Source organism: Trichoplax adhaerens, genomic scaffold (assembly GCF_000150275.1).
Source record: "Trichoplax adhaerens TRIADscaffold_3 genomic scaffold, whole genome shotgun sequence".
Taxonomy (NCBI): domain Eukaryota; kingdom Metazoa; phylum Placozoa; class Uniplacotomia; order Trichoplacea; family Trichoplacidae; genus Trichoplax; species Trichoplax adhaerens.
Genome location: NW_002060945.1, coordinates 3,210,333 through 3,282,421, shown reverse-complemented (window position 1 = coordinate 3,282,421; position 72,089 = coordinate 3,210,333). Strand labels below are relative to the sequence as shown.

Below are 72,089 nucleotides of genomic sequence, written 5' to 3'. Positions count from 1 at the left end.
TCTTTTTCATTGTTATAATTGAAATAGCCGAGGTTAATGTAGATTTGAAGTTTTACTTGGTAAATTGACCAAGCTTATGATAGATAGCTATTGGAATAGCTGTCCTAATCAGAAGATATATCTAATTAACTCGTTTACGGAAATTGATCAAGGATGATATAAATGTACAACAAACAAGGAGAAAAGAATTAGTTAATATTGAAATAGATTTCGATATGATTAAATTAGTTAAGTGTAGACTCAGTTGCGCTCGTCTAGTTATAATTAAAAGAACTCTGGAGATCTTGGATGACAATTTATTAGCCTAAATATCGTTTACCATCGTAACCATTCTCAATAATTTCTTTCTATTTTACTCGTTCATTTATTTACATTCGATTTCTTGGTAAAACACGTTTTATTTTACTGATTGAAAATGGCGGATCAAAAATTGTCCATCGGCGATAAAAATAATGTAATTAGACTAATTAAAGGTACAGAAGATAGATTGTCTTACAGAAACTGATGGTTTTCACATTACTTGTAATTTTAAAGGCCTAATGATATAGTCTGTGTTTCTATTAACTATATTCATTGATCTAATTAGCCAGCATCAATACAAGATATCTATTTCAGCTGCATTTAGGGATACTTGTATTAACAATAGCTGAAGATCATAACTACTACTCTGAGTGGGAGTCAAATTTGTTATACTTTACTTCATGCTGAGAGAACCGTATATCTTTGTGTAAAATGAAATTAATTAACTGCAATGCCATTTAAGAATTTAATGTATTATACGTCATTCCTTGCTGAAAGTACCGCATACCTTTTATGCTAAATGAAATGAACTCAAATAATATTTATAAATGTAATTGACATTATTCTGCGCTGAAAGTACCTCATATCTTTGCATAGAATGAAATCAATGAGCTGAAATACCACTATAATCCTAACATATTATACAATATTCCATAATAAGAGCACTGCATATCTAAATGTGGAATGAAATTAATTAACTGGAAAGCCATTTACCAATCTAATTGGCTATACATTATTCCATTTTAATAATACTGTGAATCTTCGCGTAGAAAGGAACGAAGTGAATATTATTTAACGATTTGATGTATTATACATTATTCCATGCTGAGAATACTGCATATTTTTACGTAGACTGAAATCAACTGAAATACTCTTGTGAATCTAATATGCTATAAACTATTTGCAGCCGAGAGCCCTACCTATCTTTGTATAGAATGAAGTTAATAGATGGAAACACTAATTACTAAACTATATAGTACGTCATTCCAAGTATTCCTTTCCATGATAATTTGATATTGTATACGTACGTGGGTATTTTGGCCGCGAATATTAATTTGTAACTTAAGAAAAATCCACCAATTCCTTACCTACAAGCAAAACCAATCACTTTCTATGGTGGTACAGTACCCAATTAACTTTAGTAAAACATTTTCCATTTGTAACGTGATTAATGTGGCTAATTGGATCAATCGTTTTTGTATTTATCATAGATTGCAACAATTATATCATTTAATCAACAATTATTTCACTTTGATTATTGGAAAGTTTTCACTCGAATCGTTTCCTGATTTTATTATCCAACTCCACCTCCAAGCTATCGGAGTTAAAGTTGATTTTATTCAGTTCTCTTTGGCTAAACGATAAATTTGACTATACGAACTTGAACCGGAATAGCACCTTTGGCTCCTTATCAAGTCAAGCTTGATCTTCATTTTCATCAAAGCTAGTTACTAAAGGCCTCTATCGATTAGTTTGATCATGAGTAATTACTCAGGTCTTAGCGATTGGGATGATGCCGGTTGGCTGCTAGCAAGCGGTTTCATCATTTTTACTATGCAGTCTGGCTTTGGTATGTTGGAATCAGGACTAGTATCTAAAAAGAATGAAGTTAACATTATGGTTAAAAATACAGTAGATGTTATATTTGGTGGAATATCATTTTGGATGTTTGGTTATGCAATTGCCTTCGGTATTGACACCGTTCCGGGTAGAAATAATCCTTTCACTGGGTAAGTCTAAATCGAAGTTTTTTCTACCTTTATTACTTGTTGATGTCGGATACGAAATTATTAGTAACAGCTTTAATAACGAATTGTACCAACTTCTCAGTCCTTTTGCGCTTCGGATCTAGCCTGAATTATGTTTAGGTTTACGGTAGTTATTCAGGGTATGGCTTTACATAATTTAGGCATCCGTTATTATCAAATTAGATGATTATAGTGCTCAAAATTTACCCTACAGTTCTAAAAGAAGTATAAATATTTCTTTAATTTAATTCTATTCGGGTAATGAATGGCAGGGATATCACTCATCTTGAATATCTAGTATAACTCTAAGTAGCATACATCTTCATAACAAATTGATGATAGTGTCTTTCTTTTTTAAACTAATTCTTGTTCTAAATACCGGTACTAAAAGAGAAACTTTTATTTTTCTTGGATTTATTTCGTTTCTTAAATCAATCCTAAGCTATTCAATGCAAAGAATGCAAAATAGCATATCTCCTTTCCTCTCAATTATCAGCTTAAAGAATTCATTTTAATGGTTAAATTCTATTTTCGAGCCATCACCCTTGGTTCAATCTATTACATCATATGTAAATATCATCTCATTTTCATTTATTAGCAGAGGACTATTTTACAACATTTAAAGTATGGACTTATCCCTTTTAAAAGGTTACACAATTACCCTTTAAATATTAAGAGGACTTGGTTTTAAGAAACAGAAATATTCTTGTTTCCTTGGGCTGAAGTTATATTTCAAAACAATGATTGATAATTGTGATTCACATCCTACGTGTAAATAAAAGAATAATACAGTTAATAGAGAGAAATATCTTACTCTAGATTTGAACAGATATCTAGCCTAAGAGATATTCTTGACAACTGATATTTCCTTTCACTAAGTTTGTGACATTTTTTTAAACTATTCGAATTATTTATTAACCACTAGCCCAAAATCAATAAGACATTACTATTAAACGAGGTTCTCTTTCGTCGTATTCGTAAATTTTTTGTTCTACCCTATAAGGACTACTTGCTAAAGACCAGTTATAGCCAATATCAACATCAGTATGAAATTGATTCTAAATAGAAAAGTATCGTAGCTATTAACACTTGCTTTATATTTAATTTAGCGCACTCATACAGTCTAAAAAGGCTGATTATAAAAGAGGGAAGTAAACATATGAAATAAGCTTCTCTAATAGTAAAATCGAAAGTTTCATTTATTGATATATTATTATGAATTCGTATTTGATAATTAAGTAAAATGCATTCTAAAGATTGATTTAATTTTAAAAATTTATTTCCTATTACATGCTACTGTGGTGCGGCTATTTTAGCAAAGGAATTTATTTATAGTTAGCCATTAAACAGAAGAGCCATCACTAAAGATTTAATTTATTAGTGTCGGTGTTTATCGATAATGGAATAAATACAATCTGGAAGTTGATTCAATTTTAAAATTTTATTTCTAGTCATCTAGTGCAATAGAGCGACTAATTTGGCCGGGAACTTGTTTACAACTAGAATTTTATACAGACAGAGTTTTTGCCTATATATATAATATTATTTATCGATTTCCATTGAAAATTTTCGAATCTTCGCCTGGAGTTGTTTACAAGATAAAGTATTTATTTATATAGAATATTATTTAATGGTCTAAATAGATGAAGATTTTAAATTAGTAATTACTTGATCCTGCGCTACAGTAAGAAGTATTAATAAATCTAGTAATAAAGGTACTATAAGAACAAACATATTCGTAAAATGTGATAACAAACCGAAAATTAGGGAGGCGTAGGGATAAGAATGAAGTATACTGTATAGTCTATATATGATCATAAGTTGCTAAACACCAAACCTGAATGATTATGGTATAAGTGGTTGCTTTAGAGCAATAAACAAGATGAAAACAGGAGTAAATGTTGACTTCTTTCAGTAGGAAGTCAATAAATAAAATATAAGGTTTTTACTTTCGTGTGGCTTTTGAGACAGAAAGTGGCAACGGCCCACAAACAAGAAGCTTTTGAAACAAAGATTGTTGGCTAGAATATTTCAATTACAAAATAAAAAGAAAATTTAACAATAATATAAATCGATAGACGATAGAAACTGAAATACAATTCGTATAATGTTTAGAAGAATATCATGATAAGGAATTAGTTCACTTTTATCGATATCCATCACAAAATATGGGTACAAATATTGTCCTTAAGGTTATGAAGTTCAATATTTATGTTGTAAAGAAATCCTTTACAGAAGATTGCGATTTGAAATATCGTGAAAAAGAAATTGATTTCTACTGATACCTAGTACAGAGTGCGGATACTAATACAGTTTTGGAGATTATGGACTTCAGCGTTTAACTTACAACGAAAGTTTTTATAGGCGAAGAATGTAGTTTAAAATTACACAAATAGGAATTTATTTTTGTCGATAGCTATTGCAAACCCTTTTGCAGAATGTGGATACTAATATGGTCTTTCAGTTTATGAACTCTAACATTTAGGTTATAAAGATACTTGCTATAGACAGAAATTATAGTTCAATCTAGCCAAGATACAGTATATTAGGCTTGTATGTGATCGTTAGAAATATGGGTATGACAATCTAACTTAATAAATTATTCAGAGGGCATAAAGAATAAAAAATTACATTAAGATATTATCGACATAGAAGATTGGCTAGCCTTGAGCCAAATATCTCAATCGTTATTAAAGTAAGATAAAAAAAAATACATAACAAACATTCTTTAAGCCCCTTAAAAGGAAAGGTGATGCTCACACCACTTAGTAGTATTATTGTTTTTCTATTTTAAAAATCTAAAGAATACTTGAAATTAAAGCACTCGTCAATATTGACTACAATCAATCGGTTTGCTTCTGAGATAATTTATCATTCACATGAAAGTATCAGAGCTAGAATAGCAAAACGTGCAAGTAAATTAAATACAAACTATTCACTAATGAGATGTAAAGCCCTATCATGGAAATTAAATGATAATATAAGAAGCTTTGACAAGATTATAGCTTTCGATTACGAATAAATTAACTACCATTCCTTTGGGTAACCTATCCTTGCTATACACAAAGACATTCATAAAATGCACGAGTAGCCAATACTGGAAAATCTATTTAACTGGGAAGATATCTAATTAGTTACCGATGATTTTTAACTTTTATAATATTTATAGAAGCACAAGTTACTCCAAGTTAAAAGAGATATGTGATTATCTTCATAACATTTCTAGGAACGCAAATAACTTACATTAGATAGGATACTATACTAGAGACATATCTAATTATTACATAATGTCCAATTTTCGTAATTTTAAAACTTTTATCAATCCAAGGTCCCTATTTAACGTTACTTTTGAAGATATCGGCTCTACTCATTGCCGTATTTCATAAATGATTCAGAGAAATTTCCCAGAATACCAGTAGTATTAGTGTCAATGTATTGAATTGTAAGAATACAAATATCCGTCAACTAGAAAGTAAAAGTGTTGGCTCGAATAACAGCAATGTTTATGATTATGAAAGTAACAATTATGAATGGATATAAAAATATACATTACGTAGATACTGCATATTATATGAATAGTGAAATATAAATATCGGTTGATTAGGAAATTAGCGTAAAACTCAAATAGCCCTAAAACTTTACTTCGACGTTAAATGCCTTCTACTGTGCAAGTTAATCAATTAAGCATAACTAATCGATTAGCAGCAATTAGAATTACCAAGGACGAAATATTTCTTCGATGAATTAAAAGATACAAACAAGAAACATCTTTGTCATCTTGATTATGGCCCAAAATTGAGTGGTCTATTTTACATAATAAATATTGATTCTAATCTTCATATACCAGAGACAGTACAACGAATTTCCTCTACTTCAAGAAACAAACTGAAACAATGTTTATATCACTTAGATTATGACACAGTAGAAGCAATTTTCACTAATTTATATCTAGAAAATAAATTTAAACTATCTTACTTGTCCTGAAAATAGTAAAGAGGAAATATGATATCGCATAAATTATATGTTGTCAGTATTTGTTATACCTGTTGAAGTCAATATTAATAAATAATTATATTTCTAAAATGGGATAAAGCAATCATATAGTAGTTTTATAACTCAAATGATTATTTATTGTTCACTATAGGCTATACAATTCTGAATCGCAGAATTTAGTGAATATACGGTATTACTACTTACTCAGACATTAATCGTAAATTACCTACTTGCTCTTATTAAAATACCTTGTATAATAATCTGATTGCATTCTCTTTATTTCATCCATCCCTTAAGCGCTTTAATTTTTTATAGCCTTTATATCCTATTTCGGCATGTGAATTCTAACATATGTCCAATCAAGTTTATATCTTTCAGCATTTCTTATGTATTGACTAATTTTGCAGACATCAGCCATTACACATTCTAGCACTGTATCTGCATCTAATCGAGTCTATATCTATTTGGAATCTCTCTCGCATCAACTAAACTATTACTTTGCATGTGTATTAACTACTACACTTAGGTAGTAATTTAGTATTAGATTTGGTGAAGTAAATGGGGGAGGGGGAGCAATTTATAGAAGAAAGGACAACGAATAAAAGATATCTTTCTATGATCTATATTATATCGACTGAATCCCTTTTAAAGAAATACTTTAACGGTCAATAACGTAAATATGGTATATGGTTACTTATGATTAGAAAGCTAAGCGTAAATAATTGAAAATTATTCTATATAAGCGTAAAATTATAAATATTCATCTGATAGAAGGCATTAAATATCTAGATTAAGAACGAAAAGATTGAGATACTATTGCAGGATTTATAGGGACGGTTTTTATTTTTTATTTTTAGTTTTGCAATTGCCATGATTTGCCATAAAGTAACTCATGACTGTTTCTAATAAACCTACACCTATTATATATAATTAGGATTGGCAATTTCTTCGTCGATGGGCACGTCAATTCATCCGGTTGGCTGTATACCAATTTTTTCTTCCAGCTGTCATTTTCGACAACTTCAACAACAATCGTATCTGGTGCTATGGCTGAAAGGACAAAACTGGATTCTTATTGTGTCTTCTCGTTTTTCAATACTTTGGTTTATGCATTCCCAGCTCACTGGATATGGGATTCTAAAGGCTGGTTAAGACAAATGGGGGTTGTTGATGCAGCAGGCGGTTGTGCTGTCCATATCGTCGGTGGTTTTACTGGTTTGATTGCCACTTTAATTTTACGTCCTCGAATTGGACGTTTTTCTTCTAATTATCAACCTGAAATGAGCTCTCCAACGAACGCTATCGTTGGTATGTTTATGTTATGGTGGGGTTGGTTAGGCTTTAATTGTGGCAGTAGCTTCGGTGTTACTGGACATTTATGGAAATTCTCTGCTAGGTAAGCCCTTGATTCAAATATCATTTTTTATCAGCTTGTTTCTAAATACTCATGAACGATTGGCACAGGGCTGCAGTAACAACGATGATGTCGTCGATTGGAGGTGGACTCTACGCTATTATATTTAGGTAACGTGTGCTATTCCATCGAGGGCAATTTTTTATTTACCACAATATACATTGAATAATCCGATATCATCTAGTAACAAATTCCTGACTTCTTTGAACTATCTACTTTTATAGTTATATTGCTTTCAAGAAAAAGATTAAAATCAATCATATGATAAATGGTATTTTGGGTGCACTAGTGGCTATTACGCGTAAGTAAACACGTTCTGATCAGTATGGCCAAGTTGACTGAAATCAATTTAGTAAATGGATTTTCAGTGTCAATTCCTTCCAATACAGTATTTAATGCTGTAGTTGATTGCAAATGACGGCATTAGACTCAATTGATAGCATGATCATCTACCGTTTATTGAGTCAATTTTAGCATATACTGTATGTATTTGTATGTAATCTTATCAAGATGTCAACGATGCTCAATGTTGATGGCTTTCTATTGATGTAAATCCATCTTTTGCTACGTTATTTAGCGTGTTGCATGGTTGTCGATGCATGGGCTTCTATCGTTATTGGTATCATTGCTGCTGCATGTTCTTGCCATGGTGCCACTTTGCTAGCTCGCATACGTATCGATGATCCTGTTGATTGTGTTGCTACACATGGTTTCTGTGGTATGTGGGGGATGCTTGCTGCTGGTTTATTTGCGCAAAAAGAACTTACCGACCAATTTAGCATCTATGATGGATTATTCTATGGTGGTGGAATGCATTTATTCGGAATACAAATGTTAGCAGTAGTATGTGTAACAATATGGACATTGGTTACTTCATTTATTGTCTTACTCTTAATTAAAGTTAGCATGGGTATACGATTAACAGAAGAAGAAGAACACTTAGGTGCTGATGCGGTTGAGCATGCATTTGATACCGATGACGTTATTATTAAAAGTCGATTAGCCAATATATCGTTATCGGAATATACGCGTTCAAGAATTAATAGTCATGATTATCATGATAATATTAGCATAGTCAATCAGGATAATTCTTTCCATATCTCATCAAGACCTGCTAGCGGTGTCGTTACTGTCATTAAATCACCACGGCGTAATGTTGTTACACCTGCAGCTGCTATACCACATATTGGATATAGTGATGGTGGTGGTAATGAAAAGATAGGAAAAGATGAGAAAAGGCTTAGTACAACAAATCTTAAAATGTTAGCTGGTACTATAAGATCAACACCGCCAAGAGAAGAAGATGATTTATCGTTGCGATCTGTCATATCTCAATGCGATAGAATAGAGAGATTGAATAGGTTAAGATCAGGTTTAATCCATAAAGGTCGTTAAAAAGATGATGATGGAGAACGACCAAGACACTATTTTATAATTACAATCTATTTATCCAAAGGAAATATATCTCCATTTATTAGAAAAAAAAATGACGATAGTTGCAATGATGATGATAGTACTATTTTATATATTATCACGCTTTTCTAAAGAGTATCCATCGTTAAAAATAGGAAGATGGTATAAAGATGATACTTAAAGGAAAAGTGTCAATTCTACCTAGTGAAATTAGTATTCTTGACCAAGTTAGCGGTTGCAGCATTAACTAAGATAACAGCGTATATTGATACGTTGGGAAAAAAATGTGATCTTGATATTCACCTTGCTCCTTTAATAATTATGCAATAGCTGTAGCGAATCTTGTACTTTGTGGTATGCACCGCCGGTTGACTATAAACAGGATCCTCAAAATAATTCTATTACAAGTACTGGTATATAAATCTCAATCTTTCCTTTCCTATGACTTTATATATCTCCGTACTCCATTTTTTTTATTATTATTTTGATCATTATTTTGGCACTGACCAAATTAATATCACCTTTTAGATTTTAATAGAAAGTCAAAACAAATCCAACTATCTAACAAATTTCTGTGATGATATAGTGTTGTCTTATTAAGAATATGCTATGCCAATCGAAGATGATAGTGCTGTTCGCTTCTGTGCATAGTATCTTGCTTTTATCTAGCACAATTTTTAGAATGGACTTTACCACTATATCATTTTAAAAGCTAGTATATTGCATAACCCAATTTTAATATAGCTTAATGAACAAAATATCGCTGATACGATATGGCAACATTTCAATTTTAAGCTAATTTTCCTCTTTCATTTGGACATTAATTCTTGTACTTTATGGTAAAGGCATATTCTTATTCTATACTTTGCAAAAAACTAGCAAATTTTTGCTATAACATTATAGACCATTATTGTAGCTACAATATCTTTCCAAGTGATACGACAATAATATGATATATAACTCATTTTACGGATAAATCTGTTTAATACGATGACTGAATTAAACCGTGTAAAATGGAAAAAATTGTAAATTATTACTGCATGCTATGTATATACGCATATATATCATAATTTAGCTAGAAAGTAACAATGGTTTTACGAATCTTTTCATCATCAAGGATATCTTCTAAGGAAGTTATGTATTTAAAATCATAATACCTTAGCTTGTCTTTCGTATAATAAAAAGATCATACTAGTAGAATAAATGAAATACAATCTGGATGACTTCTGAGTACCATCATTAAGAAGCCAGTCTATCCCGGCAATATCCGAATAATGTCGTTTCTTTGTTGACTGCAATGGATTTTTACAATCGTAGGTTAATTAACCCGTAAAAATAAAGATTGCTTCTGGGTAAGAAATCTGGATAATTTCTGATTACTTTCGAGATGCAGCGGTTCCAAATTTCATCGATTTCGCTAGGCTATATCATACATTACTACAGTGGTATTTTGCTTTACCTTACACTACAATATATCTCATAAATGCTTTAGTTGATATTTATTGCATTATCCACGATGGTAGTATGCATCTAGAGAGCAGCACTAAAATAACTCAGGTTTGTAGGTTAAAATGCAAGGTTGCACAAGTGCTTTTTCGTGAGAGATTGAGAGCTGAAGATAATCCTTGGTATAAAAATTAGTTGATATAATAATGTGAAGCTAACAAGAAGCTCTTGTCATATTATTTATTATTAAGATACTTTATACTTTATCAAGCCATATCAATGTTCAACTTACTATCTCTATCTTGTTAATAAAAGTTGATTTATTTCTAAACTTGAGGTCCATAGTGTCTTTGATGGAAATTTTTGAACTAACGAGTAGGTTAATTGCTTTAAAGTTAGGATTACTTATTTTCTGTACTCAAGCATATACTATATGACAGTCGTCTACTGTATCTATCTCATATCTAAATAAAATGTTAGTGTATTAGATATAAGCTTGTATAATTAGCATTACTGCTTAGCAAAGTGTCTTTGCCAATCTTTACTCAAGTCAGTTTAATGTTACCAAATACAAGAATACCATAGTAATTGACATTGCGATATATTGAAAAGGAAACCTTTATTGATTTAGGAATTTGAATAAAGAATTTGGGGGATAAAATAGCTACTCATTGATTTGTGTTTCGTTATGACCGTAATAGTATTTAGTTATTTCTTAACATTATACAATCATTATTTCTTTTTAGATTTGCCCGATTTGACAGGTGTTTGAGGTACTGGCTTGGTATAGGTAGCGTTGGATATCCGATTTAAGAAGTACAAGGCGATCATGGAAAAGATGAAACTGTAATGAAACATGTTGAAAGCATTATTTGAAATTGCTTGCCAAATAGTCGTGTCGTTTTATATTGGTCAGGAACCTACTAGTCATAGTATAGCAAATGGATGTCAATTTATTTAATTTTCCTTTTTTAAGTACAACTTACCATGTGGTAACACACACACGATGGACAAGTCCACTTGCGATCATTGCCATTATAAGCGATGCAATGACTAAAAATGGCATAAGTCAAAGTTAGTTTTCATGGACGATACTCGAATTAGTCTATGCATTCATACTGTACAAGTATAGCGTGGTAAATTGCTTACGATATATGTACAAGAATGATCGATATACCGATAAAGTAGAAGACAATCCATTTGTTAACAATAATTTGCTACAATTTTATTCACTACGTACAGTAGACGCGTAAACCTATTAATGTATCTCTATATATAGTACAAACTATTTTGAGATTGAATCTGACTTTATCTTAAATGTATTGATTTTGTTTCTGCTGTTTTCTTTTATAAATTGTAGCAATCATTAACTCATTGAAGTTGTTTTGTAGGTAATACTAATTCAATCCATGTTGCTACTGTCAAAATTTATCATGATTGACCAACCTTCAGGAAATATACTAGCAGCGAAATTCTTGCCAAAGGCGAACATTTCAAAGTTGCTAATAGCCTGTATCATTCAGTTAAGGAATAACGTGGGCATCCATACTTAGTTTACATATCTTATTGCTTTTTTGGATGACAATAACATTGGGATGCTACACATTTTTTCAAAATTGGACCATCTAGCTTACTTAATAAGATTAGATCAATATTCAAGAGTTGTATCCTATACTCGGCTAATCTACAGGACAAGAACTACTACTGGCTGCAGTATGACTATTTCAATATTCCTATTACTGTAATGGATGCTATTGCATTGCGTTCAAATAAATTTCAATTTCATCATCGAGTTCTTTATTCAAGATAAAACGGACACTGTAGTACTGCAATCTTTGATAGTCTACAACTGTAGGGCAAAGACTACAGTATCTGCCTAGGACTGGTTGTCGAATGGAAAAGATTGGATGATGAAAGTGAGCGATAGCTTTACTATCCATCACTTTCATGATTTGAATCAGGAGTATGTGTGACTAGATCAATTTTGATGATCAATGATCGGATACAGTCAATATGAATATAAAGAGCTCAGATCCAATGAAACCACCCAAGATTGTCATTTCTCTACTTGATGCTAACTGCGTCCTAAAAGTTTGCATGCCAGTAAAAATAACAACCGATAGAATGGCTGCCACAGCACAAGAAGACGACGGCGAAACGGCACCTTTAATCAACCATGTCATAACGATATCAAAAAGACATTGATTAATACTATACTTGGATCAATAAGAAGAAAATCAGCTCAATCAATCTCAAATAGAATTAGTTCAACATCCAGTTTATGCCTGTTGCAATAAAAAGAATATTTTTATCCTTACCCATTTTTAGTGATCCTTCCACGTCGACGATGAAACCACAGTGATGAGCGGAGTCTCTCGACTCTTAGTCTAGTGTATCTAAGAAGAGTGGCGTATTGAAGCGTTTGACTGGCATCGTTGAGTTTGAATGCCAATCTCTCGCAGGATCATTTGCAGGCACATGCGTAGCGTACACTGCAAAGGCTTCCTTCCAGCAGTCCGTGACTGTGGGTGACAATGCCTACCATCGTTCCTACAGTATCCAGCACACGATCAAAATAATTGTCCATGGTATAGTAGAGTACATACTGTAGAGGCATGACAGTACTTTTGAACGAAGTGGAAGTGATACTGAGCGCTTTCTGCCTTGTAGTTAAGTAGGGTAGCCACTTCTATGGGAATCGTATAGTAGAATGACTGACAAAATCATAAGGCCTCCATCTTATTTTGCAGTCAAGGTTTTGATCGTATCCAGTAGGTGATCAAAATAGTTTTAAGTCATGCTGAGCGCTTTCTGCCTTGTAGTAGGGTAGCCACTTTTAATAAGGAGAATCGTATAGTAGAACGACCGATAACATCATAAGGCCTCCATCTTGTTTTGCAGTCAAGGTTTTGATCGTATCCATTAGACGATCAAAATAGTTGTCCATGGTATAGTGGAGTACATACTGTAAAGGCATGACAGTACTTTTGAACGAAGTGGAAGTGATGCTGAGGGCTTTCTGCCTTGTAGTAAGTAGGGTAGCCACTTCTATGGGAATCGTATAGTACTGTAGAATGACTGACAAAATCATAAGGCCTCCATCTTATTTTGCAGTCAAGGCTTTGATCGAATCCAGTCGACGATCAAAATAGTTGTCCATGGTATAGTCGAGTACATAGTGTAAAGGCATGACAGTACTTTTGAACGAAGTGGAAGTGATGCTGAGCGCTTTCTGCCTTGTAGTAAGTAGGGTAGCCACTTTTATTAAGGGGAATCGTATAGTAGAATGACCGATAACATCATAAGGCCTCCATCATATTTTACAGTCAAGGTTTTGATCGTATCCAGTAGACGACCAAAATAGTTGTAAGTTATGGCGAGCACTTTCTGCCTTGTAGTAGGGTAGCCACTTTTAATATGGAGAATCGTATAGTAGAATGACCGAAAACATCATATTTCTGCATCTTATTTTGCAGTCAAGGTTTTGATCGTATCCAGTAGACGATCAAAATAGTTGTCCATGGTATAGTGGAGTACATACTGTAAAGGCATGACAGTGCTTTTGAACGAAGTGGAAGTGATGCCGAGCGCTTTCTGCCTTGTAGTAGGGTAGCCACTTCTATGGGAATCGTCTAGTAGAATGACTGACAAAATCATGAGGCCTCCATCTTATTTTGATGATCAAGGTTTTGATCGTATCCAGTAGACGATCAAAATAGTTGTAAGTTATAGCGAGCGCTTTCTGCCTTGTAGTAGGCTAGCCACTTTTATTAAGGGGAATCGTATAGTAGAATGACCGACAAAATCATGAAGGCCTCCATCTTATTTTGCAGTGAAAGCCGTTTCCTGTCTTTCTTTTTTAGTAGTCCAGTATACAGTAGGCGATCAAAATAATTGTCCATGCGATTGTACTGTACATACTGTACAGGCATGACAGGACTATTTAACCAAGTGTAAGCTATGCTGTGCACTTCTGGCTTGTAGGTATTGTATAGTAGAATGACAAAATCATAAGGCCTCCATCTTATTTTGCAATCAAGGCCGTTTCTTGTCTTTCTTTAGCGGTAGTCCCTACAACAGTGGTGGACTGCTAGGGATACTGTATATTGAGCCATTTATGATGGAGTCAACACCAATAATACTGTATTTACTGGCCATTGGAAGCGTACATCATTCATTTGCAATTTGCTATAATAGAATTCACCAAACTCGTCTCATGTGTCACTGTATTCAGGCAACTGGCACAGCTTCTATATACATTTCCTGTCAAATGAATTGGCCTAACTCATCGCTATTTGTTCTTCCCCTTTAGGGGTGACGAATTAGGCGAATTCTACAGTATCAGGTAACCTCAAATTTGGACAAATTTGAGTACGATGTTGGAGTCGATAGTCATCAACGGCTGCGTACCCCCCCCCCTAGTTGCTCTCTTTTTTCCAGCAACCCTTGCTAATCAACTCAACATTTTTGCTCTCCTGGCGTTAACTAATCTATTTTTCCCCTTATAGTAAAAAAAAACTTGAGTTCTTGTTACCTTTGTGGGCTAAAAATGAGTTAACAAGTCTCTGCAAAGAGTTGAATATCCACCATGATGGAAATATCTTGTGTAACCAACATCCTCGCCATATCCTCGGATAGGATGCATCAGCAGTCAGTCTATCGCCAGGCCCGCCCATAGTACTATACCCAACCGTACAGTGTACCATACAGTTCTTACAGCTGGCACTATACAGTACTATACTGTACAGTACAGTATAACATATAAAAGGCAAACTCTCTCCATTAACTCTGTAGTCTTTACTCTCGAGCCGAAAAAGAATCGCTCAACTTGTAGCTTTGCAGAGATTTGCAAACACCGGCCGCTGGCAATGGATGAATATTTTATCATTAAAAGTTTACATGAAGCTGCCAAATGGGGCAACTTGGATAAAATTAAAACGTTATTGAGTAATAATCTATCCTTGAAACAAAGAATAGATAATCCTGATGATAATGGCTGGACAGCGTTGATGTTTGCTGCCAAAAATAACCATGGTGATGTCATTGAATTCCTCTTGGAAAATGGGTAAATACCATGCTCTACTATTGTAGAATATTGCCGCTTTTACCATGCTTTAGCATACATGTTTAATGATATAGAGGGCCAACGAGTCTATTAAATTGCCTAATCTTGCATCACCTTCGAGATGGATTAGGTTGATTGCTAAATAAGGGGGGGGGGGGAGAAAATGAAATATGGTGTGCAATCAATAACTTTGAGTCGCTATCATAACAAAATTGAATATGCAATTGCTACAATAGGCAATGGATAGCTATAGACTGATCAATCCTTCACATTTAATGTTAACAATGTTACTAGACTACTAAATACAAAATGATGGAAGAATAAATAGGTGCATGGAGTAGATTGAGTAGCTTATGACGATAGAATCAGATCAACAGATTGAATTGTTTTGGATAGTTTCCTTAGAATACAATTGATGGATATCGAGTAAATTGAATTGTTAGCTACGATGCAAAGAAGAGGTCGACTAGATGAGATCCGTTGATATCACAACCGCAATTCTTTGTACTGTTCAATTTTAAATAACGTGGATGACTAAATACAAATAGGAAAAATAATAAATAAATAGACGTAGGCAGGAAGCAAGTTACTTGCTTTTAGAGTGCAATAGTGGTAAAGTTGATTATGGCAGTAAATACAAAAGTTAAATAAATAATCATGCAGTACCATAATACGTTTGTTGATGCGCTACGATAGCAATCACTGCGGACAAGATATCCCTGGTACGATGATGTACTTATTAAATTAGCTTAGTTGATGATCATTGATCATGTCTGCTACACATATGTCAATGAAGATTTTGTCACTGCTCAATACATCAGACAAACTTACTGTTCAAAGTTCACAACTTCCAATCATATCCGTTGTACTTCTTCTTTTAGAGCTGAACCATTACTTATCAATCAAGCTGGCGAAACTGCAGAGGACATTGCTGGCCAATATAAGAATTTAGAAATTTGCATTGCTATTCGAACCTGCAATAAATCCAAAGCCAAAAATGATAGCATTAATTTCTTCAGCCATGAACCTTTACAACGTTGCGCGGAACGTCGCAACGATAAAGAATGGCTGGAATGTACTATGAAAACATCGGATGCTAAATTTATTCTTTATAACAATCTTCAACCACTTGTAAAGGAAAACAACGATAAAACTATCAGCATTTATAGATTGCTCTATTCTGATGTGGAAGACTTTATTGCTTGTGGAGCGCTCGTTATTTTACTAGGATCAGAAAAATTAATCGAAGAAAATGAAAGTGCCAACGGTCGGTAATAGCTTATCAATTATTGATCTAATTCAATCTTGCAACTTTGCGATCCCTAATTAGACCACTGTACTATGTAGAGAGAGATAATTTCAAATTAATTGCTTACCTTGCACTAAAAATACTATCTATGGCTTTTCACCCAAACCGGATTGACATTGACTATTTTTATCATCGTGCAGCAGGAAATAATATTTGGTTTGGCGTTAATATATCACATATTGGATGCGGAGATTTGACAACTAGATTTTCCGGATGTAAGTGGTTATCGAAAGCTCTGCCAAAGCAATTAATGCTAGTTGCCACGGATGCTACAATTATTGGTCAAGGGCGTTCCATCTTTTGTTGGCATCGATATAACAGGTAAATTACAATTTATAAAGCCTATCACTAAAATGATTCATGATTGCACAGCACATATCGTACAAAATTTTACCAACATGGAGTATATTTGTAATAATAACGCCCTTTATGCTACTTTCAACAGATTTTGTTCAATCTGTGGCTCCAGTACCCGCTTTAAAGAAGCAGGATACAAATTAATATGTAGTAATGAGCATTGTGAGAGCCATAATGGTGTCCACAATGTTTCATACCCTCGAGTTGATCCTGTGGTGATTATGTTGGTCATTTCCTCGGACCACAACTATTGCTTACTCGGAAGAAAGATTGGATTTCCTGATAGTAAGTGTGATTAAATGAGAAAGTATACCTTTACCATTTTTATGGTCATTGAGATTAATTTTGGCAATTGATACACTTTTATAAAGGAATGTGGTCGTGCCTAGCTGGCTTTATGGAACCTGGAGAAACAATTGATGATGCTGTAAAAAGGGAAGTCTATGAAGAAAGTGGTGTCATTATCGATAGTGTTCGATATCTATCGAGGTGAAATTGACTATGTGTAACCCATCATTTGTCGTATGTGAGTCTAAATTAATAGTTAATGATTCTTATTTTATACTTTAATTTGATAGCCAACCATGGCCATTCCCGTCTTCATTGATGATTGGTTGCATAGCTGTAGCTGCTACTAGACCTGATAATACAAATCTAAAGATTGATCGTAAGGAGTTGGAGGATGCTCGATGGTTTACAAAAGAACAAGCTAATATGGCCTTGTTCCCAAGGCATTACAAATTCGTTAGCGATAGGATTATTCTCCCACCTTCACAAGCTATTGCCCACAAAATTATCAAGAATTGGCTTAGAATCAAGCCGAATTTGTAAATATTTTTTCGCCACGTAACGAGCTGTCTTTCACCCAAAAGAATTCCCTACACCAAATCAGCCACCAAAATTGCAAATAGATAGTATCAGAGAATATAATCTTATTGTGTTTACCAATTTATCTATACTATCCATCCAGCAGTAATAAGTTCATTACATACTGTATTACACGTATCCTATTATTGTCAAAGTTTTATTGGTTGCTATCTTGCTGATAGTTATCATCATAATTGAACAAAAGTTGAAATTGAAAAATATGAATGTTTTTAACTTCACATTTCGCTAAATTGCTTAAACCTTACTGAGAAAAAGCTAGCTTGTACCTAGACTGATTTGCCATAATAATTTAGAAATGTCATGCAACTACAATACCATTCGATTGATGCTGGCTTTTAAAGCACAATAATCATGATGCACAAATTAACTATTACAGTATTCTATCTATCGTCTATATCAAGAGTACTGTGTACGCGACTGCAATATTTACACGTCGAAAGGTTTTTATATTCCGAAATTATTCAAAAATTTTTATTGTTTAATTATCCCTATCACAGAAATACCTGTATAAGATGCAAGCACTATTATCACTACAAGATTTTTTAAAAGTGAAACCGAAGAATAAAATGTATAATGATAAACCATATATACCTATCGTCATAGTTATACTCAATATTCAGAGTTACACATGTCATTTTGAGGTAATAATGTTTTAACATAGACTCTATACCGCATAGATCATAAAGCAAGCAATGTAATGCCAAGAACTTGTATTGTCTATCGACAGGCCTTTAAATATTATCTAAAGTTGATATCATAAAGTTGATGAATATTTTATATTCTTTAGCAAAATGAATTTGCCTATTGGGTCCAAAGGTTAAGTCAGTACTTTCTTTGACTAGGCAAGACTCATTTACAAATTCCATCTCTAAAATGATTGTTGAAGTAGATCAGAATACCAAGGTAAAGTAGTAGAATAAACCTGCAGAATTGAAGTACAATTGTGCTTTGATTAAATCGTTACCTTGATGGCATAAATTTTTCTTTTCTTCATTGTTCACTGGAATATTAGCCAATAGAAATCGTCTATCAAAGAATTTGCTTAGTATAGTAAAATTTCTTCACCTTCCGATACTTAATATAGTATGTATTTGTAGCTCAATTTCCATACCTAAATAACCACATGGATTCGTGACCTACATAGAATTCTATTAATTCTCTATTAACTTGCAGCTCGCTTACCCATAGTTTCTTGACGTTTACCTGGCTATGATTATAAGAAGATTTCATTTGCTATACTATTTCAAATAGGATTCCAACAATAGGCATAACTTATCACATAACAACAAGGCCAATATATACTAAATAACTAATAAAATAGAACTTACTTGAGCTGAACCAATAAGGTCAACAATTGCTGCCGGTAATAATATACATTGCTATCAGATACATGCATCTGCAGCCATAAGGCAGTATCTTGAAGCTCGCTTAATAAAATCTAGCTCAAAGAGAAATGTTGTAATTATTAGTTTTCAAACTTTGATCAGCTTTTATATTTTGAAGCTAGTCCTTCCTTGGGCAAGTTTTTACCTCTTGATAATTTGCCAAATATGTACATAATATCCAGCATCGATGACTCCAACTAATATAATTACTGTAATATTGATCAGCAGTTTTCGCTGCTACTGTTAATTCTAGTTTGCATAATGTTTTGATATCGCAATCACCGATTTTAGCAGCATGTTGAATAAGCCATCGCCTAAACATGACGTATATTGATAGTAGGATTACCATACAATGAATTATTAGCAATTGGCCAATTTTACCAAAATTGAATCAATGTACGCAATATACTGTAGTTAACATATCAAGTCCAGTTAACCTATGGCTAAATAATTCAGCACTTCTGGGATAACAGGTTAAAATAAGATTCATTATTCGAAATTCATCAGCAATGGATATTTTTTCAGAGGTAATTAATTCTTTTCTATATGAAAGAAGAAAGCATATATATAATGTACAAGCAGCTGCGAATATCTATAACAGAGTAGTTAAACATGGTCTAATCATCGTCTGTTATGCATGTCAAAATTAGTTTAGACACCTTGCATTCCATGCTGTATAGCATTCCGGGTTGAACAGCAGTAAAACCATTGAAAGACTAGCAATTACTTGATACACAAAGATCACAAACATGCAACGTAAATAAAAAAAGAGAGGTAAAAGTTAGAAAGCTGGTCAAGGTTATTGAAGGTCCATCATTAAATCGAATACGTGTATACTATCGTACTTAATAATGTAAAGAATATATTTTTAATCTCTTGCCATTACCTAAATCGCAGTCATTAAGATCGGAGCTGGATGATCTAACTTTAAAGAATTCTTTATGTACAAAAACGTATATTTTCTTACCAAGTCCGCTTGATATTCCTAGCTTACCGTCAATAAATATCAAATCATTATCTGAGCCATGAACGATTCCAAGTTCCTCTCTATAAATGAAATATTTCACATATCAATATTGTTGAACTGTACTAGTATGATGAACTCCTACAGGACGACATTACAATCCACATATCAAATTCAAAATTGCAGCAGTGTTTCCTAGCGGAAAATGACTACTAAATTAATGACTGACATGCATTCCTGGCTATTTAGAACTTTGACTAATTCGGTGTATCCTTTCTCTCCTTCCATGATCGAATATTAACAAAATTTCATTTCCAAATTGCAAACTGGCCACATCCAAAAGTCTCCTAGCCTCGATATTTCAGGCATTTCTGTTTACACACGAAATAGTCACGATTGAACAACTAACTGCAGCTATTCTATATGCTATCCAAGGATTACCACGCTAACTATGACAGGGTCATGACACTTTCATATAGCGATTACTTTTCTAACGTACAATTAGCATAAATCTCTTGACGATGAGTATTTATAAAAGTTTAAACTGGAGTAAATAAACTGCTAGCCATTCATCGAAAGGATCTCCATCCAGACTAATACCTTCGTTTCTTTCATCCAAGAAATGATTCTGCCTTAGCATCATTAGTATGACTACTGCATATATGTTTGATACACAAGATATTCAAGCCAACGCTCGGATAGGCGGTTGGATGGACTTCTTTCGTAAATGCAGACTGTAGTTGCCATAGAAAGCATCGAAAGCGAGCTCCTTGCAGGATGGATGGACTATGAACAAGGCTGCAAAGTTCAGACTTGGATTGTGAGAATATGGATCGATGCCTAGATGGACAGGTTGCTATAAACAATCTCCTTTCATCCAGCTTTTAAAGCATCATTACTACTTTTGATTGAATATTTTGCTCAGCTTTTGAAAGACCTTAAGTAACGTTACATCTCTAGCCTAGCTTGATCTGGAAGCATCACTCATGATCTTGGGTATCCGGGAGCTACGAAACTGATAATTATAAGTATATAGTAATCAGAGCTATGACCTAGCTAGACTTGGAGTTATCACTGATCTTATGTTTTGAATATCACGAAGAAGAATCTGAAGTTAATCATGTTGTTAGAAGATGCAGTGACTGTCTTGTCTATCTCGGTCCTTTACTACCAGTATTTTGATCATACCAATGTGTACTACCTCGATTCTCGTTTGCAGTCGATTACCGGCTTATATTATTTAATGGGTTAGTGCAAGCTAAAGCAAAGAATGAACATGAATTCTCGATATCAGTTCTGAACTAATTGTAATTGAGCAACATAAGGAACTATGTTTGAACCTATTTAATCAACTCATTTTTTTAAACATTATTGTCGTCCATGTAATGACAATTTGCAGCTTTCCTAACACCGATTTCTATTATTCTGGCTCCAAAAGCTGAATATTTACAGAAAAGGTTAAAAGTTTTCAGGTACAGTATTACAATATCTTTGACTGCATGTAATAAGATTTCGTATATAATGATGCCTAAAATTGTATCTTGGAGCTCTTACTACTGTTACAAATTGTGGTCAGTAGTGATGCGTTGCAAGCTGTACGTAGCATCAAATCGTGATTACATGTACTCGATTTATTAGGAATTATCTACTATGGATTATGATTTTGCGATCGTACGTCGGGATATTAAAACTCTGATACATTACTTACTTAGTCAGCATGATATTCTTAATGATATTGTCTATTTAATCCTTAATATAGACCTGGTTCTGGAAGCAGCCTTGTACTTGCAACATCATTGGGATCGAACGTATTACTCTCTCAGTATTTGTTGTCTAAGGGTGTACTGCAAGGTAGACTCATTGCCATTCATATCGATAATTATATTTCGTATTCCTAGCATCAACTGAAACTTTCTTTCAATATGTTATGATTATCTAGCTTATGAGTTCAAGTCTTCATTAGTTTGTTTTAATATACACATATTATCCTTAGAGGACTATAGATTTTATCTCGTTGGATGTATAATGATGAACTATCTTATTCTGATCATCCTGGCTGTCACGCACCTAATACATCGGATAAATGCTATAGCTAGTTTACTTATAGGACTATTTATGATTGCTATTCTTTTATATGTTGCAGGTAAGTAAACATGGTGTTACATGTTCGTAGACAATTAGCTTATAAATGTCTCTAAATCTTAAAATATTTATCCTAATTAAAGCATGGCAGTATGAAATTGTTGCTATTATGGCTCTGTTAAGCTTCTTCGTAATCGCTATCTTGGCTTATATAACCTTTATGCCAAAGAGCTTCACGATTGCAGAAGTTGTGCTTATCAGTCAAGGTTCCAGCATGTTCATTTTTGACGTATTCATTTCGGCTATGAGAATGGTAACATTAATTATCAGATGTATTGGCTCGTGCTGTTCTGCTACAGACTTTTAAGATTCGTTTCAAATTGATAAATGAAAGCATTTTTATTAAGGCTTTCAATGCTACCTTAAGGTTTATGAAAACGAATTCTTCCTGAACTGCATCAAGAGTGAAAGGCATGAACTAACAGTAGTCTTTCAGGTGGGCGCAATCGCTCTTTATGCTCTCTATTATAACGTTACACTGAATGTTGTTATTTTTGTGCAGATGCTTATCTTGTGGGTAGTCGGTATTGGAGTAGTTTTAAGTCCGATCTTAATGGGATTAACCAGGTATTGCTATTAATTACGTATATTTTAACATGTATTGCTTCTTATTCAGTTTTATGTGGTGTTTTAACCGATGGCTAAAGCCTATCTTAAGCTAGTATTTCGTTCTAATTATATTTAACTCCATATTTAATAATGTAGCCGTTCACCAGCATCGATAATGAACAATAATTATTGGTCGGCAGCTTTTTACATTGGTTTGACAGTTTTTACCTTTGGATTATATTTACCAGTTTTTACGATGCTGCTCCGGAGTAATCCAATAATGTGGCTCTTAGACTTTATCACCCTAAATAGTGCAAGGGTATAAAAGATTTATATTCGAGCATAAATCGGATGTTAAGATAATTACTATTACAGTTAGCCTTCTGATTAAGATTGGATTACCTTAAATTCTAACCTTAGATTGCTCTCATCTGTTACTGGATTTTTCTGGTATTGATTGCCTTGTATATCGTAATCTGGAGAAATTTATATGGAAGCAGTAGCAAGTAATTATTTGTTATCTTAGTTTTTAAGACGTTGCGTGGTACTACTTGCTAATATCAACATTTTAAATTTTTGCAATTACACTCACTAGGATTCCAGCGATTTTAATCCGAAAGTATTTTCATGTGCTAGTTATCTTAATATACTTTCCTGGAATATATTTTGATTACCGCGCAACTTATTTAGCATCAAGTGTTGCCCTAGCATTATTTTTATTAGCTGAGGTATAATTTTTTAAAAATTATTTTCTATCTTGCTTCTTCTAATTATGCAATTACTGTATTTAATAATATAACTATTTGGAAATTTGTTAATTTTTCCCCTTTTTTTCGCATAGTTCCTTCGTATTTTTCATATTCGCCCATTCGGACCATGGATTCACGACCATTTACAAATATTTATTGATACTAGAGATTCTGGAATAGTAATATTGACTCATATCTATTTACTGGTTGGCTGTGCTCTCCCTTTATGGCTATGCCAATCAACTTCTGTACTAAATGGTATAAAATCTTCATGGCTGAAACTTTACACATTATAATTATTGAATCTACTGACATAATATTTCCATCTCTCATCTTTTTTGTTACATACAGTTACGGATAATGTAGCATTAATGTACGCAGGCGTAATGTCATTAGGAATTGGAGATACCTTTGCTTCTCTTGTCGGTATAACAATTGGAAAGCGTCGATGGCCAGGTTTAGAATCGTTTTTGATCTTTCGTTTGATAAATTTCTTATCGATTGTAATTCTGTGACAATTTAGGAAATAACCGAACCTTAGAAGGTACTGCTGGATCCGTACTTTCTATGTTATTGTTATATTATTTATTATGGCATATTGGTAAGTAAAACGCAAAGACTTGCTTTAATTAATTTGTGTGCACTAATATCATATAAGTAATTTGTATTGAAATTGAATCATGGCCATTACGATAAATCATTTTCTGACGGCTTGTGAGATGTCCTAGTTTTTATTTACATACTACATTATCAGGATTTTATGTTTAAACTACAGCAAGTAGGAATATCCATTTTTCACATTTTGTGGAATAGAATAATTTTATGTTTTCTTAGCCTTAGTGATACGATCTATGAATATTCTATGCTCGAACTGTTAACAATCTATGTTTCATCACTTTCACAAGGTAATAATATTTGCATTTGATAGGCGGTGAAAAATTTATCAAATTTGGTGGAAATTGGCAGACAATTATTCTAGCTTTCATTATAACTTCACTTACTGAAGCATTGACGACACAAATTGATAATCTTATCTTACCGTTGGTTCTCTATATTCATTGCACAAGCAAATGCTTACCTTAAAATTACGTACTTATGGTTGCTTTTTGCTAGGCTAAAGTTTTAAGGTGTATACTGTTCGATTCCAAATTTTATAAGCTGTATCATAAGAGGTATCAATGCCTATTGTAATTAATAACATTTATCATACTACGACGTCAGCTTACTGGTTTAATAAAGCTACTGCAGATTTGTGAACATGGAAAAGCTTAAAAGCTGTTAGTACGGGAATGTAGCCAGAATTTTGATTCCTTAGAATTAGAGAGTGTTTGAATTACGGTTATCTGAATTTCGTAAACAATATTCTATGCGTGAACCTTTGAATGTGTAATAGACACTGATGATGCCTATCGATACTTATAATACGCAATAAGTAGCTTTCTGATATGTTCAGATATGCAATAAATCAATATAAAGTAGTGAATTGTACGTTATATTTAAATTTTTAAAGTATTGATCGATGAAGAATAATTTCTAAAATATATATTCACGTTGATACGAACTACTGTAAATACTCCATATTCTCGAGTGAAGGTGACAAGGTGAAGAATATTTTGCGTACTACAGATTTATAAAGTCGTACAGCAAGTTAATATTAAGAAGTACAACAAAACCAGATACTTATAAAAGATACTGCTTACACAATATTTAGAATATTTTATATCTGCTGCTTCTGCAACTTACCAATATTATTTCCCGATCATATCAAAGAATTGTACACAGCCTGGCAAATAAATAAGCAAACCCTTAATATATTTAATCGTATGCTGTATCATAAGACGTACATGCCATAAAAAGATATATATAGGTTGAGGCCTACTCAGGGACATTTCTTTACGTTGTCGTCTTTCTCCATATACTTAATAGAGTTATGTTGACATAAGTATGTCGAGGATGAATATTTATCAAACTGTACCTAAATGATCCGCTTTAATAATACACTTGATATTATAAATTGTGTCTTCTACAAACTTTTTTTTATGCTCTCAAATAACGGATAAATTAGAGTTTGATATCATGTTAGGCCGCTCAAGAATTAGATACAATATATTACGCGGGCATACGATTAACACAGTATGCTCTATCGGAGCTAGTGGGAACTTATTACTCATCGTCAATGAAATACTAGCAAACGGTAAATGGTTACAATTCCTAATACAAGGTGTAAACCCAGTACCAAATAGACAATTGGTATGGCAGTGTTGTGTTATTACGGCACTTCTTAAATTATTTGGTAACTTTTTTATTCAATCATACAAATAATTTGTTTATTGTCAATTGCAAGGCAGAGAATTAGCTTTTAAATTAATTGTCATTGGGCATGACAATTTTATAAAGATTTCGAGTTGAAAAAGATCTATAAAGTTTTAAAGTCCAAAATTAGCGGAAAGGTTGCAATCAATAATAACTGAATAGAATTTTCGAGAATATTTAATATAATTGAATTTTCTGGTCTTCAATGCAATATTCAATGTTTCTCTATATGATAATAATATAATGATGAGCTAGGATGTATGTTGCTTGCAATATTTTGCTCTGTAGATATTTAATTTATCGCTTGTACATATCAATGTAATCAGTTTTATATTAAATCTATACCATGACTTTTATGAAGATGTCATAGCATAGGTAGAAAATTTCAAGATGACTTGTAAGAATTATAAAAAGTATTTGGGCATGAAAGAAAGAATCATCGTGTACAATTGCTTAAGTTGATAATTTAAGGGTTAAATTGTTAAAAAGAGTATTATTGATAATAAGTTAACGCAAAGTCGAAATTCAAAGTTCTTTATAAAATTAGTAAAGAAGTAAGTGCTATGCAGTGCACCTAAAATTGTATCAAGATAGGTAATAGACATGATAAATTTTGCAATAATGTGAATTAGAATCGCTACATTAAATAGTTAGAATCAGATATACGCGTTCTAGCAAATAGGTTAATATCTTTTAAATTATGAAATATCATAGTGTTTCGAAATAGCTTTTAAATTGTCAATTCCAGATACTATTAGCGATTATAATCATGTAATTACAATTAAATAGTTAAAAAAAAGGCTCATTTGTTTATTGGATATAATAAGGATTGTCTTTCGGCGCCTTTTATTCGGAGTGGGTTATTTTGATAATGTTCAATCATATTTTCAAGAGATGGAAAGACCTTACCGTTTTTGCCAATGACGTAGCCATCTGTTACTGGATCAATCTTAATATGAATTATTCCATTGGCTTGTGTACTATTAAATTAAAAATGAAATGATACAATATTTAACCGTCGTAACCTACTCAGATAATTTACGTAATGAATAAGCAATAATTTTAATTTCATTTAATTTACAGTTAAACTGCTCGGTCCTTCCAAAACATTGATCCAATATTCATCATTATAACAACTAGTAAGTGATTATTGGTGTTTATATGTCAACTAACCGAACAGAGAGAGAGTAGACCTTTTGAAATTTGCTACTTTCGCTATTTCGTACTAAATAGCTGCCAATATCGACATCTTTCATAAGAGTTTCCGCTTGATTTCTGGATAAGGGACCGTGAAACCAACTGGATAGAATTAAACAAAATATGACGGACTAAATTACTGATGACATTACAATGAGAAAATGATCATAGTTTATTAACAAGGTGTTAAAATTCGTTGTAATATCGCTAGCATATACAATTTACCCATTATCTTCTAAAGGAGGCTTATTAATTGTTTCATCACATGGGGTAGTATAGTCGTCATCGCCATCATCTTGGACTGAAATCATCGATTGTAAAACCTCATCAGGTAGCCTTGGAGGCACTTCAGGTTTATTACTCTCCATTGATTGTGCTCGTAGGCCAATCTTGGTGTTATTTGAGTCTGTAACAAACTGTCTGTTTGCGTCGACAGCTGCAACATTTATTTTCCGTGGGGCATCGTTGTTTGTCCATGGATCTTCATAATCATCATTTTCTGTGTCTTGCAGCGACTGCGGCAAAGGTGACAAGCCCATCGGAGATCGATTAGGATCTTCTCCATTCTCGCTGATACTATCAGAGGATATCATAGCCAGTTGCTTATGATCATATGACTTGAGAGATTGTTTTATTTCTGTATCTGGCATAGTTTTATCGTCGACGGAGAACGGCCGAGGCTGTAACTCAACGGGATCGTCCATGGGTTTAATATGCGAATCGGAAATTGAGTGTCGCATTTTCTCCACCAGTTTTGTCGACTGATCAGTTATAGATTGCCAAGGATCATCATAATCTTCGGGTGCTCGAGAATCTTGTGAAGGCAAATGAGGCCGACTAATACGCTTTTGACTGGAATGAAATTGACGGCGATTTCTTAAAATAGCTGTTTCTTGTGGATCATCAATAGATTGATCTTGAGGCTGTTTTGTATCAAAAACATCATCATAAATGTTGCCAACTTCTTGTTCAGGCATTTGACAATCAATTAGTTGATCGTAAACATTAGACGAAGTTTTCATATCAATAGGTTTGCAGTATTCGTCATCGAAATTTTGATCAGCTTCAGTAGATCCAGGCTCGACTTGGTCAATTTCTTCATTTGTACTTTGTTGATCGATCAATGAATTTGGATTTTCTGCAACGGGTGAAATATTGTGAGGAATATCACCAACATGTCGACTTTTCTTTCTTTTACCAATACGGTTAAATAACTTCTTCACTGATGACATTTAGCCTTCTTGATTGGAATAATTAATTATATGAAATCGACTTTAGGTTATAATTAACTTATTGAGCAAGTAAATTAGGGGGAAAAAAAAAAGAATGACAAGCAGTTTCACATTGTTAAAATAGAGCGTAATATCGCGTGGGAGAGTTTAGGTTTAACCCAAGACGAAGTAATTGTCAATAAGAATAATGTCTTTTATGACAGGGATAATAATTGGAATTTTTCTATCTATTGAATTCGTCTACTATTGATATTCATGAGCTGCAAGCAATAGTCACAGAACGCCCTTTAAAATGTTTTTCCCGTCCAATTTTATAATGTTGAACTTGACTTGACTAGTCAGTGTTTTCTCAGTTATGCTACAGTATCAATGTCGGGCAATTTTGATGGCCACTACAATAGTATACAGTACAGTATCAAAGCATTTTTTCGAATCAAATTGTTCATATGCTAATTATTTATCTCTCATTTTATTATCGTATTTTATTCCTGCTGCAGATGTACTCCAGTACTGACAATACGAGATTGTGGTAGAATAGAATTTATTCACTACACAAAAATAATAAACAATGTGGAATGCTGATCTTAAAGCATTTTTAGTAGCCCTACGTAACTGCAAGAGTATAGTAGGTTACTTCGTATTTTATTACTGAGGGAACTTTTGATTTACTACGATAAAATTAGTTGGCCGCAGGAGTTCTTGCTGCCAGGAATGGATTGTGAAAACATTTTTGAACTACGGTATATCTTTTAGTATACGCATGTTCAGCTAAAATGGAGGAACAAGGCAAGCAGAAGCAATAAACTAGCCCAATTTTACTTCTTATCCAATATGGAACTAGCATAAGAAATGGCAAAGTGCAGTATGGTTTATACTTTACTCTCCATTTCTGCTTTACCGAATCGTAATATTCTAAAAAATGATCCTATACCTTGTTGAATGCTCATGTCGATAAGTACATAAAAATAATTCAATTTCTGTTACCCCCCTCCCCCCAAAATAAATAAATTTATACGAGTTCAAAGCTAAACGTTGACGTAATTACCTGCCATTACGAGTCGTAGGGAAAGCATGCAATTGAATTGGCCTTGCAAAGAATATTGTTGTGATTCATGTCAATTGAGTATTAATACTCGTAGAGATGTTATTGCTAATGGAATTACCATGCGGAGTAAATTAGTGTTAGATGACAGTTTTAGAAGACATATGAGAGTGATTCATGATAGCCATGAAAAAGATACAAGTATAAATTACTTCAGGATCATCTTGCTATCGACATGTGCTATAATAAGTCATGAAGTTTGATAACAACAATAGATTGAATGAATAAATTGGGAAAGGCAAGGACAATTATGACCATTCATTAAAAGTATTCGACTTTAGATATACTATACAGTCCAGGTGAAGTACTACAAATATGTTGCGTATTGAGAGAAATAAAGCAACTACTAGTTGTAATAAATTATCGTGATTTCAAGCTTGAGCTAGCAGTAATTTTCCGGTTCAATCATCAAAGCAAGCATCAATAAGTGTAATCTCTACCATCGAATAGAATACTGTAGAAAATGAGTAGTGGAACACCTCCGCTTTCACTTGTGCATTTCCTCATCGTCTGCATGATAGCCCTGAATACAATCAAACATCACCTTTTCTCAAAATATTTTCATACTGGCTAATCAGCAACATTTTCATTTATAACTAGCTCCAAAGTCAAGCTAAACTTATAAACTATCATTCAAGTTGTATCGCATAAATTACGGCTAAACTATCATTTACCTGCCCTAATTATACTCTATACAAGAACATTATGCTATCAAAAATGGAACGTATTGTTGTCAAAAGGCAGCATCAAATTGAATTAATTATACCCAGATGCTAGCTATGTTTTGTCAGCCATATGCGCGCGCATGGAATCAATAAAGCTCAATAATGAGTTCATCTTGAGTACTATTCAGTTTGAATATTTTACAAGAGGGCAGGAACATGTAAAAGATGGCCACCAACAGCGATATAGTACAAATGAAACATGATATGATGACATTACATAGTACAGATGACGAATCGACGCTCAATTCTCACCAACATTATGACGATAGCGATTATAAAATGTCTGATGATGAAGAGGGCATGATCACGGATGCAGCTTTAACGGAATCGACGTTGGTATTATTGAGTGAACAGGATTGAAAAAAAAAGTTGTTGTCATTATTGTAGCACAATTGTCTAACTTCTTTGATACATGACATATTGAGAATTAGATATTAATAGCGGATAGAATTGTTAATCTTATATTTGATTAATTTTGACTATTGACTTTTCTGATATAATATCATCATCTATTCCTAATTTAGTTTTTATCATGGCAAGATTGATCGACAAAAGGCAGAACATCAGTTAAATTCTTGTGAAAAAACGAGATGTTTCTTAGTCCGTCAGAGTGATGCACATCCCGGAATTTATTGCATCTCTTATAAAAATCAATTAGGCATTAAGCATTTTCGAATATCTCAACTCTATGGAGATTACTATATTGGTAGTCATCAATTTACTTCCTTAGCGGCAGTTGTTCATTATTATACCTATCATCAAGATATCCTTATGGGAGAGAGACTGCATCATCCTGTATCGCCACCAGAGGTTAGACTTACCTTGTCTAGTCTATATACCCAAAATAATTCAGTCATAGTGGTATACCTAATAACAGCATATTATGACCATGACTGACGTTTTACAGTAGAGATCATACACACTACAAAGTAACAACAGCAACTTAGTTCCAAGAGTTCCGTTATTCTAAATTGAACGACGAGTTATTACAACTTGGTGATATTGATATAATAATCTAAAATCAATTCACAACAATGCCAATTGGTAGCGATGCTTTATTTCAATCATGAAATCATCTCAAATAGAAACGTAGTATAGAAATAGTCATAGAATATACAGTACAAATAGATTATTCTTATTCTTATCAGCCAGTCAGATGTAATTGAAAGTAAACTTATAGTATCCGTAAATATATTTTAACAAAAAGAAAAAACACTTCACCGTCTACGGTTTATCTGATCTAGATATTGATGATTTCGGGGAAAATCAATGCAGAAAAATAAATTGAATGTATTGATTATCTACTCTATGAATAGTAACTGTAACTGTTTAGTTATGGTAAATAATGGTATTTCTCATTTAACTTTTTGATCTTTATTCCATTTTTAATTTACTTATACCTATATATAGCCGGTACAAACATTATATAATCGAGTTATAGCAGTACGAAATAATATTAAAGAAGAAGATACAGACGAATTAAGGTAAAATATTCACACGGAGAATTATACGCTAGCAGGTTTAATTTGATTGTTTGCTAATAGACGAATGTTTTTAAAGTAAAAAAATTGAGAATAAATAATTCTGTGCTTATTAATTCAATTTATTTATGCGTACAGTATATAATGTCATAAAGGGATATTCGCTTGTAATATACGTTTAGCTAAACCTTCTTTGGCGTTATTTTACTGGATAAGATTTAATAAATCTATATTTTTATTGAATTGTTAAGTAGTGAAGCTGCATAAAATCAGTAATCACATTCAAGTCTACATTCCATATCAAAAATTGATTATTAATGTATTTTGTTTTGGTAATATCATTAATTAACATCTTATCATCTTGAAGTTAGTTGCAGCCAATCTATTTAAAAATAGTAAAACTTGAAACTTATAGCACAACGTTTTGTCATTTGAATTAGTGGCCATGTAATCTGATATCTTGTCACTATATACTCATATATGTAATCTATCGAAAAAATTGTGGACTTTTACAGTTTCGTCGTGGGCGATGTTTTTACTGTTAAAAGTATTATTGATCGTGATTGGATATGGGCTAAGCTTCATCGAACAATGGAAAGTGGTCTAGTGCCAGTTGCTTTTACAACAAAAATGGTAAAATTTGAGATCTAATTTTGAATGAATGAGTAAAATATCAGAATTAAACTTGCAATATGACGTGCAATCATATTAAGTAATGAGTTACTCCATACCTTTTTATTATCTGGTTGTTTCGCTTTACAAACCCTATCATACATTGAATTGAGCTTTATTTTTAACTAAAAATAAATAAAATAGCAGCAACTGCTATGATGCAGTAGTTTTAATCAATTTAATCTTGCTCCTTTGGGAGCCATTTTGAATGGGCCATTGATCGTAAAAACCGGCCAAAACCCCCGTAGTGTGGCCATGTTGTAAACATACATCTATCATTGTTATATTACTTTATCGTCTACTTTAACTTCTTACTAATCCATTGTTCTATAGCTAACCTGCTAAGAAACATTATTTTTTCCCATATAAATTCCTTTAATATATTTATTTTTGCCGACAATCCTTTTTTCTCTCTGGTGTTTGTTACCGTAATTATTTTTATGATTAATTTTTATATCAATGAATGGAGATACAGTAAAGCTACCGCATGACAATTGTTAAAGCTGATATAAAATGCGGTAGCTTCTTCACTGCTACTCATTCATAATACTGTAATTTTATCGTTCGTTCAAGCGTAATAATTATTGTGTCGGCCATATTGAGCAAATACAGATAATTTTAACATTTCTTGGTATTATATGCGCTTTCTATTTTACTGGTAGGACTTATCATGTGATATCCATGAAGGTAAAATGTAAGTGGCTCTTGATAAGATTATATGCTAGACAATTCGCACTTAATTTTATTTGTTTTTGACGTCAGCATTTCTAGCCCTTTCATTTTTTCTCTTCTCTATACGTCATATAGCAAACATAGAATGCTAGATATTACTACGAGTCACTGGCTTAGATTAGATTGATGCGGTTCTTTCTGTTAAAACTACTTCTAGACGTCTTAAATTAAATTTAGGAGCACATTTTGAAAAGCTTATATAGAGCAATGTTAACTAATTTTGATTGATTGACCGTGAGAATAATTCCTTTTACATAGTTGGTATTTTGGTGAACCACCACAATCGTCTTCTACTGATTTGTTAAAGGAAGAAGGAAAAGTTGGACATTATCTTATTAAGCAGAGTGATACGTCGCCTGGTGATTATAGCCTTGTTCTGAAGTAATGCCACAAAAATTATTTAAGTAAAAATTAATCACTGCCACACTAGTCGATTTAAATTTTATTTAGTTCACTTATTTGTTATAGAACCACGAAGTACCCTTGCTTGACACAGATATTAATATCATTTCACTGCATCAATAACAAGTAAAGAGATGATTGTAGTCTTGATCAGCTCTTTCCATTGTAAAGGGATAATTGGGAGTACCAGTAAAAAACTAATTTACGACAAAGCAATGCATTAGATTGATATTTTCGGTGACAAGAAGCAATTAAAAATATATTCGAATCAACAAGGAAATAATTAGATTCCTTACGGTAGATTTTTGTAACTTTATTTTGAAAAGTTTGGTATATCGCCTAATTGTAATATTAAAATCATTCCATTTAAAACCGGGTGATGTAAAGATTGCTAAATAATGTCTTAAACAATTAAAAAGTAAGATTGTCCCCTTATTTCACCTTGATAATATTCTAGCAGACTATATTGACATAAATCGTACATTAGCTGTCATTCACGTAGATTCCATTATTAGATGTCAAGCTAAATATTGTTTGAGTATGGCTAAACGAGGTAGAATATTAAATTTTTTCATAGATAAATCTTTTGTAGAGCACTTTAAAGGCCTAACTATTAGTATTATACCTATTTACTCCGTTACGTCTACTTAAGGATAAGGATAAATATAATATATTGTGTGATATTTAAAGCCCTTACGTATTTCATCGTATGATTTTTTTCTTTCTACTACGAACCAATGATTAAGCACAATTTTATGACTTTTAGGACAGACAAAGGCATTAAAAAATTTCGGATTAAAAAAGACGGTTTACGCTACAATATGGGCGGCAGATGCTATGATAGGTAAGTAGCAATAAATTTTCTCATGGTCCAAAAATGGCAACAATGTAGACAGTAGCTGTTTAAAATACCATAATAAATTTTTACAATGTGAGTTAGAAAAGTAATTTTCGATTAACATAACTTGGGTCTTAATGTGTTGAAATTATTGATTCATTCTCAGTAATTCATTCATTTTTATATGGATAGCATTGATGAAATTATACAGCGATATTCTAAAGAATATATTGTTGAAGGACTTAAACTGGGAGATCCCTTGCCAAAGGTTAATACAATGCGTATTTTAATAGTAGTTTTGTCGTTTTTAATTAATTAATTTTTTTTATAGATTACTATATTAACATGCTAATCTATGAAAGCCATAAATATCTATAATCTCTACGTCTCTATCATCTATAGAAAATGAAGGAAGATGATTTCAGGAATAATTCATATAAGAAACAAGATAAACCAGAAAGTCATACCATAAAAACACAATCCGTTTTGAAGGATGGTAAATCTGGGAAGCTAGATATAAAGCGGAAAGGTGAGCTGTAATGGAATAAATAATTGACTGAAATAATAAGCTAGGATGATAGCATATTGATGGAAGTGTTACTCTTGATCACCTACTGATGTGGACATTGATGCTATTAAATCTTGATTTTACAGGAGGAAAGAAATGGAGGACTTATCATTGCTTGCTTATACAAAAGGAACAGAGGCTTTACTATTATGAGAGTGATAAAGTTAGTGATATTCAGAGTAATATTTAATTACTATACCTGCTTTGACATATACATTTTATATTTGGATAGAGAGCTAAACCAAAAGGAATTATCGATATCTCCCATAGTACGGTTTATCCATTGCATGACGGCTTAATTGGAAGGTTGTACTACTATTAAATAAATGTACTATTTTTTTTAGCGCAATTTGGATAGAATGATATTTAGATCCTAATTTCTAGTTAAAGATTTCATGGAGTAACATGATACGAATTCCTTTTACTTACCCCTTTCCTTCATTTTATAGGCATGGGTATCACTTTCAACTGATTTCCAAATTTTTAAACGAGACAACCATAACGTATCTATCAACAGATACGGAGAAGAATGCTACTGTATGTAATAGAACATGAAATTAAAGTTTCTTTTTTCGTTTCGTATCGTTTGCAGTAGTTCATCACTTATGATATTATATGCATGATATAATTAGGTAGCTGATAAAGGATATTCATATTATTAATACGAGTGATAACTGGATACTTCTATTCTCTATCGATCGAAGAAATTTTAATGTTGATTATTTAATCTCGCTTATACACTTCTATATCTAGCAATGGATGACTGCAATAATACAGTGCTCACAAAATTCCAATAAGAATCGATTACGTCAGTTAGAAATTCAAGTCTCCAATGCTCAAAAGTTATCCAAGACAATCTCGCATCCTTACTGTATTATTTGCATTGATGATTTCAAATGTGCTCAAACAGCTACAAAAGAAACTTGTAATCCTATATGGGATGAAGAATTTCGCTTCAAGTAAATTCCTAACTACTACTATGATAAATTATATTATAATAGCATATTCTTAGTCCCTATATTATAATTATAGACTGTAATTTATAGCATCATGTATGCTGTGATCATTGAAGAGATTCTAAGCAATTATAGTACACATGAGGATTATAAATGCAATAAGAAATTGATGCAGTAAACTTTACTAAAACTCTTAAATACTGTTTTATGCCCTAATACCAATGTATAAGCGAAAATTAATATTACCATTAGCTGCATTAGAAGTGTGTAAAATATTGTTTGTTATGCTTTGAGATACCGTATAATATCGTTTAATTTAGATTTTAGACCTATACTGAGACACGAATTAATTGAGCACTTTTTTCGTATTCTCTACTAGCGACTTAAATGTAGATATTGACCATATTTCTGTAAAGATCTTCAATCGGAATAGACTATCGAAGGATACCCTAATAGGTTGATAGATGGATAATTTCGATAACTTGCTAATATCAATACATGGTATTAAGTAACTCTATATTACTAGAATATTATAATGGTATCAACTAAGTATCAAAAATTTTAACATTAATTTTAAAGTTGATTTTCGTATCACTGATCAAATTTCTGTCGACATGCCCTTATTTTAGGATTAGTAGAAGTTCCAGTTGCGAAATTACCTCCAGTCAAACCGATAGATGAATGGTTTAATTTAACGCTTTCGGATAATCAAATAAAAGATGAAATAGGTTCTCTTCGATTACGTCTGAAGTACACAGTAAGATATAAATTCTACGCGTATTTTTTAATTTGCTTATAACGGGCAGATAATTGAGATTTTAATAGACTCTTTAATCAAAATTAGAATGAGCCTTTATTGGAGAAGAAATCCTGTCGATCTCTGTTAAAGGTAGTAATTGATTAATTATTTAAAGTTGCGGTCAGAAGCTCTTCGTTTTCCTTTCAATTGCAATTACTGTATAAGTGAATAGCACCAATTTCGTCGTGGCTCGATCCGAATGGACAAATATTATATATCTAATTTTGTAATACTGTCAATCTATTATAATTACAGGTCTTGACTCAAACAAATACATCGATAATTGAAGCATTAGTTAATGTTTGTCAGGAAAGAATTAGCCTTACTGGTGCCATAGTGATGATATTTGCACATGAACGCCAAGAAATTAATTTTTTAGCTAAACTAATCGAGAATGAAATTGCTAAAGCAGGTAACAGATAGCTTCTGGATTGATTAATAGAAATTTGTACATTATTAAATTTTCTATCATATTTTCATGTTATGATAATGACCTTTTTTAACATCGGTGCAGATTTTAATCAATTTAAACCCTGATAATTTATACACATTGTTTTACTTCATATTAATGCGGAGTCTGATCATAATATATCATTCGTTATTAAATTGAGATTGTAGTAACATTCAATTTTAATTGCGTAAGATCAGATTATATATGTACTAATCGTCTAAATAATAATCGTCATTATAGATAACTCTAGGACGATATTTCGAGGCACTTCATTAGTTACTACTATAATGGAACACTACATGAAAATTATTGCACAGGAGCATTTAAAGGAAGTTTTAAGGGAAACTATTTTAAAAATTATTGATTTAAAGCATGTATTAGAGGTAAGTCGTTAAAATTATTCAATTTAAAGTGATGCACAATTAGTATAAAATTTACATATATATATTTTGGCTTATTCATTTAACCTCTTTCAGGTTAATTCAGCGACTTCTAGCAGTAAAGATTTTAATTTAACTACCAATATCCAGCTTTTCCTATCTTTATTGAACGAAATCAAGGAAAAAATATTTAATTTTGTTGATACTTGTCCCAAGTTAGTCTGTAACATAGATTTAGCCTTTAGAAAATAAACAATTTAAGTAGCGTGTGCTATCATTTACGCAATGCTGTAATAACAATGCATATGTGACGACATTCTTTTTAAAATATATTTTTATACAGAGAATTACGTTATTTACTGCATTATATGGTGTCGTGTGGCGAAAAAATGTGGGAAGATGGTGGTGATATATTAAGATGCCATCTCGTTAGGTAAGTTTCAATCTATCTTTTAGTATAGTATACCGGATAACAGTAAGGTTTCGATGTGTATGATGATGCCAGCAATATAACGGTAATGTTGTCCCTGTCTAGCTGTTTTATGTTTCTCCGTCTTTATTGTCCTGCTATCCTAAATCCGCGCTCATTTAATATTGTATCTGGTTAGTAAATTCATAATTGCTAGGCATTTAGTAAGTTATTGCTGTAGAAATCAAGTTTTAGTGAAAAATTAATTATCGTAAACTTTTGGTACCTTTTCTAGACCCGTTAACGCATGCTGCTACTAGAAATTTGATGACATTTGCAAAGTGTCTTCAAAGCTTAGCTAACGTAGCTGGTGGTGGCAAGGTTTATATGATTAAAATTTATTCTGATTCTATATAAGCAATATTATTTTTTCCCCCTCTTTATTGGAGTTTATTAACTTGGTTTAATAAAAAACTTAGGAGGGAAGTCACTTTCCTGAACTTAGTAGTTTTTTTATGGTTAATAAAGGCAAAACGATGAAATTTCTCAGTGATTTAACGGTAATTTTTAAATTTATAAATTTAGTTTTCCCTTTGTAATTTTACTGATTGATGAGTATAATATACACCGTGATAATATACAGTATATAATACCTCCATAATGTAGTACAAGCTCTAATAAAGGATTTATTTCGCTTTGTAAAATTGAAGGCGATCAATGACTATCCCTCCAATCGAGAAACGATTACTTGCAATATCGATACAGAAATAGCGATATTTTATCATTTAAGTAAATACTACATTGAAGACTTGAAGAAAAAAGTTGATAGCGAAGTATGATTCAAAAAATGTAACTGATTTGATTCATAAACGCATCAATCACCTTGATTTTGCTAAAATTGATAATTATTCTTTATTAGCTGCAGGATGAAGTTACTGATTTTATCGAAGTATTTCAAAATCTGGAGATGAAACATGAAGAAAGTTGTTAAATTATACTGGAAATTTATATTATTTATTTCGAGTTACTTGGTAATATATTATATGATCTATTACCACTGTAGTCATGAACGAGTTATTACCTTTCTACCGACAGTATCTCAAGAAGTATCTACTGTACAGTATGCGTCGATAATTGTTTATATTAATGGATGTCTCCGCAGTTGTATTAATTATAATTATTGATGCCGATATGTTTGATAAAGATGTACTGTATAAACGCAGATATTTTATTTGTTTTCAATTTATGAAATAGAAGAAAGTAGTGTGTATCCAATTTGTTTCTGTTATTAAAAGCAAATAAGTTTATAAGTTTGAAAGACGTTTAAATAAAATTGAACATTTAAAATTAGCTATCTGCGGGTAAAATACAATTAACGAGTCAAGAAGGATCGAAGTATTGATTTTATACCTGACACAATAATTGATTATTGTATGCCATAATGATGCTGCTGCAGGAATCAGTTTACCACACATAATTCAATTTTATTAGCCCATCAATGATGGCATTACTATTCTTTGCTATTGTTGAAATAAAATGGGTTGGAAAAATGAAATAGAAAATCATATCGGCATTGAGCCTGGTAAGATTTTTCTTTTACCTTATATGGTAAAGAATGTTTAGGAAATTTTTAAATAGCCACAACTAAAGTACAAATAACTAAACGAGGTTCAATCAAGATAAAATTGAATAGTTGTAGCAGTCAAGAGCCTAGGAATAGATGCTACATTAATGCGAGAAATTACGGCTGGCAGTTAATTGTCGCGCTGAATAGCGAGTAAAATGAATTAACTAGATTGCCTCTGATATAAATCCGTGTTCGACTTCTCTTCTACAGACAATATAATTTTGTAGATGCGTTTTGAGTAAAAGTGTATAAAAGCTTGATGATCAACTGTATAGAGAGAATTGGTGAATGAAGCAGTAGTGAAAATACTTTTAAATTTCAATAAAGGCTTTCCTACCTCTTGTGGAGTAGCGCCTAACTATTTAGCTAACTAATTAAGGTATACATTACAGCAGTAGTACAGTAGAACGGGGTCGTCGTGACTATAAAAGCAACCCACTTAGAACTAGCTATACTTTCAACAGAGAAAGTTATGTGCGTGGCCGTTTTGATGCTGACATACTAATAGGTCATATAGTATAAAACTTTTGCAGGATTTGCATTTTTCCCATTTTTAGTAGGACATTTTTGATATCGCAGTCAATTCAAAGTGGTAAGTTTCTCCGACATCTTGTAACTGCACGGTCAGCGCTATACACGGCATATGATTGTATGGAGGAGTACTGAGAAGAAGATTTGGACTAAGCACTCCCTCAGACGGACGGACTTATTTTACCTAAGGAGGCCGTTCATGTCGAAAAACTAAATAATAATAATAAAGAATGACTACTTAGTATATGGATCTTCTGTGTCTGTTTTCCAAATCACTGATACTCATTTCAATAACATTGATGATCTTCTCTACCTGATTTCAAGCAGAACTTGAGTAATAGATAATAAGATTCAAGCTTAATTGAGAGAAAAAAACATCAGTCAATTTAGTCAGAATCGACCGTCTGTATACTTATAGTACTGTCATAACCAAGTGTTTGGGACAATATTTGGAGGAGATGAGACCGAAAAAATATCCGTCCGTCCAAGAAGTGCTCAGCCTACTGTATGTCTTCTACTTCTAGTACTACTGTATGCTGTAGTACGAGTACTGTACTATACTAGAGCATAGACTACGACAAGAAAATCAAATAGTCGATGCTTATATGGATGAGAAAGTTCTACGACAGCAGTGGACATTTTAGTTGAATATTTGGGACTTCCTCCCTCAGTGAGCGAGATTCGGTCGAATAAAATACCTCCTTACCTAGTTCATGAAGTTAAATAGCTACAAAATGGATGGCATATTCAAAAATGATGGTAGTTTTTTAGAGAGATTTCAACAACTTCAGCAGCTGCAGTCACAGTCAACGGCAAAAGAAACAAGTGATGATACAATAAGCCGAAAAGAGGAAAAGACTACGACTAAACAGGCTGAAATTGGAAGCAGTCTTTCTAATCAAGTCAGTAAAGTGAATTCTACGGTAGCCAGTAGTAAAAGTGAAGACAAGGTAGATCAAAGTTTGTCTAGTGGCAAAAAATCGTCTTTTAAGATGAAAATTCCATCGCTAAAGAAAGCTTCAACGACCAAAAATGTACAAGATACACGATTCAGCAGTACAAGCGTATTAGAAAGTGAAGAAGACAAGGAATATATTATTCAAAATGGTAAAAGCAGATACAGTGATGCTATATTAAAATAGTACCTTGGTTTAGTCCTATACTTGATGCAAGCATGCAACTTAGTCTTAAAGTGTATGATGTAACACTAGTAACACTAGTCATATTCTGAAGGTGTTCGGTGTACTTTTTATTAAATGCTGGCGTGTCCTTGGAGTATCTGATGATCCTAATCCTAACGTGCGACAAACTAGTTAGTCGACAATTGGATTTTGATTTTACAAGATTGAATCGGCAGTTGACACGCCAAAAATACCGTACACCTTATACTCATAAATAGTCACAAATACTGTTCTTGAAGCTTGAATGACAGATACCAAGAGATAGTTTTATCTGGCACTCTACTTTATCCTATATTCGTATTCTACATTTGTTCAACAGACAAGTAGTACATACGTATATACGTAGGAGTCCGGTAGGACTATTTCTAAAAGTTTATCAAAAAGTTTCCCTACCAGAAAATCCTGATGCATTCGAATCGAGAGACCAATTTGTGCAATTGGTTGCAACAAGGGGCGATGAAGTAGAAGAATTAGCAAGAATAAAATACAAGCATGACCGCAAATTCAAGTAAGAATTATTATAGTTGATGTTTTAGCTCATACAGTCGATACAGTAGAGAAGTCTAATGTTGTCATTGAAGTAAATGGTGATCCTAAACATAACTTAGTATCAGTATCAAAGGTGATAGAAAATGAAAATGTATCATCTCTATACGTAGTATGGCTACGTTAAAGTACAGTATACAGTATATTTTATCGACCCTTTTAAATCTCACTGTTAATACTGACTGTGTATCACAGTGCATAATATTTACAAAATGGCCTATAACTTCTCATCATATTGGATAGAGTTTTAAATATGATTTACTAGCTAATCAAACACTGTGGCTGCTACCTTGTTAGGTTTTTAATGGATAAAAAGGCTATGGAATATCAAGCTTTTCGTATGCAGGTGGAAGAAGTTCGACGTCAGGAATCGGAAGTCACAGTACCTACTGTGCCCGACAGTTCTACCTCTACTTTTAGTTCAGGTTAATTAGTAGTTATCTTAAATTAGGTTCGGTTCGAACAATATCTAATATGAGTATACATATCTCTTATTCTATTTATAGGAGTTAAAAGACGTGCTGAAGAATCAGTAGATGCTGCTAAAGCGTTAGCTAAGGCTCAGGAGATTTCTCGGTCCTTAGCCCAGGCAGGTTCAAGAAGTGATGTAAGTTATATCACGATTGTTGAATTATAGTTGTACAAATTAAATTTTGACCCTTTCTTTACCAATGATACTGTTAGATATCACAAAGTACAAGTAGTCAGCCTACGGCGTCTGCTGAACAGGTATTAATTGGCTTTGACAATTACTATTCTCTGAAATAGTTTGCTGTAATTAATTATTTACTTGTGCAGATCTCAAACGAATTTATTAGAAACCAGTTGGAGAAAGCTAAGCAAGAAGCTATAATCAGAGCTCAGCTATTAACAGCTAACAAGAAGAAGAAGAGTAAGTACGAATATGATTCGGATGAAGAAGTAGATGGTGGTACTTGGGAACATAAGATGAGAATGAAAGAAATGGAACGTACTCGAAACAAAGCAGAAAACCTGACACAAGAAGCTAAAGGTAAACATCATCTGGGAGATTTTTTGCCGAAAGATGAACTGGAAAAGTTTTTGCAGCAAATTGAAGCTATTAAGCAAGGAAAGACACCGCATTTCTCTGATTACATGAAGAATAAACTAAAGGAGAACAATATTGGTTATCAAATGTTGTTGGCAGCGGGCTGGAAAGAGGGTACTGGTTTAGGATCGTCTGGCCAAGGAATAGTTGAACCAGTTAATAAGTTAGTTATACAGTACAATATCCATAAACTAATCATATAATTAACTAAGCCTTGCATCATACTGTACTTTTAAAGTTATATATTTATATGTACAGTGAGTATGTGTAAAAGGATATCTTGCAATTTTTGTCTTCTACATTTAAAATTGTTCCAGCAACTAATGATCTTAAACGTACCTAATTAAACGCATCTTTTCTCATGTATCTGTCATTAAAATGTTAGGGGTCCAACTAGCTTTGATAGCTCCGGAGTTGGAGTTGAAAAACCTCAAGAAGTAAAAAAATCTGATGATGAATTTGAATTATATCGTAAAAGGATGATGCTTGCATATCGATTTAGACCGAATCCGCTGGTATATAAATTTTATTATTTTCTATTTTACTAGCATAAAATGTTTTCATTATAAATGGACATTTTACTAACGAAATGATTTATTTTTTGAACCTTCAGAATAATCCACGAAGACCATATTATTGAAATAATAATTATTATAGCTTAAATTATATAATATAATCTAAGATAGTTATGCAGCAACTGATAACGGAAATTGTTATTTCTCCTGTTTTTTGGACCTTAAAGACTTTATAATGATTGATTCGAAAGAATTTTTTGACATTACATAAGTTACTTTTGTAGCATTTTCGGCACTGGTATCTTTGTGACCGTCTGTAAATTAACACACAAGTATAGAATATATTAGTGTTGTAAATTAAGGTGTATTATACCAACTCTACATTTTAGAATGATTGACTGTGGCTTAGATTATACTGTATACAGTGTATGCTTCGATATATGCTAATAAAAAGCTATAACTTTCTTAATTTTTTGGCCTATTGGACAATTGATTCATATTTTATGAAGATACGACTAGTTTATTGCTAAACTTTATTGTACTACAGCTATTGTATGAGAAATTGAGAATAGAATACGAGACAGTAATACCAATTATAAGAAGTACGTAAAACGTTGAATTTTTAGGTGAAAAGATTCATTAATGTCCTAATTCAACTGGTATCTACGCTATTAATATCATTCTTTTCAGGTAGAGTGGCATATCATAGCGATGCGTGTATGTACATGCAGATCTAACAGATATAGGGATTTTAACCTATATAAGCTTCACGGATTCTGGTTAGCTTCAGCTCGGGGGGCTTCGGTATCACCGTTCCAGTTCTCCTAGATACACGGACTTTTTCTCCATCTTTGGTAAACATGAAACCGACTTTAGTACCTTTTCTAGAATTTTCGTACCAAAGTTTAAAAATTAGTATTGTAATAATATATTAGGTTAAGGGGCAGAAGGGTAAAAAATAGGTATCAAATAGCTGCTAGTTCAAATGAAGAAAAACGCTGTGGAATAAGTATCAATAGGGGTACATACCCATCTGATGGGTCAACTAATGCAACTTTAGAGTAATGCAATGGGGCTTCGCTTCGGACCAGGCCGCCTTGAAATTCTTCATGCGGTTTCAAATATCGGTAATGCTATCCAATATTATAATAAATTACATTAGTAAGATGTAGTTTCTATATTTCTATATCGAAAAACACTTTGATCGAACATCCATTCTAAATATTAGTAGCTGCTATTTTTCTGGGATTTACCCCGCTGTATCATCGACAAGATGGCATATTTAAACTTACACAATTCAATCCTTCAACAAACACTTTATTTTGACCTCGTAAAACTTGCGACACTTTACCGACGACGCCTTTATCTTTTCCAGATAAAACTTCTACCTATAGGAATTCAATGGGTAAATAATAACTTGATTTAGATGTATTTCGGTGAATTACATCACTGAGTGGCCTATTGACGTCTTCTATAATAATTAATCAATGTCAACAAGCTTTCTGGATTGCATTAATGCTTCTCCGTAGTTGGTGCAGCTAGGTAGAAATTATTTCGATACTTGTTGCATTCATGTTTGACACTTTACGAAATACAAGTAGGAATATCAGTTCATTTTAACTTGCTCATTAACGATATGTACTGTACTATGCGACAAGTTGGCTACAGCTGTTGCTCGATAGGTATACGTGTGTGCTAATTTACTGTGCTGTAGTCGTCTTAAAAGTTCAATTCATGACGACTAGCTGTACTGTATTTGACAAGATCCAAAAGCTCTTCATTTCTCCACTTTACTACAATAAAGTCGACTAGTTCGACTTGAAAAGGTGTCTAAAAAGTAGCTGCTTTACTGCTTTTTTGCTGATATTGCTAGTAATAGATCGGTCGTTGCTCATTCACTGCAGCGGAATTAAAAGTAGATTCATCACAACTGGTTGTGCTGTTCCATATGCAAGTGGTCTCCATTTCTATTGTCTACAATAATATGATATCCTATGTCTAGCATATGATATTCATTGGGGGTTCAAATTGCAACCATCCTTTCATCTTGATTATCCAGTATGTTGTGAGCAAGATCTCCATTTTACATGACATGGACAAATAAAGTAGCATAACAACACCCTACGCGTAGACGTACAGAATCTCCACGGACAATTTTCCAGTTACGGATTTGCAGATCAGGCTTTACTTTACGAAATCTTCTCGGTCCAGTTATTGGCCTTTGTAATCTTCCAGTTTTGACTAGTAAATTTGATGCCACTTTAGTAGACATAGTAAATTATATACAGACTCTCTTCATATCCAAAATAAACTAGGTAAGAATCGAATTTGAAGTTGCCACTGCGCGTGGTGGACTGCCAATACGAGCTTGGACTGCTACCTAGGTGCAGGATTAACATGGCATGCGCAGTCAAAAGCTTGACACGCTTGACGTGTATGTAGTACGTTTCATCATGATCGATCGTTGTGCATCGCAGTGACACCTTGCATGGCATACGCAGTCAAAAGCTTGACACGCTTGACGTGTATGTAGTACGTTTCATCATGACCGATCGTTGTGCATCGCACTGACACCCAGCCACTACGTCCAGTAGTGACACTGTCAGTTTGAGACACGGATCGCTGACGAGTGACGTTCTCTCTTTTCTACATTGCATGTGTGACAGTAGCGTGTACTACTAGCAGAGTGACACAACACTGTAACACACCAGGAGAGTGACACAGTACTGTATTGTAACACACTAGCAGAGTGACGCAACGCAACGATCGACTACGAACGGGTGACTGCTAAAAAGTGACGCCTAAATTCATTCTCCTTTCTATCAAGGGTCATACACTACATTGTTTTAGTAGGCGAACGACTGAATCGTTTGCACCCTTCAGCCTTAACATAATTCGCAATCGCTTCTGTGAAATTTGTTCCTGGAAATCTTCGCCATAATTGATTGCTGTGCAGCCTTGACATAATTCGCAATCGCTTCTGTGAAATTCGTTCCTGGAAATCTTCGCCGTAAGTGATTGCTGTGCAGCCTTACATAATTCGCAATCGCTTCTGTGAAATTCGTTCCTTGAAATCTTCGCCATAAGTGATTGCTGTGCAGCCTTACATAATTCGCAATCGCTTCTGTGAAATTCGTTCCTTGAAATCTTCGCCATAATTGATTGCTGTGCAGCCTTGACATAATTCGCAATCGCTTCTGTGAAATTCGTTCCTGGAAATCTTCGCCGTAAGTGATTGCTGTGCAGCCTTACATAATTCGCAATTGCTTCTGTGAAATTCGTTCCTTGAAATCTTCGCCATAAGTGATTGCTGTGCAGCCTTACATAATTCGTAATCGCTTCTGTGAAATTCGTTCCTTGAAATCTTCGCCATAATTAATTGCTGTGCAGCTCGTTGTGGACACAGTGGTTGCATCTCCAAATTATCATTAGTAAATTGAATTGAATAGTTGAAAAAGTGCCTTGCCAACTACAGTATGGCTACTACTGCTGGAGAGGTGGTTTATCGCCAAGGATATGTAAGTAAGGGTTGTGCAAAAGCCATGTACTGACTGCAATGTATCGCAAACATGACGTTGGCGATGAGTTGACTTAGGTCAAATTGCAGAATAGGCCTAGAAATACATTTACTTTCTATTTTTGTCTCTCAAGGATGATGATAACTCCGACGTATGGGATGATAGTGCTCTAATCAAGGCTTATGATGAAGCAATTACATCAATGCGCGAAGTAAGTTAGAAGGAAAAATTGTTGCATTAAATTGAGCTAATTATAGTAGAAGTTGAAGGACTGAGCCTGAAGGCTGGCTCAGGACATAAAAATACAGCGTAGTAACGAATCTGTCATCTCAGTCAATCAGTGAACGTGATTGATTGAATACGGTACTATATTATAAATTAGAGCTTGAGGAAAGTAAAAAGGAGCATCAAAATGCCTTGTATCGATCAATTAATTATAGATACGTACTCCTATACGCATATTTAGATTAATTATCTTAAGCTACCTGTATGCGGTAGTGGAAACGATTCATTTTTGGAATGTTATTTAATGCCTTTATAGAACGTATTGTGCTGATAGAAATGAATTAGTTCACAAATATACATTAACTTACATACAAAAATGACAAGCTGGTTCGTAATTATTGCAAGCTAATTCTAGCAAAGTGGAGAAGTCTTTTATTCGCTCAATACACTGATTGATACTGCCATAACTTTTATACTTTTATTGTCAATTGACTGGACGATTGCAAATTTGCGTGGCTACTACTGACTATGTAAAATTAATCTGGACGAGTACAGTAGAAGGACTGTATAGCTACCACTTACAGATACACTTACACCTGTATCGAGTATCTCTACTGTATATATTTTTCTGAATGTTGACTCTTATTTTCATTACTAGGGTAAACTACCAGAAAATAAAAAAAATAGGTAATTTCCACTTTCAATCAATTTCAGCCTTATTTTACAACTGTTTATTGTAATGCTGTGTCACAGTCGTATCTTAAATTAATTTCATCTGGAAATAATAATGAATTAAAAACATCAATAGGAAGTCCAAAAAATCAAAATCAAAGTCACCACGTAATAAGGTATGTATTCATAATCTCTGGTAATACGTCAGAAGTCATACTTAGAAAAATAGTTACTGATTCGCTTCTATTGGCAATCCATGCATTAAGGTTTCACAACTTAGAAAGGGGTGCAAGTGTAAATTCTTTTATGAAAATGAAGTCAGAGTTGGAGAAGTTACCTCAGTAGATGAAAGCTCAGGAATATGCGAAGTTGTGTACGGACAAGATGGAGAAAATAGTGTGGAATTATTACTTGACCAAGTAGTAGTCATAAGTGAGGATGACTATGAAGCCCAAATCAAACTACTTGATCGTATGGCAGACCGTAACTATGTAATGTCATATATCTACCTTACAATAAGTATTTTTTAAGTTTAAGTTTAATGATTTCTACAGCACAAGTTAATGTAGATTACTGTTTGAATATTTTATCTATGTACTCTCCTACAACGTAAAGGAAGAAGAAAATCAAGATAGAGAGGAAGAATATACCGAGGAAGCGTATAATATAGATTACAGCAATCAATTTGCAGATTATTATCAACAGCCTAACAATTATCCCTCTGGTAATTTTCCACAAGACCGTACAGCCAAAAATAGTCATTGGAATAGGGCCTCTTATCATCAGTCTAATTATCCAAATTATGGAGCGAATAACTTCTATCCGAATGCATATGTACGTCTTCCTAATGCTGTATAAAAAGCTACTTGCGGTTAAGCATACACGTGACAATGATAAGTGTTTACTCAATACTGTAGGAATATAGTAATTATTTTCAAAATGAAGACAGATGATGATCTTTAACAGTGTGCAATACGAACATCGCAAATATATTTTCTATATACCAGCCTGCTGATTTACTAATTCTTATAACGCCTGTTAATCTGCTGCAATTTATCATAGTATCCGCCACCACCACCACCACCCGTACCTCCGATGCACATGCAACCTCCTTTTGTAAGTTGAATTCATGATGAAGATATAATGCATTAGTGGTATTTAATATTCCATAGCAATACGTGTTATGGATTTAGGATATGAAATTTTATTAAATAGCCTGTTGATATTTAATTATGTTTGCAATTACATTCTTATACTGTACTATGGCATTTATCTGTAAAATGCATCGTCGGGATTCTGTCTGCCACTAAATTGATTGATTTACTTGCTTTTAGCAAATGCCTCCATTTGGACATCCGGGTATGTCAGCATCTGCTGTTCCCGTAAGTGAAATTTAATGGCGGAAATTTCAATACTTATTATCGATAAAAATAGCTACTACCTTATGCTTATTTTATAAAACAAATACACTACCGTAGTCAGTTGAATATCATGACAACAATTGCAATTGTTATATCGTAGCCGCTTCCTCCGCAACCACCGCCATTATCAAGTGATGACATAAATGATGAACTTCTTTCCAACCTAATCATGTCCTGGTATATGGCTGGCTATCGCACTGGATATTATCAGGTAAAAATTCAGTGTATTAAGCGTATATGCATTTTCTTTTGAAATAAACCTAGACTGTTTACAGTTGGACCAGCGCTATGAGAAGTGTGCAAGCGCGTAGCTATTCCTATTTCTCCGTTGATCTACTGCAATTAATATTGTATCACTTTCGAGTCTGGAGTTTGAACATATAGAATTTTTGCAATAGTCCTAAGGAATAATTTGAAAGTATAAACTTTAGAAAATAATTTTAATTATAGGCCATTAGGAAAGCTAAGGATAAATCCAAGAAGAAATGAAAAAAGGATCCCTGAAAACGAATACTTCAAGATGTTTGTATTATTGTATAAAAACAGGTTCATACGTTTCATTAAACGACTGTAAAAATTAATTTTGCTACGATCACGGATGTATATTTGAAAACAAAATTTCATTAGATGGTGTCGTAATAAAGAACACTTTATCCTGTCTTTGCAATTATATATTTACTATGTGAGCAGATTTTGGTAGATTCGAATTACAAATGGAAATGCTTAAGTATAACTACGTTTTACTAAAGTTAAATAGAGCCCCACAGTATTTACAACGACAAAATAAATCAAAGTAGGATTGCCCAGAATACGTATACAGCTATTTATATGTTAAGAATTTTCTGATACAGTATCAAATTCCAGTTGCGCCCATTGCACACAATCCACTTTTCACAAACCCAAGCAAATATACTAACACGATAGTCAGTTACTGAAGTGGTATCATGCCACAAGCATGCATTTAGGTATGCATTGGTCATAATATACTGTAATTGCGATAATGTCATTTTTAAGCTACGAAGGCTAATATAGACATAATTGATGAAATTAACTCGTGATTTACATGTGGTGAAGATCAATAGAAATGCAATAAAATGTATCAATTTTATGACACGCGCTACGTAAGATTCATTAAGTTTGCTGAAAGCAATCAAAAACTTAAAACTGGTAGATTTATGCCCCTTTATTGAATTTCAAATTTCCATCATTTTAATTTATTTATACATTAACATTGTTTTGGCTAATGGCTTATATCGAGCTAGTCGACTCGATATCAAATGTACCAGAACTTAACCTTTACTGTACCTACTATAGTATCCGCGATGATAAAAACAACCACATACTGGTACATGCCATCCTAAGAAATAAGGATTACCAGAACACGTATCCAAATAAGAAAACTAATACCGTGTATGTCTTTAACTAGCTACTATCTATAATTATTATTGCTGTTATTACTTTTGGTATATTATTATTCATGAATTTGGTTAGTTGATAAACATTTGTGATTGTGGTAGAAGACTATGCTAAGTACGCATTTGCAGCCAATTCAGCAAATGTAGCACCATAGCATAGAATGTGTGTTATTATATGACAGACTCATTGAGCATCATGTTTCTTCTGTTTTTCTCTCATCGCTTGAGCATCCCTATAAAAAAGAAGTTTGCAGTTTGAGTCAAATTGGCTAATTAAAAATATGATAACAACTACACATTGCTGTTGCAAAGACCACTTTTAAACTACAATGTAAACTATCACATCAAAGTAGTAATACTGTTATATTACAAGAGTTTGATAATACTAAATACTATCTACGTATACAGTACTACTACAGGGAATGGGAAATTCACTCAAAAATGATCCATTTATATGATCAGGTTATTAGGCCGTTTTATATACAATTCTGTCGAAAGTAGTAGACTTACAATTCCTTTCGTTTCGTTAGGTTTGCGTTTGATTTACTTTGAGATTTTTGATCTTTCTGTTGCTTTTTTTGGTTCTTTGCGCGGGCTAATTCACGTTGATTTCCACCTAAAGTACAAAGGCTAATATCAGCTGACGGTATCGATAGGACTCTATACTGGCTTTAACAAAATGTGCTGTCATTCTCGTAGAGAATTTCGGAAAGAGACTGCATTTGTATAGAATAATTGCAGTAAGAATAGAAGAAAGTCGAAAATTATACACACACCAGTGAGTAAGAGGAAAATTTTGTAGATGGATTTGTGCTATTGTCTTTGCTATATAAAAAGAGGAATTATACGAATAATACGCTAGTAACAACGGTAACTTGCTTTATTTTTCAATTACACGTACAGTTGCACTTAGTTGTATAACCGTCATAATTAATGGTTTTAATGTCCGTTTTTTTTTTATTGTTCTTGCGTGACGAGTAATGCAGATTATTTATTTGCTTATTGATTTTTAACGTCAAATGATCCACCGCTTTGATCGAGAAAGAAGCGTTTAATCGTTACACAAATTTCGGATCCATTTCTTCGATTTCAAAATATCGTATGAGCATTGCATTATCATCTAGAATATTAAATACTCGTATGGTAGTTGTGGGTACAACTGAAGTATTTCAAAAAGTAGGAACCCAATTAAGTTAAAAACATCAATCAGACAATAGTCGAGACGACTAAACTTAAACTCAATTGCTACAGTATGAATGAATTAGTATATCTGAACTAAATCAAGTTCAAAGTTTCACTGACATAAATGCAGTGTCAATAAAATGATTATTTGCTGGTGCTTATTTCACGATTAATTACAGTTATTCTGTAAATTATAGAATTAATCTTTTTAAATCCCCTAGATAAATAACTTTCACCCAACATCATCATGCGTATGATGATACTATACATAGTAAAGTACGAGTACTTTTGTGGGCCTTTTCTCAGGCAGTGAATTAAGGGTTTAGTTGTACTTCATCTTGGTATATCAGTACAGCAGTGTCATTCCTGCATTACGGTAGGATCGCGACTGCAAGCGTTGTACCGTAAACAGTCCATGCACCAATATAGAGCAAAGTCAAAAATTCTTAGTAGCAACGACGCCGTCAACTAAACTGAAACTGTCATTACAACACCCATAATCCATTCGAAACAGATAATACAATCATATAGAGCTAACAATGGCATCTTAGCGATAGTATCATTTCGATATCCGATCGAAAATCGAGGAGTTACGCTGCTTGTGACACTTGCGACGCCATTTATAAATGGACAAGAATTTCAAAAGGGACAAGTACGTTACAGTATACTATAGGCGTATTCACTACAAGAATATATCACTATCATCCATCCTATTGACTTGTAAAATACATAAAGTGGTTATTTACTAAATTAATACTGATTTGCTATACTTACGGGTCATTATGGTAGATAACAGCTAGTGAAAGTGTTAATCACTACCGTTTTTTGGCAACTAGGATTGATCCAGAATATGGAGGCGAAAAAGGAGTTGGTTCGTTGAGCACTTTCGTTGGAGGGGGATGGCTTTTGTTTGGCTAGAAATCGCTACAGTCCACGGAGAAAATTCTACAGTACAGTACTGTACCACGGTGTACTGTACACGGTGCACTGTACCGCTACAGACGGACGGGAAAATGCCACTGAAACAGCTTTTGGTCAGATTTATTATTGAGGGTTTTGGTAGATTACAGTTCTTGATGCTCTTATGACAGTAGTGTACTATACTGTACAGTACTGTACTGCACTGTACTGCACTAGTCCTGTATCATTTTTTACAGATAATACAGACAGACAGACTCTCCACCACTTGTCAATTTATAGTTGTAAATACAAACGCAAGTTTACGAGATTAGCAATGGGTCCTTCTGATCTTAAAAGGAAAAGAATCAAATCTGCAGCAATCATCAACAGTTCAGAAGATTCCAATAGCTCAGCAGAGGAAGTTAGTTGTAGTTGTTATATGGCAGATATAAGAAATCGTTCAGAATGAATTAGCTCTAGTATTGCATGATGCAATTTTTCATCCAGGAAAAAGCACTAGCAGCTCTGTAGCACGATGATACGATTAAGTGAACGGTTAAATTAGTCTAGGAAGAGTGGAAGACAATGAGCACGTTAGTACTTGTTCTGAGCTCATTGCTATCGTGCTTTAACAAATAGTTTCATTAGTGATTCGTTTTACAGTAAATTTGAAATGCAATGCTTACTACCGTCATCTAGTTAGCAGTTGGATACATTGTTGAATAACAATCTTATAAAATGTATATATTCTATGTAACAACATACTTGGAAGAACTAGTGTAAATACTGTCCATAGAGCATAGTTCGGTAAAAAAGGCTGAATGCCAATTATTTACCATGCAATGCTCATAGGATAATATGGACTAGGATATGAGCTCACTGTGCCATTATATTGCACTATGCGTTTTGCAAAGTGATACAATACTGTGTAGAATGAGGTACGTTCATGGTACTTTGCTGCCCCCTTGTCGATAATTAGAATTCGACTTGATACCGTCAAACAATACAGTTAAATAGTAGGATCATCGTAAATGTATAATTTGCGGATGCTCACTGGTATAAGTGTAACTACAAATAAACAAGAAAATAGGCAACATTTATTTATACGTTTCATTACTGTACTGTATATCGTAACAAATTCGATAGGCAGATAAGGCAAAGCTGACATCATGATAATATTGTTATAAGCGTATTACTAACGAAAATTATTATTCGCATTGCATGTTAATGGTATGTTAATCACTGATCTGGGAAAGGATTTTATATCGCATTTCTTTCCACATGGTAGGAAAAAGCATCAGTAGATAAAAAGGTAAAGAAAAGTAAACCAACTCCGAAATCCGAAAAGAACGATTCGGTGGAAGATTGCATGCACGAGGTACAATGTTAAAATGGTTGATAGTCCTGTATTTATGCTAAAATGATACCTTAGCTATTTGCCTGCTTTATCTATATCTTGTCTAGATATTCATTTCTACATAAACTCAAATAAATATTTAGAACAAAATGAATGCAGATAATAACGTAATTATGCCATTATTGATTGTTGTTGGAGTTGTCTATAAGCTCTAGAAATACGGAAGAATTAAGTAACACATGTGTTCAATTTTTGAAATACGAGTATCTGTTGTCATAAGCAAAGTTATTGAATATATGGTAGAATGATCTTTCGCTACGTAATAATGTAGTAGCTGATGACATATTGATCATATCGATAGTGGTTAGTTACAAAATGACGCATAGTAGAACAATAATCTTAGGAATAGTTAATTAAGCATGTAATTATAATCATATCTTGATTTATTAATTGGTCATACATGTAATTCCGAGATTTTATATTACAGCTATCTTCCAAGAGGTATGTAAGCGTACGATCGTTTCGTAAGAGTACACTAGTTGACATTCGAGAGTACTACAAAGACAGTCATGGTGAATTAAAACCATCCAAAAAAGGTATTAAATAGAACTGAATCCTCAAAGTGCTGTATTTTGCATGAATTATGGTTGACGATATGTGCAATATCGTAGCTACATCTAAGGATGGCAATGCTTGCTAATATTTTAGGTATATCACTTACTAAAGAACAATGGGATAAATTACTGTCACTGCAAAAGGAAATTAACGAAAATATAGTCCGTTGCCAGTATCAGTAATCATAAGTTGCTTTTTTATATACAGTTAGCAATTATTTTCGTTTTTCAGTAAAGATAAATACTGATTCTAATTACTGTGAAATGATTTCTTAAAAGAATTTCATAAAAAATAAATAGATCTTACTTCGAATTTACCATATAATAGCACCTTAATAAGAAATTGATGCACAGTGTAGATAATGGTATTTACCAGTTTAACAATAATAATTACAATTGATGCATTTGAATTTAACCGAAAATGTTACCAAATCCAGCATAATACGGAATGTTATCTTACAGACAAAACTAGGAAATATTTCCACTTCATAGATTACTGACTAGTACGAACATTGATATCAAAGCTTGCTTTTAGTTCAATTGATATAATGCTTCCCAATATTTACCTTGTGCCGGGTCTATATGAATTGCATTGCATATGTATCGTTTGTTCTCGTAATGCAATCCCATGTGATAGTAAATCATGGACAGCATCAGGTTATTATCGCAATTCTTTATAGACAGTTGAATATTATCGTTTTCTTTCTTACTTATAAAATAAAGTAACGATAAATACCGTGAAATATCGATAGACATGCAATTTTCTTGCGCTAATAATTGTTTACTAAATCGATATGCATTTTTTAGGTTTTTATCATGGTGACTAAATAAGCTTGCAAATAACTGTGATAAACTATTGTTGGAATATTGCTTCATTATTTCACTAATCGCCTCTTGCCCAAGAGCTAGCCACCGATGTGATTCTTGATCCTGGTAGTTTATAGCTCGGAGAGCTAAATGGGCTAAGCAAAATAATGCCTCTATTTGAGTAGTTTTTTTATCGGCCATTTTCAAATACCGACGGTAACAATATTCAGCTGCTTTCATCATTCCGAGATGTGTATACAATTCGGCCATTTCCTATAAAGGATAATGCAACAAATGTGGTATGAAGTAACCTTGGAATTTTAAAGTAACGTAAGCTTCAAAGATTAGCGAGTATTATTACCACTATCGTATGTTTACTACGTACTTTCCAGAAATGAGGCTTCATATCGACATTAAGTAACTTGAGAGGTGATAAATCTACAGCTGAATTTTTCTTCGTAGTCATTATTAGGGATTTATTCAGTAAGAATTCTATTTCAGAAGCTTGCTCGGGGAAATCATTTTTCGCCTGTACAAAAAATGTTGCTACTTAGTTAATCGGAAAGAGAAAGTATATGCTGGTAATAAATAATTGAAAAAGATCAGAACTACATTACCTTTAGGTAGAATTCTTTAGCCTCTTCTACTTTACTACTGAAAACCAACGATCGAATTTTCGCCAAGGTTAGCCAAACTTGTAATCGATGCAAGGAAGCTATACATGCAGAGTGTAGTTTTGGTACGTGATATTTCAACTCTTTCGGGACTACCTGCTTCTTTAACTCAGCTAAGAAATGAATAAAAATATTTGTAAGAACTTATCTTAATCGACATCGGTATGAATAGGTAACGTGTGAATTTTCCAAAGAGATTTTCACAAGCATACAAACCGCTCTACAAACTTCACATGGAATTTTGCACTTTACTACAAATCTACACTGTAGAGACCTGAGTTAAATATCTTTCCACATGCTTTTTTATCTATGTATAGTAACGCAGGTATACTAAAAGAAAGAAGAGATAAATGCTCTCTTTCTTTTAGTAGTCACTGTAGTACAGCATCAATTGTACGGTGCCATAAGGAGTTCATAATGTTAAGTTCATATTCACTAGGTATGAACGTAACATACTGTACACTTGTAGAAAAGGAATATTTTATAACTTCGCGCGATAGTAATCGGTAAAGTTTCAATTTTATCAAAGAGTTCATTACCAGCTCGATTAGTAAATGCCCAGACTTTCAAATTCAAATTGTTAAGATATTCCTTCTTCATTGTGTTACTTGCAACACTATACCGATTATGAGCAGCAATTGCAGTTCCTAGTACTGCCCAATTATAGGGATTGTCTGGTTTAAGAAACACCACCTTGGACGCTACTCTAATTGGCAATTTGTGAACATTACTAGTAAATCTAGTTTTATCGTTGCTACCGATTTTACAGGTTAGCAGACCAGTCGCTTCTAAAGCCAATGAACTCTAAATGGGTTAAAATTTAATTTTGACATTTAAATGAAAATATGGCCGCAAACACTTACGTACTTCTTACTCCTGCATTGCAGACTCATTCCACGGATAAATTTGAAAATGATAGTTTATAATAGAACATAGCATATCTTACCGGGCTAGATATAATATTTAAAATGCGTGAAGTTCTAGCACATTTGCAAGCAAGGGATGATTTTTCTGGTGAGCTTGCGATAATGTGGTTACCCAATTGCCGCCAAAGCACAGCGTACTCAGGCTTTTCGTGAATCATTTTACAAATAAAATTTCGAGCCTTTACGTTATCGTTCTAGATTTGAATAGAAGTTTAAAATATAATAATTGAAGATAAAAATAGCAAGTTCTATGAATATCGAAAACTACTAACTTGTAACTTATAAAATGCTGAGAAAAGAAGACTATATCTGCTAATGAATTGTTCATTCTTAAAACTAATTTTCATCAATTCTGCTAAAACAGCCGTTAATAAAGTTCCATCTCCTAATAGGATAGCCAAATACGCAAGAGCTAACAACCCATGTCGATTTGCTGGCTGCATTTGTGAAACCTGAAGGAGCAGAACTTTTGCATGCTTTGCATCGCCAGCTGCATAAGCTATTATCGCTTTTAAGACTTTACCATGCGATGCTTCTTCAGAGGTTATATTCATCTTTATTGCCTCCTCAAGTACTATAAAGAGTGTTACAATAAAACATATATCTCATTGTAAAAGTATCACACATAAGCGATTATCTTAAAAGAAAAATACGTATACTATAAATACTTTTATTTTTCAACATTGTAACTTTAGCTATTACGACTTTTAAAATTAGTTACCGGCGTAACTTTCTTTGAATCGACCGCTGAAGAATAGATTTAAAGAAAGTCCAGTTTTATCATCAAAAGTAAGGTCTTTGGCCGATAAAGTATTGTAGATGTCGATAGATTCCTTAAATTTTCCCGCTGAGCGAAGTACTCTGCAGTAGTTCCTAAGGACCATTACTTTCTCAGTTGTATTATCTTTGAGCAACTTTAGTGACCTTCATATTCAACGAGAACCGTATATAATATTATATAATTGCTCTTGTATCAGAATTTAGAACATTTGTAACTGGATTACCTGCTGTATGATTCGATTGCTGACGAATATAATGACTGCTGTTCATATAGAATGCCCAAGAGGTTATATGCGCATGGATTGTTACGTATACGGTCTAGATAACAAACATTGTAACTGTTATGACACTATAGTAATTTTAATCCTAATTTCTGGAAAAGTATACGTGAGTGATAGCTTGTGAATCAAGACTGACCTGTATATAAAACTAATCCGTCGGTGGCTTGTTTTATAGGGTTTCTGTATTGGGAATAATTCGGTAATTTTTTGTCGGGTGTTACTATCGTCTGGCAGACCCAGCTAGCATACCCAAGACAGCCTTCAATCTGTGTATAGTTTAATATTAAGAGAATTTCACGTAATATCTGAAATTTTAAATATTAATATATTACATGCATTCCTAGATCCATTGAATGTCTGAATAAATCCATAGCTTGATCGACCGTCGATACTTCGGCGATATTGCTCTATTATTATAAGCATTTTAATGACGAAAAAAGTAAAGGTAATTCAATACTTATAGCCTAGTTGATATAGTGGTGGTTAAATTAAATTAAATAATGCCAGTAATAATATTTCACAGTACCTGCCCGATCCATGCCTCAATATAGTATGGATCTGCACTCTGCGATCTTTTGAAAGCTTCATGTGCTAGCTGCAACGGTGAAATGTTAAACTTCACTAATCTAATATAATAGCACTTGCAAGATACAATTAATCATATTGCTATTACTTCAATATTTCCATACTGAAGATAAAGTATTCCCAAATTAGTCCAGGATAACGAATTCTGTAATTCAAATAGATTGATTAAAAATTATAGTAAATATACCTGTGATGTACGAGAGCAACAGATCATAAAAATAATTCGATTATAATTATTGACATGGTGTAACATACTTGCGTTGAGAGTAAAAGCGACTTTATAAATGCATGCTGGGCCAAAGCTGGATTATTAAGCTCTAAAAAATGTTTAATATTAAATATTATGATATACACGGGTAGTTTGAAAGAGATTAAAATATGACTTACTGCAAGCTGTTACCCCTAGTGCAGACCAAGATTCAGGATCTTTCGAATTTAGTCGTATAGAATTTTTCAAACTCTAAACATATCGATGCAATTGAAGGTATCTTAAATGCTACTTTTATCACATTGTTATTTAAAGAGGCTTAAAAAGGTTGCAATAATATTGCTATTAACTATAAATAACTATTAATAATAAGTAATTTTAATCTTGCTAACCTCGAGAGCATTCAGTAATGCTCTTCGGTCAATATTATCTGAGCACTAATTAGTGGTAAAAGCAGAAATGAAGATATCTCCGGAAGAAAGAAAGATTTTGCAACGTATACGAGTATTTGAATAGTAATTGATTCGTACCTCAGCTTGTCGTAAATAATTAACACCAAGATCGTACCATAATGAAGCTGAATTTGGGTCTAAACGAAGTGCAGCAGCATAATATCTTGTATATTAATTGAAGGAAAAGTTAAAAGTTAGACTTTCATGTTAATACCACAATTAGTCTTTAACGATAATATGCTTTCAAAGTTAGGTTATTGATACTTACCTGGCGCCAGCTTTCAAAATTTGCGATTTATCAAGATAAGGACGTGACTGTAAGTCTGGTGGAATGATACTCGGAGGTATTGATAACCTATTAAAAACAAAATACTAGGTACTAGAGCAAAAGTCGTGATACCTTGGGTACGACGAAAATACTAACCTAATCGATTCTTTATTTGCAACAAAAACTATAGTGCAGCAATCGCCAGCCACTTTCCATAATGATAGCAAATTAGTATTCAGGCTTGCAGTTCTAACGATAGTATCAAGACAGCGATAACAAAATTAGTGTCTCGCAACCTAACCTTAACCTGGAACTAGCATTTACAATGATACTAACTTTCCCAAGTAGGTTAGAGATTGTTGAACGTAGACCATCATACGATCTAATAGGTTATATCCAGTACAATCCATGGCCTTGGCGAATAGTGATTTTGCAATTCCTAAGTAAAAGTAAGTAAGGTTATTTAAGTACTTTAATGGTATTATAAATATTATAAATAAAATAGTAGCAACGTAATATTTACTCAGTACCTATTAGTACTGGTACATAGTCAGCATGGAATTCTAAGATTTTTTTATAGTCAGCAATGGCTTCATCCAATAAACCCAGCAGATGCTTAATGGATGCTACTTGAAACAAAGGATAAATGACTTTGGTGTCCTCTTCTCCAGCGAGTTGCACACAGCGTGCGTATGCCTTAATAGCTGCTGTATAACTACCCCTTTCTTTGTAAGCGTCACCAAGACATTCCCAACTCCAAGGATCAACAGGATCAGCGCGAATAGCATTCTGAAAGCTGATACATGCTTCTATAATATCCATATGGTCCATTTGATATAAGCCTAAGCGAAGCCATGCCCACTTGCAACTACATTTTGATACGATATACTCAAAAGCTAAGAATATTTCAAAATACTTATAACACTAATAGTAAATGATTGCATCCTTTACCTCAGAATAGGTCGCCATTCGGTTACACTTTTGTATATTTTTACTGCGGCTTCATTGTCACCAGTGATTGTGCAAGTATCAGCTAACATCATCGCTGCTTCATCATGATTCTTATCCAGGTCATAAGCCTTTTCAAAGCACTTGCGCGCACGATGTATATCTTTAGCAATCGATTTATAATATAAACCAAGATAATGAAATGTATTGGAGTGGAATGGATCGATCTTTGCAGCCTACGATAGATCATCAGTATAATCATTACAGCCTATCAAAAAGTTCATTTAATGAAATATAGCACCATTAGCAATCGACATACTTTTAAAAACATAGCTAGGCATTTTGATTTGTCAATTCTGTTTTCTTCCTTGCTATCCCATAATATTCTGCCATATTTATAATATAATTCGCCAAGACGTTCGATATCATCAGTACCCTGAATAGCTATTAATATTTTCCTTTCGGCTTCATCAAATTCTTTTATAAGGAAGTGAATCCATGCTTGATTAACTATGACGCCAGTATGAGTATCATCAATCTCAGAGGCTTGCGAACATAACTAAGATTTAATGTAATAATAAAAGTTATTACCGAAAGAATACAGGGAAATAAAGATATCAAAATTTGGCATAAAATTTAGTACGAAAACTTTTACAATGAACCTACTTTAGTAGCTGTATCAATTTCTCCTAAATCCATTTTAATTTTTGAATATTCAATGAGATATACAATATCGTGCGATAGGCGATCATATAAGCTGGCTAGAATATCTGCTGCTGATAGCAGGGATGATTTATTACCGATTCCCCATAAAGCCTGGGCATTTAATATCTGTAATTGCACTTTCAAACTATCCTTAACGCAGCACGCAGAAAGGTGCTTTTCTATACAATCACTGGCATTTCTAAGTGCACTTTGCATATCGGAGTATTGGTGTAAACGGAAGTAGGCTTTAGCAAGTAAATACCATCCTTCGAATGAAGCTTTAATTTCCAAATCTAGAGAAGCAGATTGTTAATCTTAATCTAACCAGTTTTACGAATTCATTTATTAGCCGCACAAATATTAGAAAAAGAGTTATATACTCGTATAACAATTTGTAAACTAGTATTTAAGAGCTACCTCTACGTAATAAGTGTTTTGCCTTCATATACTTTCTCATTGACATTAGTATTTTGGCTAAGCCACAATAAGCAAACTTTGATGTAGGATGGATGTGAGCCAGTCCCATGAATAGGCGTGACTTGGTATTTATTTCAAATTCTATAAGCATAAAATTTCATACATTAAGTATATAATAACTATCACGATAAATATAATCGGAAAGTTTCTTAGTTATACGCATAGTTATACCATTGGTATCACGTAAATAGAGTTGTGCTAAAATTTCTAATGGGAAAGGCGAATTGGTAAACTTGGCAGAGAATTTCAAACATTCACTTTCGATAGTGGTCAGCAACTCTTCCTCCACCGTCGACATCTTTAACTATAGCCATATGCATGCAATAATAATAATAATAATAATAATGTGAAGAATACTGCATTTATAGTAAAATCTACGGAAAAATAGATAACTGTATTTGTCTCTATAGCTAAGTTAAAGCCGTTTACCTCATGGCAAAGCAAATTAATGTATTTTTGATACATTATCATACGATTTTTGTCATCTAGTTCTTGATTTAGATATTCTTCGTAATATTTCAGTAACTAAAAAATATAGAAATTACCAACATCATTTATACCAATAAACCATTTTAATGGTAAATTTAACGGGTACTTTTATCAATTATAAAGCAATTTAAAGTGAAGAATTAAAAGACCGAAAGATAGACTAGATTCGCTTTTTAGTACACAGGGATGATAGTTATACGGTATATGGTGCACGTACTTGCTTTCGGTTTGCATCAGTTGCCGGTTTCTACAAAATTGGGTATCATCATTGTAAGATAAGATTTACAGCTTTGATAAATAAATATAGCACGTAGTAATAAACTTGCTCGACTTACTTTGTTTTCTACTAATGAGATGACAGCTTTTAAAGAATCAGTCTTGCAGTCTTGAGAATCGGAGGATTCTGCAATAATGACCCAAGTAGCAACAGCCTAACAAGAGTAACCGTGAGGAAAACTGTTATAGGACGTAATGTCGACATTAATTAGACATATATAAAAATATAGACGAACTTTGTCGATTTGACCAACGTTTTCACACAGTTTCGCCAGCTTTATACCAATATCTTGAATTTTATTATTATCACCTTGCCTAACAACATTAACGTTATTGTCTTCACTACAACTAAGCTCAAAATCAGGCACATAGTCTTGCAAATGAATTGATTACATGAGTGTACTCACCCATCTTTTATGAGCTGCAATAATTTATCGTAGATTTCTACTAGCTCAATTTTCTTTGTATGTTCGTCGTTCTTCTCAAATAACTCAACTAAGCCCTAGAATTAATTAATTTATATATTTCCATTTCCAATAAGTGACATTGTGGTGATTGAAATTACCCAATTGAAGTTTATATCTCTCTTATTATATTATGCATAAGAGAATGTGTAAGATAATGTTGCAAAGCCAAATTGTAATTACCTGCCAAGCAAGCATTAAATCTGGTGAAGATTGCGTAGCCCGCCGATAGGCAGCTTCAGCTTGATCGAACTGTTGCATTTCAGTTGCAGCTTTACCAATAAATACCAATGCATTATAATTGGATTTATCCAATTTTAATACGGCCTAACAGGAGAATGTAAGACGAATGTAATTCTAGTTGGATCATAGACATATAAAATTTGTTTTTATTTCTTTAGTTGGCCGCTATGTCTATCACAAGCTCACGATGAGCAAGAATTGTTATGAGTTTGTAGATACAGTAACAATGCCAAGGCGATTATGCGAATGAGAGTTGGATTTGGTCATTTTGCAGCAGTCTGGTCACTACGACCACTACAGAATGGATTAAGATTGCAAAATACTGTCCATTCTATCATGTATGGGATACCAGCATGAGTTGCTGGCTCCTTCAAAGTACAAAACATGGTTGTCAAGTACCGCATATATTTTCATTGGCTGCAAAATACTACCGTAGACTAGCGTCCTGCACTACGACACCTTGATTGTACTGTTTACTGTTTTGCTTGGAACTGAAACAGGAACTCAATCTGACTTAAAATGACGAGAATTACATAACCATTGTAAGCTACTAGCATTGGACATGGATCCTTTCGTTGATTTAGTCACATTATCGAGGCTATTTTAAGTGATTTCACTGACTATCTATCACCTATACGTATATCGCTATAGTAGATAGTAGAATCCAACCTTGCAATTCTTGAGTACATCTTTATATTCGCTAAGACGGATAGCTTCTCTAGCAGCTTTAAGGTAACCTTTAATTTCTTTGGACATCTTGATGATGTCGCTGTATAGCAATCCTACAGCAAGCAATGAGTAAATGTTGACCGCAAGGTTAGCATCTTATTAATTAATACAGAGTGTATTGAAATCCAATGATAAATAAATAGATAATATACTGTAATAATGTTAATGGCCAGCCGATTCCGGACAGCTTGAAGGTTGAGGATTTGCGCAAAAGTTTGTTGTGGTGTTGATGAAAGCAGCCAGCGTACTATACACTGTATAGTACAGTACCTTGTACTGTAAGTATGCACCGTATCCAAAGACGTGCTTGAGATCTGAGTCTTCCTCTTGGATGGACAGACACTTTCGCCTTCATCGGGTCAAAATAGAGTGGCAAACACTGGGGTTATGGCAGCACTTTAGTACTGTATACGGATATTCCATTTTAAATGGACTGTTATTTTCTTAACGAACAGTAAGCAATATTGCATTGAATCTTCTATAATCTGTTTCTAAAGTCTGCTTGAGAAAACAGTTGTATAAGATCGTAGACGCTATTTCAACTAGTACTAATGATTTCAAATAGGGACATGAAAGATCTACACTAAGCAGCCATTTTTCCATATTGATGGCCTCATTTGAGAAGTCCGTCTGTCTGATAGAGTGCTCTTGGAGTGTACACTGTACACTCTGAGTCTGCTACGCAAAGCTTAGGATAGTGCGGACAGAGAGACATGCCCAAAAGCCATTTTTCCATATTGATGGCCTCATTTGAGAAGTCCGTCTGTCTGATAGAGTACTCTTGGAGTGTACACTGTACACTCTGAGTCTGCTACGCAAAGCTTAGGATAGTGCGGACAGAGAGACATGCCCAAAAGCCATTTTTCCATATTGATGGCCTCATTTGAGAAGTCCGTCTGTCTGATAGAGTACTCTTGGAGTGTACACTGTACACTCTGAGTCTGCCACGCAAAGCTTAGGATAGCACGGACAGAGAGACATGCCCAAATGACATCATGGGTGCACGAGTCTTGTGACTTGTGGCCTTGTCGTCATCTCTCTTAACCCACCCCCCACCGGCCAAGGCGAACCATTGACTGCTGCAACAGCTCTTCTCTACCTAGTGTTTTCACTCAGGTATCCTACTAGACGAGTGGACGTAGGCGATCGTAGACAGTGCAGTTCTTTGCAACGTTGTTTTGTGCTTTCGAGCCTTTCCACAACTATATCATCACTTTTAGAATTGCCTGCGAAAATACCATATTACTCCATGATGGCTATTACTGTAGCATTAGTTCAATATCTAGCAATTATTATTGGTTTAAGCATGCAATTAAGTCCAGCTGATGGCGCTTCATGCGGTTTGACATCCTTTTTTGATACTAAGAATTTAACGCAGTAAGTTGGAAAAAGAGATGAGGATAGACAATCATCAATCAATAAAATAATTCATTAATCAATACATCATTTGAACTGTATATATAAGTTAGATAGTTTACATGATATCATGGATATTTAATAGTACTGCTGATTGTCAAAAGTTTTTTCTGGCTCAAAAATTGGATACAACTAGTCTTGAAATGAAAAGGTTACGTTAGCTAATAATAGTTCACAAAGACAAGACAGGAGAATAGTTGTTATATACAGGACTCTGTATGGCAAAGCAACGCGTCAATGTTGACTGTAAATAAGATCCAAGTGGATTTCGTATCGAAACACTCAAAGAAAAAGTTCAATTATCTCATGGCATACTTTACTTAGTTCATTTGACCTTACTACTGTATGCATTTTATCGATATGCAGAGCTAAAAATCAATCGATTCAAGCTAGAAAGAAGATGATAAAATACTACAACCAAAAAAATAGTTGCACCATATTATGATGATGAATAATTCCGTACAAATCCTGAATTCTTGTTGGTATTAACTTAACCAATTATTTCTATATACATTGCACTATCATAGAGCTCATTCTTGGTCATTTACATCTCCAACATCTTGCTATTACAATCAATCCAATGCTGAAACTTGCTTATTTAAAGTATCCTTTTGTCATCCACTGAGATTGTCCAACCTGGCGATCCAGTACCTGGAATGACACAACAATATGGAATAGATGAGAACACCAATCTATTAGTGGGTCAATATTCTGATCTAGCATGGCAAGGAGGTATGTATTGACGCATCTATTGAACATAACTGTGCTTACATTACAGGTAGAAGTACAACGAATACCGCTGTATCCAACTTATGTTTTGTAAAGTTAATTTTACGCTCTGTGAAAGTTGACACTCGATAAAAAACACTTGCCTGTCGATGACGAAAAGAAACAAAAATAATATTATTAATATGATAGCTATCATACAAGTTTTCAAATAGCCATAAAACTCAATCAGTAATAACTATGACGATCTCTATATTGTATTACTGTCGATTAAACCATAAGATGATTACTATAATTTCTCGTAAAGCCGACACGGGAAGATGTTTCTTATTGTTTTTAACCACCTTATACGAGTACACGTATACTATGCTCCTGTAATTAACATAATATAGAAAGGAAGTACGAGTACTGTATATACAGTATATAGATTCAACATAGAGCCATACCTATAACCTGATTTATCGTATTCCAACATCATATTAAATTCACATAATGTTATGAACAAGAAGAAGAATCCCGTCCAAAAATTTCAATATTCTACTTCATTTCCTTCTTAGGTCAAACTTCGTTTTCTGTACAGTATTCCAATGGTACCACTGTTCATAATGGCAATCAGTATCCATCTCTATCAGTTAATATGATTTTTCGTTGCGCAGAAAAAGCAATATGGTCAGCCAAATTAAATGAATATGCCACTGTACCTACGGAGGCTAATATAAATGCAATCGTGGATCGCGATACAGGCAAGGTAATCACCAAATCACTAAATGAAGCAACTAATTATGTCTTATGTCGTAGATATTGTGTGCATCTATAAAAAAATATGTCCTATTAACGCTGATAATAATGAAGAGTTATAAATAGTATGATGTGATTACACTGGGAATTTTTAATTTTATCAAAAATTTAGACACATTGAATTTTAATGCTAATTGCGCTCATATTATAATTCTTTTAACTGGGGGTCAAAGTAATACTGTACCTGGTATTCGATATCAGCATTAACAAACCCATACCATAAGGAATGGAATGCAAACAACGACTCAAAGTCAATTTTACATTTCCAGCGTCGCATACGCGATGGCTATCACTCATTTTTTATCTCTTCTTATTGTTGAAAGCAACTACTTACTTAAGATGTTGACCCAGTTAATAAAGTGCTTCAAGTAGCGAGTGTATGCAAATATATACTATTTTAGATAAAATGAATCAAAAATTCAGATTGATATAATGTACAATGTGTCAGGCTCATAGTGTCCTTGGACTGCAAGTGATTTATAATTTTACATATAATTTGTTATTATCTACAATTCATATAATAAATATCATAGTTAGAAATAAGTAGCTAAACCATAGGTAAATTAATAATATTTGAAAATCAGATATTCATAAATTAGATATGACAAGGTTATTTATTACATTGACACGGCTTGTTAAATTAAATTAACTTCGATTACTAATTAATCTTTTTCAACCGACATAGTATCAGTTTATCTTTAACTACGCTGGCGCATGTCGTACACTTAAACCGGCTAGCTCACTCTTAAGCGGAGGTTCTGTCTTGCTAATAGTGTAAGTATTCACACATATAGATTTAGCTTTAATAGACTGCATAGTAAATTTTAATAGAATAATGAATTGCAGATGAATATGATTTGATGATATTTCTAAGCCTAGTCTTAAGGAAATATCCTGTAAAAATGATCTTATACCTTTTAGAATGTATATAAAATTCATCTTTCCAATAAATCAATGATTGCTAATTATCACAACGATAAACGTAAAATTTATCTCACGCTACCGATCAGGTTATTGTAAAATCTAGTTCAATTTTCAGAATAGCGGCCTGATAGTAAATAATAGATAATTTTCTATCGCTTTTATATTATACTTCAGAATGCAACATATCTTGTTAATCGATAAGTAAATATTTTAAGTTCGAATTATGTCGAAGTAACCTGAATTACGTACTTTCTCCCGATTATAGCTTCTTTTCCCTCCTGGGTGCTTATCTAATATTTGGTATTATTATTCAATCATCTCGTGGTGCGCGGGGATATGAACTGATACCAAATGTAGAATTTTGGTCAAAGATACCTGGTTGTATCAGGGTAAGTCAATAATGCCTAAAATTCTGAATGATAGTTTAACTTACAGTTATGGAAGGAAATCAATCAATAGATAATAAGTTTGTTTTATATATTAGGATGGATTCATTTTTACTATGGATAAGATAACATGCAATCGAACACCATTATCTTCTTCAGATGAGCGTCGAGCTTTCGTTAAGGCCTAAGTTCTTTTGTCCATTATCATCATTCCTGTCATGGATTGTCATTCAATGATCATAATTATATATCACAGACATTGATTATATTTTTTATATTGTCACCACTGTTACAGCATACTTAAATCTAGTTTATTGATGGCAACCTGTATATAACTGGTATGACATTACGAAACCAGGTACATTTTACAGTATATAGAGTGTATTTCAAAATGGTTGCCCTGGTTGCAGTGACCGTTTAATGCAGTGATTGTAGGATCAATTGCTATTATTAGTCTATTAATCTTGTGAATTGTAGTCAGTATATCCAGTGATTTATATTCTTTCAAGTCTGTGCATATCTGTCTCGACAGAATATTTGAAAAAGATTATCCTGTAGACCTGTCCAGTTTATAGTACTTGTACAATACAAAGCGCTAAGTGTAAATGTCTGATTTGGTACAGATTATTGATGAAATTTAATACTTAGTTACTACTTGGTAATGTCTTATCTATCTACCTATAAATTGATTGTTTTTACTATAATGAAATTTAATATCTATGTAAAGGCATTGTATGATTTATATGGTATTCATAGAAGTTTAGAAAGAATTTATCAAATAGTGACAAACTTGTTATTCTTTAGTCGTGTTTCATTCATTAATATAAAAGGTATGTTCAATAAAATGTATTCTCCTTACAGACATTCTCGTATCAAAAGTTAAACCTATGAGGCCTAATTTATTGCGCTAGAAATGGCATGCTATAATATTATAATAAGATTAATCGTATTAATAATTATTTACTAGTATACCCCTCGCTCGTTAAACTTCGCGTAGTATACTGTACAAAGTGTACGCATACAGTACTGGTGTGTTTTTATACACATACTTTACTCATTGTAATAGACCGAAGTATACGGTTACGTTAGTGCCAACAAGTCTCTTTCTACCATACTATACATATCAAAACGTTTGTAATATCATACTGATCTCAAGATCAACACTTGTATGATATGTACCATTGCAGAATTCGCATCCTGAGCTATGATAATATCATACAAATATAATCCATCGAGATAGCTTGCCTCCGCAAATCTTACTACTGTATTATAGATGTACCACAGCTGTTTCAATATTTTATAAATTCCATTTCTTAGAGACATTGCTGCCAAATAATCCAATATTTACTACATTTTGGGTTAACTATGTTTACACTAAATAATAGACAACCAAAAAATCAACTTCTGGTTGCATGACCGGTTGCAGTATTCTTAATGACGCATATTATTATAGATTGATGCAATATAATGTTCGCATATACTCATAAATTGAGTCACACTATCATTCTTGACATGCATAATCTCCAGTCTGCAACAAGGAATCAGACTGTATGCTGAATTATGTAAATTTATCGTTTATATGACATAAATGATGTTAAGATGAGTAAAATAGAATATTGCGTTTGAGTTTTAGCAGGGAAATTGTCGAATAAATTTTACGTTGTAATTCGGATCCTTTAAAATGACTCTAATACAAGCATACGGAATTTAAATGTATCGATTTAGCATCCAAAAAATTTTCTACACTCTTATCAATAAAAATATCTTATCATCGTGCATCAATCAATAATATGAAAGAGATAAAGCAATTTGTATATTCGAAATTTGTCAGTACTTGCGATTTGGATATAACTTAACTCGAAGATATATTATAAGAAAGTCAGATTTACTAGTGTGCAATTTGGCCAATGTACCGTATAACGCGAGGTAATCTTATTTTATTCGCGCTATGCTCGAGTACGTGTAGTTTTAGAATAAAATTTTCAATTAAGGAAAATAAATAATTAGATTTTTTTCATTTGAGCTTACACATAATACGCGTATTTCTTTATAGACGAACTTTCATAGATCCGTATATAGTGTAATTGCTTCATAGATACGACTTGACCATATTTAAACCTTATACTACTTTACAACTATGTATTTTTGGCAAGTAACATTTACCCTAGTAGTTTAATCGTAATTATTTTAAGCTGTTGGACTACGTTCCGTCAAATAAGTTAAATAGAATGAAGTAAAACATGTGAGATCGTAATGAGCTTATTGAAAGTATACCATGATGCAAATGTAGTAATAAACAAATAAATGTTGGTTTAATGTGAGAACGCTTTGTTTGATCAAGGATAAAAGTTTACAAACTTGGAGAAAAAAGTGATCTGAAAATTGATTTTAAGCACAATCACTAGGCAATTTAAAAGCTATCAAATTTTTACCAAGGATTGCTCGGCATGCAGAAAAAAATCAAGAGGGCTAGTATGCGTATACGGACGGCATACCCAAGCTAATGTTCATAATGTTTACATGTTTATTGTATGTCATCGAACATTATGTTAATAATAATAATTTTCCCGAATTTTTTTAGCTTTTTGTAGTACTAGATACAGGCAAATGTATAAGACTTCCCCTTAGCTAAATTCTAACAGTAAGTAAGTTAATAAACTTAGTTGCACCGAAATACTGTTAATTTACAACCAATGTCCCGAGAAATACAAATAAAATTTTTTGTTCCATCCGTGTCTTGTGCACGATATTTGTGCTTATGATATCTCGGCAGATTAACCACTCCAGGAAAATATCAGATTAACCCAAATCTCCTTAATTTCTGTAATAAAAATTAACGCTATTAGGACTACAGCTTTGGTAATTAATAGATACTGGAATGCAGCAGAGTGCTATTATAAGCATTGTCGTCTACCTATTGTCAAGTTGTTATTCCTGGTTTTTATTTATTCAGCTAGTGTGCAATAATTAGAAAAGTACAGATGCTCACCGAAATCACTGATGCCATTAACATCACCATTAAAATTTTCAATTTAATTGCATATTACAGTAATTGCTCAATCATTTTAATTCATGCTGTACATTAATACTGTTTCATAGCTAGTCATATATGTGTGCATTCGTTCTAAGTGGCAACATTTAGCAAGATAGCTGTAGATTAGGAACCTTGATACTCGTATACGATAATAAATAGACAAGATACTGGCAATTCAGATTTCAAAAGAGGTTCGTGATAATGAACTGGTATTTATCTTTCAAAGAAGATGTTCATGTAATCTGAACGCTACTACTCAATTTTAAGGTAGACACTATCGAGACATTTAACAATCACTAAAAAACAATATTCCTATGTATTCATGATACGATGGTTAAGTATTTAGTATGAATGACTGACTCATCCGATATCCACCATATTGCCATAAATATTTCCGTAACATGCAATAGTTTATCCAAGAAGCTAAGAAATGCTATTTTTATTTATATTTATTAAAGACTATCATTTGCCTGCTAGAAAGACATTCTATATGTACCATAACCTTGAATATATTGTTAATTTTCTTAAATACTAAAACAATTATAATCTAATCTAGTTAGATGAAAACAAGACTTAACACCTACCACGCTAAATGCTGGCTAATTCTTATCACTCTCCTAGTTTACTAATTCAGTGTTATGTCTGTTGATCCTATATCAAGCTTGTTTATGACTCAACGGCTAGAACAATCCATGGCATTGCTATGTCAGAGCTGGCATTGCAATTTTATTATATAACTAT

The 72,089-nt window shown here is 33.2% G+C and overlaps 9 protein-coding genes across 9 annotated transcripts; 6 read left to right on the top strand and 3 right to left on the bottom strand.

The window, feature by feature from the left end:
* Positions 1-1,809: 1,809 nt before the first annotated feature.
* Positions 1,810-8,427, top strand: TRIADDRAFT_1344 (uncharacterized protein; the record flags this gene model as incomplete). The annotated part of the gene is made up of 5 exons (XM_002110887.1): positions 1,810-2,030; positions 6,976-7,437; positions 7,506-7,565; positions 7,680-7,756; positions 8,033-8,427. Coding segments are annotated over 5 exons (1,215 nt in total), but the record flags the coding sequence as incomplete, so codon positions are not given.
* A 6,755-nt stretch (positions 8,428-15,182) lies between these two features.
* On the top strand, positions 15,183-17,876 carry TRIADDRAFT_22466 (uncharacterized protein; the record flags this gene model as incomplete). The annotated part of the gene is made up of 6 exons (XM_002110886.1): positions 15,183-15,379; positions 16,261-16,637; positions 16,829-17,009; positions 17,134-17,330; positions 17,417-17,534; positions 17,624-17,876. 6 exons carry the CDS (start codon positions 15,183-15,185, stop codon positions 17,874-17,876), a joined length of 1,323 nt encoding a protein of 440 aa, XP_002110922.1.
* Positions 17,877-18,664: 788 nt separating this feature from the next.
* On the bottom strand, positions 18,665-20,570 carry TRIADDRAFT_54358 (uncharacterized protein; the record flags this gene model as incomplete). The annotated part of the gene is made up of 6 exons (XM_002110366.1): positions 18,665-18,801; positions 18,898-18,959; positions 19,262-19,371; positions 19,464-19,632; positions 19,756-19,860; positions 20,512-20,570. 6 exons carry the CDS (start codon positions 20,568-20,570, stop codon positions 18,665-18,667), a joined length of 642 nt encoding a protein of 213 aa, XP_002110402.1.
* An 832-nt stretch (positions 20,571-21,402) lies between these two features.
* TRIADDRAFT_54357 (uncharacterized protein) lies at positions 21,403-24,805 on the top strand (the record flags this gene model as incomplete). Its single annotated transcript, XM_002110885.1, has 13 exons — positions 21,403-21,529; positions 21,682-21,754; positions 22,042-22,133; positions 22,508-22,677; positions 22,792-22,860; positions 22,927-22,991; positions 23,130-23,292; positions 23,394-23,479; positions 23,569-23,701; positions 23,815-23,980; positions 24,074-24,178; positions 24,246-24,323; positions 24,651-24,805. 13 exons carry the CDS (start codon positions 21,403-21,405, stop codon positions 24,803-24,805), a joined length of 1,482 nt encoding a protein of 493 aa, XP_002110921.1.
* An 18,121-nt stretch (positions 24,806-42,926) lies between these two features.
* TRIADDRAFT_9582 (uncharacterized protein) lies at positions 42,927-43,097 on the top strand (the record flags this gene model as incomplete). Its single annotated transcript, XM_002110884.1, has 1 exon — positions 42,927-43,097. A coding segment is annotated over one exon (171 nt), but the record flags the coding sequence as incomplete, so codon positions are not given.
* A 1,102-nt stretch (positions 43,098-44,199) lies between these two features.
* On the bottom strand, positions 44,200-46,604 carry TRIADDRAFT_54353 (uncharacterized protein; the record flags this gene model as incomplete). The annotated part of the gene is made up of 5 exons (XM_002110365.1): positions 44,200-44,332; positions 44,478-44,581; positions 44,741-44,836; positions 45,586-45,689; positions 46,289-46,604. The coding sequence occupies 5 exons, from the start codon at positions 46,602-46,604 to the stop codon at positions 44,200-44,202; spliced, it is 753 nt and encodes a 250-aa protein (XP_002110401.1).
* Positions 46,605-46,924: 320 nt separating this feature from the next.
* On the top strand, positions 46,925-49,773 carry TRIADDRAFT_54352 (uncharacterized protein; the record flags this gene model as incomplete). Its single annotated transcript, XM_002110883.1, has 10 exons — positions 46,925-46,966; positions 47,100-47,177; positions 47,850-47,878; positions 48,000-48,039; positions 48,130-48,282; positions 48,479-48,697; positions 48,926-48,979; positions 49,198-49,245; positions 49,385-49,495; positions 49,735-49,773. 10 exons carry the CDS (start codon positions 46,925-46,927, stop codon positions 49,771-49,773), a joined length of 813 nt encoding a protein of 270 aa, XP_002110919.1.
* A 4,942-nt stretch (positions 49,774-54,715) lies between these two features.
* Positions 54,716-64,091, bottom strand: TRIADDRAFT_54351 (uncharacterized protein; the record flags this gene model as incomplete). The annotated part of the gene is made up of 32 exons (XM_002110364.1): positions 54,716-54,887; positions 55,489-55,832; positions 55,945-56,088; positions 56,177-56,346; positions 56,773-57,037; positions 57,180-57,353; positions 57,432-57,733; positions 57,881-58,083; positions 58,164-58,257; positions 58,357-58,525; positions 58,747-58,815; positions 58,894-58,950; positions 59,061-59,122; positions 59,193-59,265; positions 59,406-59,450; positions 59,544-59,628; positions 59,734-59,820; positions 59,890-59,982; positions 60,070-60,172; positions 60,264-60,601; positions 60,685-60,917; positions 61,001-61,240; positions 61,348-61,679; positions 61,804-61,944; positions 62,035-62,167; positions 62,293-62,388; positions 62,570-62,599; positions 62,688-62,783; positions 62,865-62,943; positions 63,036-63,130; positions 63,276-63,419; positions 64,005-64,091. The coding sequence occupies 32 exons, from the start codon at positions 64,089-64,091 to the stop codon at positions 54,716-54,718; spliced, it is 4,755 nt and encodes a 1,584-aa protein (XP_002110400.1).
* Positions 64,092-65,316: 1,225 nt separating this feature from the next.
* Positions 65,317-70,942, top strand: TRIADDRAFT_54350 (uncharacterized protein; the record flags this gene model as incomplete). Its single annotated transcript, XM_002110882.1, has 7 exons — positions 65,317-65,441; positions 66,085-66,212; positions 66,764-66,954; positions 67,690-67,778; positions 68,194-68,317; positions 69,042-69,144; positions 70,896-70,942. 7 exons carry the CDS (start codon positions 65,317-65,319, stop codon positions 70,940-70,942), a joined length of 807 nt encoding a protein of 268 aa, XP_002110918.1.
* Between the last annotated feature and the right edge of the window lie 1,147 nt (positions 70,943-72,089).